The sequence below is a fragment of the Citrus sinensis genome, chromosome 1, assembly GCF_022201045.2.
Source record: "Citrus sinensis cultivar Valencia sweet orange chromosome 1, DVS_A1.0, whole genome shotgun sequence".
In the NCBI taxonomy this organism is placed as follows: domain Eukaryota; kingdom Viridiplantae; phylum Streptophyta; class Magnoliopsida; order Sapindales; family Rutaceae; genus Citrus; species Citrus sinensis.
In genome coordinates, this window is record NC_068556.1 from 12,080,996 (window position 1) to 12,153,084 (window position 72,089).

General features: G+C 34.2%; 1 protein-coding gene, 1 non-coding gene and 1 pseudogene across 2 annotated transcripts; 1 reads left to right on the forward strand and 2 right to left on the reverse strand.

The window, feature by feature from the left end:
* Window positions 1–23,242: 23,242 nt before the first annotated feature.
* LOC102631049 (12-oxophytodienoate reductase 3) lies at window positions 23,243–30,954 on the reverse strand. The gene is made up of 5 exons (XM_006475468.4): window positions 30,624–30,954; window positions 30,377–30,517; window positions 24,387–24,517; window positions 24,128–24,310; window positions 23,243–24,054 (listed from the first exon to the last, which is right to left on the reverse strand). Exons 1-5 carry the CDS (start codon window positions 30,695–30,697, stop codon window positions 23,393–23,395), a joined length of 1,191 nt encoding a protein of 396 aa, XP_006475531.1. The 5' UTR covers window positions 30,698–30,954; the 3' UTR covers window positions 23,243–23,392.
* Window positions 30,955–38,775: 7,821 nt separating this feature from the next.
* On the forward strand, window positions 38,776–54,458 carry LOC127903116 (uncharacterized; annotated as a pseudogene).
* LOC127898899 (small nucleolar RNA R71) lies at window positions 48,482–48,585 on the reverse strand. The gene has a single exon (XR_008050618.1). It is a non-coding gene; the product is annotated as a small nucleolar RNA R71 (small nucleolar RNA).
* Window positions 54,459–72,089: the final 17,631 nt, after the last annotated feature.

Sequence of the window (72,089 nt, forward strand, 5' to 3'; positions counted from 1 at the left end):
GAAATAAAAACAACTAAAATTGGAAATAAAACTAATTTTATTAATGAAAATAATTATACAAAATATTAAAAACACACCTGGAAATCAAGATTACAAGGAGATGGAGAGAATTTGAGAAGAAGAGAGTTGTAGAGAGATGATTAAAACATAAAAATGAGGCTCTATTTATAGAAAAATAAATTCATAATCCAGTGCTTTGTGGTCCATCATAGGCTTCATGCATGTGCTCCTCACAACCCTTAGATCAAGATCCAATGGCTGGTCAAACTTCAAAAGTCAACATCACACATGGCATCATTTGACTCGTCCGATTTGCCCAAAGAACCGTTGAGATTTGGCGGGTTAATGGGTGGATCGGGTCGACCCGAATACAAAGATTCGGATCCTCCAACTTGCTTCACCAATCATTGCCACGTGGCACAATCATGACAATTGAATCATGAACGGTTGAGATTTAGTCAAGATTGCCAGTTATCCCATGCACTCATATCTATTGTAAGCTCATTTCGTCATCCAATCAGTGCTCGGTCAACAGGAAAAGTCAACTTTTTTTTACACAAGCCCAATTTTAAGCCGATCTTGACTGATCTTAAGGTTTTCGGACCTCCGGAATCCAAATTTGACCTCCGTTTATCTGTTTGGAGCCTCGAAGTACGTGAAATTAATAGTTTTCCTAATAAACACATAAAAATACACAAAATTAAATATATTTAAAACATAATTCATAATTCATAATATATTACATAAACACAAATATAAATTATAACATAAGCATAAAATAACATATTATCGCTTGATAATTAAACAATTTTTAATACTAATCACACCCCCCAACCAGCTTATTGCTAGCCCTCTAGCAATTAAAGCGTTATATTAAATTAAGGTTTATAAAATTCACATGCAAGTTAATAGTTGTTCATCTATCCTCTAAATTACCAAATAAATGAACTCTCCCAAATTCCTTTACCACATTGATGTTCACTCATTATCCAGAATATCATCAAACCTTCTTTTGTGCTCAAGTAATTAACACAATACTTATGGGCTTCATTAAAAGAAAAACAACATTTTTGTTCTAAAATTCATTAGAAATTATATCTTTTGGCAATAGATTATTCACACATTTTTTTTTTATATATTACATTTCTAACCCGTGTAGCGAGCTTTAGGTCAGTGACTTCCAGACCAGTTGGCCTTAGGGCACTAGGTGTTGAAACACCCCTACGGACTTAATTACTCGGGTTTCTAATAAACAAACGATATATCTATTACCCATGTAGCGAGCTTTAGGCCAGTGACTCCTAGACCAGTTGACCTTAGGGCACTAGGTGTTGAAACACCCCTACGGACTTAATTACTCGGGTTTCTAGATATAACAAAATTAAAAATATTTTTTTCTTCTTTTTTTTTGATTTTTTTTTTGGAAATATACACTTTCTACTACCTAGATACTATTCCTAATAAATCAAAAGAACTAAATACTGTAAAATTTTAACTTACAACCCACTAGTATGTGTCATAATGTGTGTGTGAAGAATGATTCAATAATACCTGTTAAATGAGTAAACAATTAAATAACTTAATAACCAAGTGGAGAGTTCACAAATTTAAGTAATTCAAAGAAAAGGGAACAAAAACAACTTACTATGAATCTCAAAATCAAAATATAATACAACAAGACAATTAGGATGCGTCTCAAAAGTCGTGACTCTTTACACGGCCATCCTAGACAAAAAACAAATTTTTTTTTTGTTTTTGTTTTTGTTTTTTTTTTTAACTAAGAAAAGAAAAGAGAAAAGAGAAAAACAACACACATATTTAAAACATACGTCAATTATCCCCACCCCACAACCTAATCTAAACATTATCTTAACATTTTATAATTTTACAGATATGCAAAAAAAAAAATAATAATAAATAAAAATAAAAGAGAATAATAAAAGAAGAAGAAGAAGAGATCTCACCTGAACTTGATGCAGAAGCTTAAAAGTAGAAAACAAAGATGAAGAAAAAGTCAATTTTTTTTTTAACAACACCCTTAAGATTAAGAAGATGTGTTTCTAGAGAGACTACATTCTCTATATCCTGCCATCTTCGACTCAAATTTGTCCTAAGTTAGTCTTTACAGAAAAAAAAATTTTGTTATTGTTTTTTTTTTTTTTTGTAAACACATAACCAGGACTAAGACATTCCACAATTATCAACTATTCCCTCCCCCCAACCTGAAAAAAACATTGTCCTCAATGTTTTAAAAGGAAAGAGAAAGAGTGTAGAAGACATCACATGAACACTACAACAGAAAATATTTACAAACGGAGAGTTAAATCTAAATCGCACTTCTTATTACTGCTACTGTTACCGTTACCATCATTAGTCGACCAATTCAGTGCAACAGTCTGTGGATCTGGCTCTGGTGTATAAGCTTGCAAAAGATCAAGTAACTCATTAGCAGTAGAAACAGAGATAAAGAGTTTTTTTACAGAATGTGGAACAAAATGATTCTTTATTGCATGGTTAATAAAAGTTAGCAAGCCGTCATAAAAATTATTAACATTTAACAAACCGATGGGTTTTTTATGAATGTTCAAGTGGGCCCAAGATGCAAATGTAATTAGTGCCTCAAAAGTTGCAAGATCTCCTAGCAAGAAAATAAAAGCATCAGCATGATTCATCATTTCAGATATTCTCTCTTGCATACTTGATACCACTAATTCTTCTCCAATTGGTGGGCCAGACATGCACACTAGCGGTTTCATGGGTTTTGGGATAATGCCAAGTACTTGGCTTCCTCTGGTAAAAACAGCTTCTGAGACAAGTCTTGATAACCCTCGTTCACCTCCTCCATATACAAGATGCAGTTTCCTCTCTGCTATGACACGACCAAGATCTACAGCTGCCTGAACGAACTCTTTGTACTTTCCATAGTGAAACCCAGAAAGCACACAAATATTTTTGAATTGTTTACTCGAAGATGCTGCCATTGGACTCATTTTTCAAAAGCAAGTTGTGAGTGTTTGAAAAACGAGCTCATATTTAAATATCTTGGTGACATAAATAATGAGAAACAGCTATAAATGGGTTGGCATATTTGTCAAATGACGAGGAAAGCTCGTGGCTCAATAATTCAAAAACAAACAGTAAAAAGAAAGTAATGATTAGAAAAAGAAAACAGTAAAAGAAACCACATATTTATTAAATACAAAATCACATCGCTAAATGCAATAATGCAAATGATAAAATAACAGTAAAGTAAAATAACAGTGAAGTGAAAGGATATTTACTGGTAGTTGTGATTGTGGCTCACATCTTCCTCTGGTTTTACATCCAGTAACGGCTTGAACGCCCTCTATAGGTCGAGGATCGGCTTCCCATCCAGTTTTCTTATAAACTGACAAACAGGGTCTTTTTGAGTCAGATTCCCAAGACTAAACTGTGCACTTTTTTTTTGGAATAGTATCCATAAATTGTAAATCTCACGTTGCACAAATCCACTTCGATGCGTTTCAAGAGATCGTAAGATATCATCCAACGATTCTTTACTCATGCCATCTTTAACGAATTTAATTTTATCTTCACGAGTATCAGAAACCATTCCTAAAGATTTACAATCCGGTCGTTTGCAACCAAGTCTTACACAGTTATGACATTTTGAGCCAAGTCGTTTAGCTCTCCTTTTCTTAGGAAACGTAATTTTACCAAAACCAGGCATGTAGGAAACAAATTGACCAGAAAACTCACCTGCTAATCGGACCTTTGCTTCAATTAACCAACGAATGTCAGAAGGAATGCCATTGATCATTAACAAACGCAGTCGTTCACAACGAGCTTTGTAAATTTTCCTGAGGGCATTCTGAGGGAGAGAGGGAAAATGCTTATGGAGTTTATGTTGTATTTCTTCCATGTTTGATTTTGGGGTTTCAGTTATTGTGGGAAACTGAAGATACCGACTTAAGAAGTCACGGAGTACTGTTATCCGCCATTTATATGGGAAAATAAACCAAAACACACCAAAATCAAATCAAGCGTGAAAGCGAACAAAAAGAAGCACACAATATAAAAGGAAAATGAACTTACATTCGTCCTCTCATTGAGTTAACCTCAAGCTCCATTTGAAATTCATATATGCCACTCTCTACTGTTCTGAGTTGTCCCTCAAGATCCTCAACATAGGACACGAATTCTGGTGGTTGCAGATCCCAAAGTGGATGTGATTTACAGCTTTGTATCAAGCCTCTTAAGTGAAATTTTATACGCAGAAATCTTTTAATATGTGCGAACAGGTATTTTCTCATTGAAGTGCTCATGATGTAAAATGAAAATTGATGAGAGAATGTACAACTGTCAAACAAACACGCTTACACAAGAAAAACAATGTTAAAAAAACTATGTACAGTGCATCAATCTAGGAAAAGAAGAAAAAAAATCAAACAATGAAACGGTAAAATAATAGTAAATCAAAAAGAAAAAAAATTATTAAAGACTTAATCAAGAACTAGTGGGTCATCCAAATTAATTTCGGTGTCCTCGTCACGTGGGTGATGTTCCAGATATGGTTTTAATCTTTAACCATTAACTTTAAATGTGACACCATTATTTGGATTCTCAATTTCTATGGCCCTATGTGAATATACATTTTTTACAACAAATGGGCCACTCCATTTTGACTTTAACTTCCCTGGAAATAAATGAAGACGAGAATTATAAAGCAACACTTTTTGACCAATCTCAAATGTTTTTCGAAAAATTCTTTTATCATGAAATGCTTTTGTTCTTGCCTTAATAATTCTTGAATTTTCATATGCATCATTCCTTAATTCCTCAAGTTCATTCAATTGTAATTTTCGCACATTACCAGCATCATCCAAATTTGAATTAAAAGCTTTAATAACCCAAAACGTTTTCGCCTTCATTCTCATCCATGATTGGTGGTGGAGATTGGGATCTACGAATTAACCTGCCACTTGAAGATCGAGACCAACGTCTCATGCAATGGTTATGTTATAATATTTACAAAAATTGATAATAAACTAAAATAAAAAATTAAATATGCAAATAATATAAGTGTACAAAAGAAAATTAAATAACAATTTCGTGGTTGAACCCACCAATTAACAATAAATTAAGTATAAAATAAATGCAAAAGAAAGAAAAAGAAAAAGAAAAATGGTGGTTGAGCCCATCAATTAAGTAAAAAAAATACAAAATTAAATAAATACTGAAAATTAAATAACTGAAAATAAAAGTTAAGAGTTAGTAGTTAGTTTGGTGGTTAAACCCACCAATAAAGCAAAAATAAACAAATACGAAATAAAATAAATGCAGAAAATTAAATAACTGAAATAATAAAAGTTAGGAGTTAGCAGTTAGTAAGTTAAGAGTTAGTAATTAGAGTTAGTAGTTAAAGTTAGTAGTTAAAGTTAGTTTGGTCCAAATTAAGTCCAAAGTATGTCCAAATATGTCCAAATATGTCCAAGTCTTGATTATGTTGAGGAATTTCGTCTAGAGATTTTATTACAAATTATTTTTAATTTTATGGTCAAACTGTAATTTTTAGAAGTTTAGAATTGAGTAATTTAGGATGAAAGTAAAATAGTTGAAAGATGTTGGGGTCCGAACGTAATTACCAGAAGATTGGGCTAGAAACGGGAATTGTTGGGGTGAAACGAGAATTATGAAAGATATGGGGACAAAAGAGAATTTAAGAAAAGGAAAAGGGGGCAAACGAAATTTTACATATAAGAGAAAAATAAAAAACAGAAAAACAAACCAAATAAAAAAAAAACTTTTTCCCGGCAATGGCGCCAAAAACTTGACACAACTTAAAAGTAAATTTTAACTCCCAAGTATAAGAGTGTCTTGTTATATTATAACTCGGTGAGTCCGAGGTCGATCCACAGAGAAAAGATTTAATTAGTTTATTTTATTTTATCTAAAAATTGAAATTGAAACTTGAATATAAACAACTTAATTTAAATGAAACTATGGAATTGAACTAGTTAGGGTTATGGATCCACTCTTAGAAATAAATAAAACTTAATAAATTCTTTTTGCCAATTTTTTAGATTTATTACCCAAAAGATTAATTATACAAATTATTATTATTTTCCCTTTAATTTTATGATGGATTAAGTATTTATTGTGCCAAAATTTAATTTGTCTACAATAAGTCAAAATACCATTTCACCATGCCTTATATTAAGTTCTTAAGAATTTATTGTGCCAAATTCATTTGTTTGTCTACAATAAATCAAAATTTCAAAATATAAAACATGTATAAAATTAAATAGAAAATAATTTCATTCATAAAATTAAAAATAGAATTTGATTAAATCATATTTACTTCCTAAGAGTTTCACCTTCCCCTAACTAATATTATTTAGTTAAACATAATTAAAATAAAAAGAAGTAGTAAAATTGAATTACTTATAATTAAAAGAAATAAAAACAACTAAAATTGGAAATAAAACTAATTTTATTAATGAAAATAATTATACAAAATATTAAAAACACACCTGGAAATCAAGATTACAAGGAGATGGAGAGAATTTGAGAAGAAGAGAGTTGTAGAGAGATGATTAAAACATAAAAATGAGGCTCTATTTATAGAAAAATAAATTCATAATCCAGTGCTTTGTGGTCCATCATAGGCTTCATGCATGTGCTCCTCACAACCCTTAGATCAAGATCCAATGGCTGGTCAAACTTCAAAAGTCAACATCACACATGGCATCATTTGACTCGTCCGATTTGCCCAAAGAACCGTTGAGATTTGGCGGGTTAATGGGTGGATCGGGTCGACCCGAATACAAAGATTCGGATCCTCCAACTTGCTTCACCAACCATTGCCACGTGGCACAATCATGGCCATTGAATCATGAACGGTTGAGATTTAGTCAAGATTGCCAGTTATCCCATGCACTCATATCTATTGTAAGCTCATTTCATCATCCAATCAGTGCTCGATCAATAGAAAAAGTCAACTTTTTTTTACACAAGCCCAATTTTAAGCCGATCTTGACTGATCTTAAGGTTTTTGGACCTCCGAAATCTAAATTTGACCTCCGTTTATCTGTTTGGAGCCTCGAAGTACGTGAAATTAATAGTTTTCCTAATAAACACATAAAAATACAAAAAATTAAATATATTTAAAACATAATTAATAATTCATAATATATTACATAAACACAATATAAATTATAACATAAGCATAAAATAACATATTATTGCTTGATAATTAAACAATTTTTAATACTAATCACTGCGTGTGGTGGCCGGATGAACCTAGCTCCGTGAATTGTGCATGTGTGTTTGCTGCGTGTGGTGAGCGATGGAGGCCGTGAATGGGTGTGGCATGTACATTGCGTGTGTGCTAACTGCTAAGCGTTGAGTGCTGGTTTCGGTTTGTGTGTTCTTTATGAATTGTTGTGACTTGTGAGTCTTGTGATTCACTGATTTGTGAAGACTAACTTTGTGTGTGTGTTGTGTGGTGTTCGTGCTCCATGTACTGTAGTGTGTGACTGTGTGAGTGTGTAAATTGTAATACTGTAATTTTTGCTTTTTGGCTTTGTTGTTCTTTTTTTTTCTCAACCCGATCGGATTATGATCGGATTGGGTTTTGGGTTTTCTTCACCACCCGATCCGATCCGAACCCGAAATTTTTCAGATCAGATCGGGTCGGATATTTTGCCCACCCCTACTAATAAGGATGATGCTTTTGATACTTTTAAAGTGTTTTGTAAGAAAGTTCAAAATGAAAAAGGTTATGGTATTGCATGCATTAAGAGTGATCATGGAGGAGAGTTTGAGAATCGTACATTTGAAACTTTTTACAATAATTTAGGCATTGTGCATCAATTTTCATCACCTAGAATTCCACAACAAAATGGGGTTGTTGAGAGAAAGAATAGATCGATTCAAGAAATGGCTAGGACCATGTTGAATGAAATTTTTTTGCCTAAGTATTTTTGGGCCGAAGCTGTCAACACCGCTTGTTATGTTTTAAATCAGGTGTTGATTAGACCTCATCTCAATAAAACTCCCTATGAGCTTTGGAAAAATAGAACACCCAACATTGATCATTTCAAAGTTTTTGGATGCAAATGTTTTATTTTGAATACAAAAGATAATCTTGGCAAATTTGATTCAAGATCTGATGTTGGCATCTTTCTTGGGTATTCAAACTCAAGCAAAGCTTATAGAGTTTATAACAAAAGAACTCTAGTTGTGGAAGAATCTATGCACGTTACGTTTGATAAATCTAACCCATCCTCTGTGGAGAAAGTTGTTGTTGATAATAATGCAGATGAAGAATTAAAAGAAGATAACCAAAAGGATGCACCACATGAAAATCAAAAGGAACAACATGAAGAAATGAATGCAGGAAAAAATGAAGGTACTTCTCAATCACTCCCCAAGGAGTGGAGATATGTTTCGTCTCATCCTAAGGAATTAATTTTAGGTGATTCTTCAAGAGGTGTTACCACTAGATCATCATTTAGAAATACTTGTGAGCATGCTGCATTTATTTATCAAATTGAACCAAAATTCTTTGGGATGAGGAAAATGATGAATCTTGAATTATGGCAATGCAAGAAGAGTTGAATCAATTTGAGAGAAACAATGTGTGGGAATTAGTTCCTAAATCAGAACATCAATCCATTATAGGTACTAAATGGGTCTTTAGAAATAAGATGGATGAATTCGGTATGGTTGTAAGGAATAAAGCTAGATTAATGGCTCAAGGGTACAACCAAGAAGAATGAATTGATTTTGATGAAACATTTGCACCTGTAGCTAGATTAGAATCTATTAGGATGTTGTTAGCATTTGCATGCCATAAAGATTTCATTTTATTTCAAATAGATGTCAAAAGTACTTTCTTAAATGATTATATTATGGAAGAAGTGTATGTGAAACAACCCCCTAGTTTTGAAAACAAAAAATTTTCAATTCATGTTTATAAATTGTCAAAAGCATTTTATGGATTAAAGCAAGCACCTAGAGCATGGTATGATAGACTTAGAAATTTCTTATCGGACAATGGTTTTTCGATGGGAAAAGCGGATACTACTCTCTTTGTAAAATGTAAGAACCAAGATATACTTTTTGTACAAATTTATGTTGATGATATTATTTTTGGTTCTACTAATGAGTGTTTGTGCAAGGAGTTTTTATCTTGTATGAGTAAGGAATTTGAAATGAGTATGATGGGTGAGTTGAAGTACTTCCTTGGGCTGCAAATAAAACAAAATGAGGAAGGAATTTTCATAAATCAAGCCAAGTATGTGAAAGATTTACTCAAGAGATTTGGCATTGATGACTCAAAGACTAAAAGTACTCTGATGAGCACAACAACCAAGCTTTACAAAGATGAAAAAGGCAAAGAAGTGGATATCAAAATGTATCAAGGTATGATCGGATTTTTACTTTACTTAACTGCAAGTATACCCAATATCATGTTTAGTGTATGTTTGTATACAAGATTTCAATATTGTCCCAAGGAATCTCATTTGCTTATTGTAAAATGAATTTTTCGTTATTTGAGTGGAACCATAGATCTTGGCCTTTGGTATCCTAGAGGAACTCATATAGATTTAACATGTCATTCATATGTAGATTTTGCTGGCTACAAAGTCGATAGAAAAAGCACTAGTGGAACTTGCCATTTACTAGGTCATTCACTTGTTTCATAGTTTAGCAAGAAACAAAATTTTATTGCACTTTCAACCATCGAGGCTGAATATATAGCCATAGGGAGTTGTTTTGCACAAGCCCTATGGATGAAACAAATACTTGGAGACTATGGCATTAATCTTGAACAAATTCCTATTAAGTGTGATAATACCAGTGCGATAAATCTTTCAAAAAATCTCATTCAACACTCTAGAACTAAGCATATAGAGATTAGACACCATTTCTTGAGAGATCATGTTCAAAAGGGTGATATTGCATTAGAATTTATCTCTATAGAAAAACAACTTGCCGATAATTTTACAAAACCTCTTTGCGAAGAACAATTTTCAAAAATTCAGCATGAGATTGGGATGATAAAATTTTCGCATTAACATCTCTAATCATGTTATTGAGTCTATTAAAATTGATTGATTGATGACTGTTGATATCTATGAAGTGTTTAAGCATGATATTTGTAATGTGTTTGATTTTCATTTTTCAATGCTTATATGAATTGATTGTTTAAATATATGTGAGTTCATGAATCATGCATTAAACTGGTCCTTAAAACATTTTGGATCAGTTAAATGATCTTAAAATGTATTATTTGTTGGCCAAATATTAACACAAATGTGCGAAATCATAAATGAAATAAAAAGATAATTGTTTCTCAATAAACGATGTACTGTTTAATTCCAGGAGCTAGGATATGATGTCTGCCACTTACTCTTTTATCGCTTGCTACAAACGGTAAATCATTTCAAAACAGAGAGCCCATTGAAATTCACTCTTTTACCGTTAACGCCTACCCTTTACCCGCTCTCGATTATATGCTCTCTGGAATTTACTGCCTCACCGTTTACAAAAAACAGCTCGCCATTTCGTGCGATATAAAACTGTTCCAAGGGTTTCTTTTTTCTTTTCATTTACCCTATTACCGTTATCTCTATTGACGCGCAACCTAAGCTTTCTCTTCCTTCAATTCTCCATTTTTCTCCATTTTCTTGCCAAATCACGCCTATAGAACCATTTCTAATCATCATCAGAATATTTTTACTGATTCAAAAACTCAAATCGAGGCCCAAATTTAAAAATCCCAAATCCAAACCCTAAGGGCAGCCGAATGGGTTTCACCATTTTTTACTGGATTTTTGCCCTTTCTCGACAAAATTGAGCCTAAAACTCACTTCCTCTACGGGGAATTGGATGTTGGGTTATTAGATAGTCTCATTACGGGGCGACCTATTAACCTTGGCTATGTTATTGTGCGGCACATGCTGAGCACTCCCACGGTTAACCACCACTTACTTCCTTATGGCAGTATTGTGAGGTACAATTTTCTTAAATATAGAAGAATTTATTTTGAAGCTAACAAGCTCCTTGAGCCTATAATATTTAATTTTAAAGAATGATGACATAAGCAATGATATAAGAAATGATGACGTAAGCGATGACATAAGCGATGATGTAAGAAGAAGTGTAGAGAAAATTAAAGAATTCTAGAATTTAGTAAGTTATTTATGAAGGTTAATCTCAACCATTGATCAAGAGTTATGGTGGCAAAATCTGAACCATCCATTAGCCTTAAGAAACCTATAAATACCCCCCACCACCTCTCATTTTCAATGCAACCTAGAAATTTCATTCCCTTATATTCTAAGTCATAATAACAAGAGTAGAGGAATCCTTAACTTAGAAACGTATAGAGAAGTCAAGATCAAGAGGTAAGTAACACTTCAACTGCAATGTAAGGACAGAAGATCTTTTCATACATAAGTACAGTTTGAACAATTCCTTGATATTTGATGGCTATTATAGTGTGATTAGTTATATTCTAAATCTTCATATGATCGGCCCTGCTGCCTAATATATGATGTTATGGTCGGCTCTACCGCCTAATATGTGATGTCATGGTCGGCTCTGCCACCTAATATGTTATACTTATACTTAATTATGCTATGGTCGGCTATGCCGCCTATATTAAAGACTCTTGTTTTTAAATAATATTTTGTGTTGATTTTTTTATGCATCGAGGAATTTCAAATGTTATAAGTTGCATTGGATGCATGCATATCATGGACTACATTATGAAGAAGACGTTTCAGAAAATGAATTTATAAAAAAATAGTTGGTTGTACTACCAAGTGGCAAAGTTCAAAGGAGGGCAAGCCCTCAAAGCTAAGTTGAAAGAAACCTTTTGGGGACGGCGATACGTAACGCCCAAAAGATTAACTAATGAGGCCCAATGGCATATTGCTTAAAGAGTAAAAGTGCCAACCTTGTAGTGCAACATACCTAGGGCCCAAATAAAGTTGTTTTGTATTTTGTAAGTTTATTTTAAGAGCTTAATATGGTCATCCATGTGCATCATAATTTATACATGCATCAAAGTGTTATCTTACTGAGCATTAGCTCACTAAGTCCTTACATTGCAGGTAACAATAAGTAGGGCAAGCTGGCGCCAAGTCCTAACCAAGACGAAGTGCATATGGGCATAACCGACCTTTGGATTTTATGATGGGCTCAGCTTTATGTTAATAAAAATCAGTATCTTGGCTTTATGCAATAATTAAGTTAAGAAATCTCTATATGACTCTTACTTTTCTGTAAGAAAGTTTTGTTGGATTGTGCTAAACTTTTAGAATTCGTATTTATATTACAAGTAACTGTGTTTTTAAGTATTTTTTTAAGTAAATATTGTAGTGGAGTGTTACAAGTATCATTTCTAAGATCCTGCGGCACTTTCAAGTGCCTCTTCGAGATGCCGTGTATAAGGAGACCAAAAGGATTGGTCTGGAGGCCATGACTAATATTGGATTTTCTTGAAAGAATGGCAAATGGATTAAGACCTCAAACTCCAAAAACTGAGATACTTTGGTTGCTCCGGAGGATGATCGGATGCTTAATGACATTTATCCTCCCCCCATCAGCTTTTCGATTTTAGACTAGGAGCTCATCCTCCACCTCTACGTCGATGATCTGTCCCACAGCCTCCAGCTGATTCTAATACTGAGGAGTGTGATATGGATACTGATCTTCCCTCCGCTTCCGAGCCGCCTCCAGCTCCTGAACAACCTCCATCTCCCGAGTAACCTTCAGCTCCCGAGCAGTCTTCAGTTCTCGAGCAGCCTCCTACTTCCGTTCAGCCCCCAACTTTGGCAGCAGCTGATTCTCGATAGGTTGGACACTCTCTCCCGAGACCAGCAGCAGCTACACTCTCAGTTTCAACTTTTCAGCAGCAGAGTATCGATCAGCAGCTTGAGCTCATTGCTGGACAGCGCACCCTCCTTCGTTATTTAAGTTACCACCCGGGCAGTTCATCTTCGCGACCTTAGTTTTGTCCTTTGTCTTTTCGCACATACTCTTCATATTATATCTATGTGTGTGTGTTTTGATATTTATATTTTGTGTTTGGATTACATTATGATTTTTTGATGATTTTGATGATGAATTATTATATGTGATTTTGATGATGGTTGATTATATGTGAGTGGATTGATGATTTGTTGGAGTTGTTGACTTGAGAAACTTGTTTCATCATATTTGGAAGTGTTTTAATATTGAATTGTATTTGAGGATTTGTCCAATTTTAAGGGGAGACTCTGCCAAAATTTCTACTCGCATAATAATGGGTAATCTCTTCATCAATTTTGTGCTTTAAGTATTCTTTTTCTATCTTTTCTTTTTTATGATGAGGGGGAGATAATGAATAATGGGTATAAAATTTGTTTATTGGTCAAAATTTAAATTGGCCATACATTTAGGGGGAGCATAATATTGAAATAAGTTTGTCATCATCAAAAAGGGGGAGAATATTAACATGTATATGTTCTTTATAATGATATTGATGATAACAAACTCCGAATGTTTTTTTATTAAAATGTTGAATTTTTTGTTTAATAAATATTTCATTAAAAAGCTGTATAATATTTTCCTAAAATATGAGAAATCATTAAACTTTAAACTGGAAAACCATCTTCTGCAAAATGATGATTAAAATTGTGATTCTGGAAACAAATGGTGAACTGTTAACATTGAAACGGTTAACTGATAAATTCTAGAGATAAGTATTTTCTTAAACTTGAACCAGTTAGTAAAAACGGGCAACACAAGTGTGCAGGGAAGGTTACTAGAATTAAACGACTAATCGTTTATATAAAACGATGAACTGATAATTTCCATAATGGAAATAGGTGCTAACCTTGAACCGTTGAAGACAAATGGATAAGCCTATTCTATTTTGCTTGCTGCTGGAAATAACCAGCGAACCGTTAACTTCAAACCGCTGACCGATAATTTCCAGAATGTCATTCCATGCTAACCTTTAACCGTTTAGCAAGAACGAATAGCAGAATTTTATTTTGCAGGTCTCTGGAAATTAACAGCAAACCGATAGTGGCAAATGGTCAACTGTTTATTTGAATTTCAACTCAAACGGTCACTTGGACCAATCAAAACGGTTAACCGTTAACGGTTAACGGCGATCCGATTTCGCGCGGAAAGTCAATAACGGCTATATTTCAGCTCCAACTATAAATAAGCTCAATCAAATTCAAACAAGAGTTCATCACAACGTTTTTATTGAGCAAATTATTGAGCATACAACTTTCTTTGAGCTTTAAATTCTTGTATAGATCTCATTTACTCACACTTTAGAATTTCATTTGTAATCAAACATATTGTGTGTGAGAGATTTAGTGTGTAATATTTTTGAAATCAAATTGAAAGGTTGTAAAGTGTTGGGATACACTTAAGTTAAGAGATTGGGGATAATCTCTTATTGTAAAAGTAATTGACACCTTAAAAGTCAATTGTAAAAGTAATTGAAGCCTTGGAGGCTTGCTTAACGGAATCCTCAAGCCTAGTGAGCTTCGAGGCGTGGACGTAGGCAAGGATTGCCGAACCACGTAAAAATCATTGTGTTTGTTTTCTCTTCCTTCACTCTATGACTATTGTGCTTTATTGAATTTATTTGTTTTTTATTCCATTAAGGCATTAGATTAAATTGTTGTGTGATTTGCTTAGCTTAAATTATAAAATCTCAATCCACCCCCCTCTTGGGTTGCCTGGTTAGTATTTCATTTACAACCTCCCAATTTGATTTTTCAAAAGAGTTACAAATAAATCTATCTCACACAATGTGTTTAATTACAAGTGATAGCTTAATGTGAGAAATAAAATGAAATACAATCAAGTTTGAAGCTCAATAATAGTTGTGTACTCAATAGCTAGCTCAATGATAATAATTGAATCACTTTTTGTTTGAATTTGATTGAGCCATTTTATAGATGGAGCTGAAAACTAGTCGTTATTGACTTTCTGCACGTAGTCAGATCGCCGTTTTGCAATTATCAGATCACCGTTTTGACTTAAACAAGTGACTGTTGCGCTGAAATTCAAATTATCGGATCGAAGTTATCAAGAAGTTGGATTACCATTTTTGCCATATCAAGATGTCGATTATCCGTTTACCATAAATGGTTTACCGTTTGCAAGATGATTGCTTTATGGACTGTTATCGGTTTACCATTATCCATAAACGGTTTATCGTTATCTGAGATTTACTCTCTAGAATGGAATTGGGTTACCGTTATCCATAAATGGTTTACCGTTATCTGAGATTTGTTCTTTGGAATACAATCGGTTTACCGTTATCCATAAACAGTTTATCGTTGCCCGAGATTTGCTCTCTAGAATGCAATCGATTTACCGTTATCCTTTAACAGTTTGCCGTTATCCGAGATGTGCTCTCTGGAATGCATTTAGTGTACCGTTAGCCATAAACGGTTAATGCAATCGGTTTGCCGTTTTCTATAAACGGTTTGCCATTTATTTTCCAAAAGGTTTTTCTTTGCTTTGAATATTATACAGCTTAAAAAATTGATCCAATTAACAATAATTTTTCAAACTTATCAAATTAAAATATGTTTGTTATCATCAAAATTTTAATTATGGAAACAAAAGAGTTAACATTATAAATCATCGTGTTTGATCTTATTTGACTCTAGTTCTTTTAATTTTCTTAGTGTTTAGTATTATTAAACTCTGGTTCTAAACTTCACTAATCATTTTTTTTTTTAACTAGGATTACGTCTTGGGGTTAGTAGTTTTGTATTTATACACCAAATTATTCTCAACACCTAGCTTTCCAAACATGATATATGACCAACAAACATAAGACATGCCACAACAAAGAATCATGGCCATTCAATTGTGTAGTGAAAAATATATCACAGCTCCATACCTCCAAACTCCTCATCCACAAGAAAATGAACTTAAACCAAACCCTCCATTTAGCACTAAATTTTATAAGCTTAAGGACATTCAAAGAAAAGATGTTGTATAATTTCACAATAAGTAAAACATAAAGAACAAACAGAATATGTAGAAATACCCCTTAATCCCAAAACGTCATATGTGGCGAGCTGATAATGAAAAAAAACACCAAGGCTAGATTAAGAACTTTGGAGGAATTAAGGGACTCCATCACTTCTTAAACAAGTCCAGTGGCGATAATAAAGGAGCAAGAAAAGATTTAGAGTTAGCCAAGCATAAAGAACCATCCATAGAATGAAGCAATGTAAGTTTGCCCAGAAAAGGTTCTAAAAGAAGGCAAGTAGTTACTATCATGCATAGGTAGGGATGGCAATGGATACCGCTCGCAGGAGGTTTGTAATTACAAAACCCGCACCCATAAAAAATTTAAATTACTAAACCCACCCACAACCCATTGCAATTTTTTTTTCAAGAAAAAGAAAAAACCCTCTTGACACTGGTTTGAAAATTTATCAAACCCACCTGCAACTCTTGGTGAGTTCTGCCAGTAACCCTCAGTAGTAGTAGTACCATCAAATTTATTTCAAATCAACTGGTTTTACTTGTAACCCATAATGGTTGCAGCAGCAGAAGACTTATTTCAAATCACAACACCACATCCAAAATCTTAATACCACATCTAAATAATTAGATTTATGTAAACATTTCTATAAAAATATACTTCTATTATTGCATACAAATATACAATAAAATCCACAATAAAAGTTATGCTTATGCTTGAGTTTTTTATTAGATTAGTAGCCAAAATTTAGGTGCATTTTTAGCCAAAACCGACAATCTAAGATAGAAAAATATCAATTAATATGGTTATCTTTTCATTAATAGGTACACAAGTGTCTTAAAATATATATGTATATACATACACACACATAATGTCAAGAGAACGACGTGAATCAAGCTAGTGACAGTAGTTACATATTTTTATAATTAAGACGACTAGGTTAGGTCTTGAGCAACAAATGACTACCAATAACTTAGGTGGTGTTTGTTTTTTCACTTAATGACTTAAAGTGACTTAACTTAATTAATTAAGTTAATTAGAATTGTTTGTTTTTATAACTTAATGGGACTTTTTAGATAATTTTGACTTAATAAAATAAGCTAATTTTTTTAGCTTTTTACTGAATGGAGAAATCTGAATTAAGTCAGATACTTTCTAATGTCAAAAATATCTCTACTTTATAATTTATTTTTCACGTCTATCCCAAAATTCACCCATAGACATTTACCCCCACATAATAATCTTATCATTATTTTTTTAGCCGTTACGCAATCCCTCCTCACTTTGCTTCTCTCATCTAGTTCTTGAATCTCCCATTAATTTCTCACCAGGCAAGCACTTGACTTGGGCCTTTTGTTTTTACTTTTCAATTACGTTTTCTAGCATTCACTTTTATTATATTTGACTTTTCAATTACGTTTTCTAGCATTCACTTTTATAATAATCAATAGCTTTGCTACTCTTTTTGGATCTGACACACTTCGTTATGCGTTTTGGGTATTGTTTTATTTATATGAATATATTTTGTTAATCTGATAGTGATTATTTTGGGACAATTTTTTGCTCATCTGTTTGATTTCAATTTTCTTTTTTATAATTGAGATGATGTTGTGTATGATCAATTGACTGAATGTAGGTATGGCATTGCATTTTTTTTTTTTTTTTGTAATTGGTTGAAGTAGTTTTAATAGAGCTATCTTGGGTGGTTACGAATTTTCCAGTCTCTTTGAATGAAATTAATAATGGCAATCGCTGCAATTAATAATCCACAATTGGTTCCATTTGATTGTTTTTTGCGGAACTTTCTTATAGATGTCGTCACAAGGGGAGAGAGCAAATTGGACTGATCCTACTTATAGGAAATATTTTATTAATCTCTACATGTGTTAAGCAAACAATGGAAACAGATCTGGGGCAACCTTGAAGCCTACTGCTTGGAACACGATTTCTCAGGAACTGAAAACATTGACAGGAAAATCTATTACCCCGAAACAACTTAAAAATGGATGGGATTATATGAAAAGGCAGTACCTCACATGGCTGAAATTAACAATGGCAACAGGACATGGTTACAATTCTACAACTTGTACTTTTGATTGGCCACCTGAAAGATGAGAAGAATACTTGAAGGTAACATTTTTTTTCTTTTATTTAAATGAATTATTTAAAATTTTTACAATATAAGTACAATCAATTATTATGTTTTGATTGAACATAAATATCCAGAAGCTAAACAATTTCGTAATAAACCTTTAGCAAATGCTGAAGAGTTGGAGGCATTGTTCTCAAGTGCAGTAGCAACAGGAGCTTATAACTGGAGTTCTAGAATGGAAGGGATACCAGAAATGGGAAATCTATCATCGATGCTATCTGAAACTCCAATTAACTGAGAAGATAATGATTGTGAGGTAAAAACACCAGATTCATACACCAATGTGGATGAACCACTTCCTGATGACATGCAAAGGTGTAAAAAGAAACAAAAGAAAAGCAAATCGGATGAAACTTGTGAAGATATCAACAAATTAGTGGTTGTATTAGAGAAGAATGAGGACAAAAGACCTTCAATTACTTAGTGCATGCCAATTTTGAGAAAGCTACTAACTTATGACAATCTCATGTATTATGTAGCTACTAATGCACTCTGCAATAAGAGAGAGTATCGAGAACTATGGATGGGCATGGAGTGTGATGAAGAACGAATTGGATGGATTTATAGTTTACCAAAAGGGCCTTAATATCTTATTCCTAGTTCATTTGTCAATGTTTTATTTGGTGTCATTATGGAATTTTTGGATTATATAGCTTTTTGTTTATGCAATGAATCAACGTTTTGATTACGTTCATTGTTGAACTTTTGGTTTGTGTAGTGAATTGTGTGTTTTGGTTATTTGAATATTTAATGAATATCTTGCTGCTCAAAGTGTGGCTTACGTTGCTTATATATGTTTTTTTTTTACTTTATTTTTGTCCTTGCAATTTCTTATAAATTTGTTTATATGGTCAGGTTGTTATATCCTATCACAGATAAATTGCAGCCTAAGCAATACTTTGGACTTTAATAGTAGGCATGTAAACATTCAATTAATATTAAATGTTCTTTTTTAAATGCTACATATATAATATATTTTTGTGTATTTATTTTTGCATAATAGATATGGCTATGGCTGATGAAGAAGTTGACATAAAGATTGGGGTTAAACGAATATTACGGAAACGATTGATTATGTTGGTAAAAAAATTATTGAAAGGGTCGACCAAAAGGCAACGAATATCTACATCATCTCTGGCATGTTCTCTTTACATTCAAGAACTTTTAAATGGATCACCAATAGTCTGCTAAGATCTTATGCGGATGGAAAAGAATGGGTTCATATCTCTATGTCAATTGTTCAAAGAAAAGGGATGGCTTTCTGATAGTAAGCATTTAACTGTTGAAGAGAAAATGGCTATGTTCTTATTTACAATTAGCCTTAATCTTCGAAATCGGTTCATTAAAATTAGATTACAGCACTCAAGTCATACAGTGCATAGATATTTTCATGAAGTACTGACGGCAATGATGAAGTTTTCGAAAGAAATGATCACTCCTCCGTCATTTACAGATAATTCAAGAGGCATATGTAATACTCGATTAAGGCAAATTTTTAAGGTATAAAACTTTCTGTGTACTAATATGTTCAAGAATAAAGCTTTTTATTTTTATTATTGAAATAATTTAATTACTAATATATAGGATTCAGTTGGTGCAATTGATGGAATTGTTATTCATGCATGTACTCCAACTGATAAACAAGTGCCATATAGAGGTCGCGGCAAGGGAGAATGCTTTCAAAATGTAATGGCCCTTTGTGATTTTGACATGATATTTAGATATGTTGTTGTTGGATGGGAAGGAACTGCACATGATTCAAGGGTCTTAACTGAAACCATTCATAATTCAAGAAATAAATTTCCTATTCCACCGCCTGGTATGTCATTATTCATTATTTTACCAATTTATTCATTATAATTTATAATATTATATTTTATTTGTCACTCATGTTGAATGTTTTTTTTCTAGATAAATACTATTTAGTTGATGCAGCATATTCACATACAAGAGGTTTCATGGCACCATACCGTCATGTGCGTTATTGGTTAGGTGACTTTTGTAGTGGCGGTCGAGCTAGAGGAAGGGAGGAAATATTCAATCATGCCCGTGCTAAATTGAGAAATGTTATTGAGCATGCTTTTGGTGTGCTAAAGGCCCGTTTTCCAATACTAAAAAGGATGGTACCATACTCATTTGATACACAGAGAAAAATAGTGGTGGCATGCATGGCGATTCATAATTTTCTTCGAAAAATATCAGTGGATGATGCATTATTTGCTCAATATGAAAATGATGAAGTTGAGCTAGAAAGTGGTCATAGCAATCAAAACCACACAGCTAATGCTATCAATTCCTCAAGTATTGAAGATCAAATTTATGGTATTTTATATATTAAATGGTAAATCAACTGTTTCAAGCATCTTATTAGTTTTTTCTTTCTTATATTATATACGATAAAATTTGAAATTTATGGTATTTTATATATTAAATTTTCAAAATCATTATGTATTCACTTAAATATAGTTTTACTTATAAATGTTAAAATATTGTGGTATTTAATATATTATTTATTTGACATTCAAATTTAATAAGGATACAAATGTAAAAGTACATATTTTCAGTTTTTTAAGTTGAAAAAAAAAATAACTTAATACTTATTTTCTGAGATTCAGACAAAAAAACAAACATATTATTCATATTCAGACATTCAGATCTATTCAGAATTTAAACTAATTCAGGTCTATTCATATTTCAGACAAAAAAACAAACGCCACCTTAGTTTACGTACTTTATAATTATATATTTTTAATGTAATTTTAATAAGTAAAATTTATGAGAAATAATTAAAATAAAATTACAGGTTGGTATACTCACCCACAATCCATTTAAATTTGTAATACCAAATCTAACCGTAATCTACAAAATTACCTACAATGACCAGTTTTGCAATATTATCCATAATAAGAAAAAAAATTGTTTAAAGATTTTTTTTTTTTAAAGAAAATTATCAATTCTCCTCTCGAGTTTTAGTGAAATTCTAAAAAGTAGTGGTGTCGTTTGTGTTTTTTACGTATATTTTTACAAGTTAAATAATTTGATAATTTATCTTACAATTTTTTAAAATTGATAATACTATTTATTTTACGGTCGTAATTCACTGGGATTAGTTTACCTAGCCATGACTGTGAGCATGTTTTTACTTGCGGCTACCCAAATTCAAGTAATATTAGAGGGGACGAGTGGTGTTCAATGGGTGAGGTTTATCATTCTCATGCCAAAACAATTAGTTATTTATAGCAAAAAATGAAATAAAAATATAATCACAATATAGAAAAATCAATTTCCTCTTAAGATTTTATGAATGTTTGAAATTACTCAAATTTTTTGAAATTTTAGCAGTTTGCCAAGGGTCTACAATGTGCTTCAACAAGCTACTTCTTTATTAACAACATAAAATAACTATCCTAGCATGACGAAGTGTATTTAAACTTAAAAAGACACAAATATATTATCAATAGTCCACTCAGGAGCAAAAGTCAATAGAAAACAAATTTCTTTTATTGTTTTCGCATGAGCTACCCATTTCTCTGTTAACAATGTTAGAATCTTTTAGGGAATCTTATTATCATGAACATTTTATCTTTGAAGTGTATTTAAACATGAAAAGACATTTCAAAATAATTGAAATATGAAATGACCATATAACCTTTGAAATGTATTAAAAACTATATTTCTATTAGATTGCCTTTGAAGGAAGCATCATTCAATATTATTGTCCTTAAAGTATTTATAACATTATCATTAATCAACATTATTGTCGCTGTAACCCTATCTATAACCCTAGTATGAAAATATATGAGTTGCTTGGGTTCGAGTCCCACGATGGGTTCAATATTATTTTCTATGCTGTGCATGCCATTTGAATGAGGAGATAAAATTTCTTATTTTAAAAACAAGAGGTTGAAATTCGACTCCCCTCATGTATGTAGGGAGGAGAGTAAGTTGTTAAAAAAATAATTATTATATGAATTTTAAATTTCTGAGGCCCCATTCAAGATATTTCCAATATCTGTATTTATTGAATTTATTCTCTTAAATATAAATATAAATATCTTCTCACCTTACCCAGGCTATAAAATCTATCAAGCAGAGCCCTAGTTTATGAATCACCAACATTGTTTACTCTTCCTGCTATTTTATAAGCATTATTTGCTTAATTTGATACTTTTTTCAGCACTTGAAAAGTGATGGCATTTGTTTGGCATGCTATAATTGTTTTTGTCGTTGCGGCAGTTGACGGCAATGCAGAAGCATCCAATTCCAATGACATTGGATTTTGCTATGGAAAGCTTGAAAATGACCTACCATCTGCAACTGATGTGATCAATCCGTATAAAAAATATAGCATTGGCAAGATTAGGCTCTTTGATCCCAACGATGCAGCACTCAATGCTCTAAGAGGCAGCCAAATTGACGTTACTTTAGGTGTAAGAAATGAAGATTTGCCTAATCTGGCAGCAAGCCAAGATGCCGCAAACTCATGGTTTGCTACGAATATGGAGCCTTACCTCAAAGATGTTGTCTTCTCACTTATTGCAGTTGGTAACCAAGTCATCCCAAGAGAATTTTGCCAATACGTTTTACCTGTAATGCAGATTCTGAACAACATCCTCAAGTTACCGATGCTTAGATTATGCTCAATTCACTGCACCCGAAGCTCTAGTTACCGATGCGAACTTGAATTATTATAACCTGTTTGATGCCACGGTTGATGCATACTTTTCAGCCATGTTAAAAAAACAAAAGAGTGCGTGATGTAGATGCAGTAGTTTCTGTCTTTCTGAGACTGGTTGGTCTTCATGGGAATGTCAATGTTACACGTCATGAGTAACAAGGGGACACCGAAAGGGCCAAATGCTTGCATAGAAGCGTTCATATTTTCCACGTTCAATGAGAATCTCACCGCTGTGGAACAAGCAGTCGGGACTTTTCGATCCCAACATGCAGCCGGTTCATCCCTTATTTACGAACTCCCAATAGGACTGAAAAACACCAAAATATGAAAGAACAAATATAATTAAATTGCACACAGACCATTTTGGGGATGGCTAAATAATATTTTCAAATTTGTGCATCACTAATTATAAAGGTCCCAATATAATATTTCTCCAATCTGTCAAAACATTTGTTCTCTTGATTAGGATCCATTTTTCCTTTATGGATAATGTAAATAATCAAGTTCCTGGCCAAATATTAGATATTTTACACTCTTGATTAATATAACCCACTCAAAGGCGTGATAGTGTTGCCTGGCCTTTATTTGCTTTGCTCAGGAAAGGATAGTCCGTGTAACCAACAATAGGATCATGAGTGTAGAATGTCTTCCTGACATACTTGTTTAAAGGTGCATTAAGCTTGAATCTCAAGACTAAGTCTGGGTTTGAGATAAAAAGACGACCATAGGCTACCAAATCAGCACCATCTTCTGCCAAAGCTTGGATCCCTAGCTCCCGAGTGAAGCCACCACTACAAATAAAAGTTCCCTGATAAGACCTTCTCCAAGTCCTCAATAGCTGAGCTTCTTCATCTTCAGTGCCAGGTCTGCCTGATTCTGTCTGGCCATAAGCAGTGTATCGAGGCTGTGTCACATGCAAATAAGTGAGTTTTGCACCCTGATCTATCTGGAGCTTGTTAAGTCCTTGAATAACCGCCAAGCCTAGACCGAGTGGATCAGAGTCTGTAGCATCAAGGTGGTCAATTGCAGGTGACATTCTCACGCCAACTCGATCTGCACCAATAGCTACAATAACTTCTCGAACCAACTGCATTAAGAATCTGCAACGATTTTCAATTGATCCACCATACTCATCTGTTCGGTCATTGATTCCATCCTTCAAAAATTGGTCAATTAGATAGCCATGTGCTCCATGGATTTCAATTCCATCAAAACCTGTAAATCATTAATTATGAAATACGAATGATACAAGATCATAATATGAAGAGTAAACAAATGAATTAATAACCTGCTTGAATAGCATTGAGTGCTGCCTGGCGGTATTGGTCTATCACCTCAGGTATTTCAGAGGTTTGCAAGGCTTGCGGGTTGGGGTATGTGGCATAAGACCCATCTGGCATAAGAATTCTCCACCTCCTTGAAATGGGCTCGTTCGTTGATGATATTGGAGCAGCTCCACCAGGTTGATAAACTATTCCAAGAAATGCTCATATTAATTAATGATTAACAATAACCAATGTCATCAATTCAAGTCAAATCTTGAATACCTTGATGGGAAGCACGGCCAACATGCCAGAGTTGACAGAAAATGATGGCCCCCTTAGCATGAACCGCATCTACCACCTTCTTCCACGCCTCTACTTGTTCCTCTGTGTAAATTCCTGGGACATGTGGAAAACTGCGTGTTCCACAAATGTCATTTATTTGTAATATCAGAAAATTAAAATGTTATTTTAATTTACAGAAATAGATAGAGTGAAAAAAATATATATAAAAAAGACAATTGTTGAACAGCGAAGAGTATCAAAGGATAGTGATTAGTGCTTTTTCTTTTTCTTAATGAAAATAATCAAAGATATTCTATTATTACAGTATTTCTTTTTAATGAGATTGAAGGTCAATGTTATTCAACTTGTTCGCCACTATTTGTGCTTCAAGGTCCAAAAAGAAAGTAATCAAAAGAAGATCCCAAAACATCAAAAAGAAATAAGATGTGTTTGAGTTGTAAGGGTACTAGTGAAATGACCAGCTTCAAATTCTCGAGGGTATGTCTTTTACTTTCATCTAATATTATTGAATAAAGTCAGTCCTAAATATCTTATTGAAATTCCAATAAGTTCTCCCCTACAGTTCCGATATTTCCAATCAATAAATATGTAGATTAAACACTCACAGAATTTTTTGTTTAATTTTTTTTCTTATATCTAAGAAGATCATTGGATTTATTTAATCCTAGCCCCTTTTAATAAGGCCGGAACACTCACAGAATATTCTAACATTTAACCTACAGCATTGATTTATTTCCTAAAAACATATAATTATAGATCATTGAAATTAAAATGCAATCAATAAAGGGACAAATAATTTTAAAACATAACATTATATCATTGAAATTGAAATGCATCAATAATCTCATCCAATTACGAAGCATGATATCAGATAGTATCAAATAAGTTTAATGTAAACACTAAAATCCATAGTTGGAAATCTATAATAATCATATAGCAATTAAACAATCCAAAATAAGATACCATGGTACTTCAACAATATAGTTAATCTACCTCGTAACACTAAAAAGTAAAACTAAAAAGTAAAACACTAAATCCATTGGGTTGAATGGTGTACTTGATAAAATCTGATGTGAGGAAAAAAATATGTAATAAAGCGGGTGAATATAGAATTAAATGAGTAGATAACATATAGGTTTTGTAAATAAATTTACTTTCAAATAAGGAAAACATAGAGATTCTCCCTCAAATATAAGTAAGAAATACTTACATCCAAATTTAAATAGGCTGTGATACTTATCCCCATCAAATTTAAAAATGTCACACTTGGTCCCCTTATACTAATAGAAGTTGATATTATTCTTATACTAATAGAAGTTGATATTATGTTAAATTATAATAAAAAGTCTATATCAATTCCAATCAATTTAAGTTAGTTTACAAATAATAAACATCCATTAAATTGAAATATTCTTTGTGATATGACAAAATCGTAATTGATAAGTTAAGTTAATTACCTAATTTATTTTTTCAATTTCGAATTCTAGCATTAACATAAGCTATTTATATATTGTATTTTCTTATAAAATCTTCATTTTATTCCATTTTCATCACATCATAGTTTATATATTAATTTTCTTTCTTACATAAGAAAATGCATTCTCTCACTAATAATACATAAAATAAGCTTACCCAAACCTTCAAATACTATATCGCCCAATTTATTTACATTTTTCAATTTTCAAGCCAAGAAAATATGAAAATAAACAAAATTAAAAGTTACATAAATTAGATAATTAACTCAATTTATGTTTATAATATATAAACTAAATTTATTTAATTATTGGGGCAATGTGGACTTTTTATTATAATCTAACATAATATATCAACTTCTGTTAATGAAACAAAAAGCTCATGGAATAAAAAAGTTTTACAAATAAAAATCCAACTTAACTGACTGGCGATCCTAAGATATAGATTCAAAGGGACAACCTAATTGTAAGACCTAGGAGGATCACTGTGCGGATTACCCTTCTATCCATTCCTATGATGAAAAAGTGATGCACGTAGAAGGAAGAGTTGTGCACTTAATGATTCTTATTCTTTGAAAATCCAAGCAGAATAATGCAGATTATTCTTAATTAAGGAATCATCTATGTGAGAGATAAGTGGGGTCATTTCAAAGGGAATTGTTTAGAGCTCAATCCCTGGAAACTCTTGCAGAACCAAGCAAAAGTTCAAGACTGAAACAAACATAACAATGAGAACTCAAATGTGTTAGAAAAGACTCTTGTGTAAAATATATCATCCGTTTACATAGACGACAGTGGTTCAAAAAAATCACATCTACTAGTTAGCCAGTAAAGCTAAGTATCTTTTCACAAAAGAAGATTCAAATGTTAAGACTTACCTATCCCATACACGATCGATTTGTTGAACTTTATCACAAAGATAAAAAATGATTGTGATATTAAAAATGTCCATTTTTCTATTTCTGCTAATTTTCATTTACGTGGGGACTGTTAGAAAAATAACACAAAAATAGTTATATAAGACCAATTTTGAGCTAAATGTATAATGAGGAAATATGCTTGCATGGATGATTCAAAATCTCCTTCGTGAGCTCTTCATAACGAATCATATAACGATCAAATCGGTGCTTCGATGAATGAGAAATTGGATCTCAAAGAGCATCCACTGGTTTAAAAAATAAAGAGATTGAATGTTGTTTTTGCCATTTTCTATTTATTGAATTAAACTGGAATCAAATATGTAATATAACAACAATATCAATATCAATATTAATCATAACAATAAGAGATTAAAAAGCTATTAATGGATGAATGTGGCTATATTTCAAGGGAAAGTAAAGCCTAAAAGGCTGTTACAAATAAGTAAAAGTTATAGATTTTGTTTCAAACAATAAATTCAAGAGTTAGTCTTAAATTTTGTTTTACCAAAATGCCCTCCACAAATTCTATAAATTTACTACCAATTTTATTTGCAAAACACACTAAAAATTCAAGTGCTTTCTACTCGTCTCTCTAGCTTTAGGCTTCAGTATGGTAGAGTTCAAACACTAGTTTGAAGCTTGTTAGAATAGTAAGATCATGCTACCGAGACTATTCGAATCCATTATCTTTGGGAAATAGACACCAATATAGCCTTAGCATCGTAGAAAAGGTGGCAAATCTGTTTTTAAGCACATTGTAACTTTAAGACCTCGAGTTTATGGCTTATTTGTTATTATATATTATTTGCAATTTTTAATAATATATTATTTCTTTTCAATTTTATTATTATAGCTTATTAGTAAGCTTAAGTGCATTAGAAAGATTGTGTCACAAAAACTACACATTGCCTAAAGATTTTGAGTTTGAAGTAGAACTATTTATGACCCCTCAAGTCTTCTCTAGAAAGCTAGTTAGTGTATTTTTGCAAATAACATTCGCTGTCTAATTTCACCTACAATTATATCAGTAGCTAATAGTGAGTTTGTAACATATGTATTATGCCCTATCGACCTAGGCAAAATGGTAGCGTCCCTTCCTAATACAACAAAACAGTTGGCGTCTCTTCCTAATACAACAAAACAGTAACATGCCATGTTACTTTTGGCATACAAATGAAAATATGAAAGAAAAAAATAATAATAATTTAGGCTCCATCCGCCACTGCTGTCAGGCAGCTTGGCTGCAGATTGCAGCTGCCACAACAAGAGAAGTGGCATAAATTCTTGTTTTGCAGCTGCCCTGTGGTAGCCAAAGCACAGTAATCCCACACTGCCCCTTAGTTTTCAGTTTTGAAAGTTAAAAAAAGGTAATTTCAAATTTTTATTAAAAAAAAAAAACATTCAAATTCTTAACTCTAGAATTTGATATACAGTAAAACCTCACTATAATCATATTATTGAGACCAAACAAATTTATTACTATAAGAACATTATAACTTAATAGATGTGTAACTAAAAAAATTAATGTTTTGACTTAGTTATTCCTAGAGCAACTAACAGAAAGGTAAAATATCCACTACATTAATAAATAATTAAAGGAACATGTCACATCTAATCTATAGTTATTGATAAAAGAGATAGACATAGTTTTAAAAAAAATAATAATTTATGTATCTATGTTGTGTTATGCACGTCATCCCAAAAGTCTAAACATTTGCATTCTCTTTAATGATTTTCTCTCAATATAAATTCTATAAATACTATATATTGTATAAATCATTACCCCAAACAACTTAAAAAAAATATTTTTTTTCCATCTTAATCCTTTAGGGCCTGTTTGGTACTTGGAATAAAATAAGATAGAATAGAATGGGATAGAATGAGATAGCATTATATTTATGGTGTATTTACTCGTAGGAATGAGAATGATTGATGGAGTTTACTAATAAGTAGAAGAGGCAACGTGAATGAAACACATGGGATCTACATCTTTTGGGCATTCCCCAATAAGAACTTGGCGAATCAAGTTTCCATTCTTTGAACTCCTCATTTTACCCTCATTGAATTTTCATACTCATCAAATTACCCTCAATTAAGTTTTGTCACATTTGCATTTTGGCCTTTGTAGAAGTTTTGTAATATTTACAAATAGGTCTCTCATTATTTATTAGTAATAATAATAATATTATTATTATTATTATTGTCTTCGTTTATAACTATTTATTATTATTATTATTATTATTATTATATTTAAATTTATTAGTTTTATTATTTAATTATTACTTATTATTATTATTGTCTTTAATGTCATTATAGTTATTATTAAATCTTATTCTTATTAAAATTTATTAATTTTATAATTATTAGAAAACTTATTTTGAATAATAAAATTCATAATCACAATTATTATAATAAATAATGGCAATAATAAACTAATGTCATTTTAGTAACTTGTAATAATTCGTTCTAATTCCAAGACAAAGTAAACACATCAATGATAATACTGCTCATTTTGATTCCGATTCCAATTTTTAAGGTAAAGTAAACAATTTATTCTGATTCTCATTCTCTATTATGATTTTATTCCATTCTGATTGCCGATTACTAAATGCACGATTAGTGTTGTCTCATGTTCGCTGCAATTCACGGGATTGGGCTAAATTGTATACATGGTTTTCACATTAAATTAATTAAAAAATTAAAATTAACTAAATGTTTGGATTTTTTTATTACTAGTTATTTACTTCACATTCAATTATGATATTTATAATTTAAATTAAGTGAAATTTATTGAGTTATTTCTTTCAATAATCTATTAATAATTTTATTTTCTGTATTATTGTTATTTATATTTTTAATTACAGCATTTTATATTTTTATAAACATGCATATTAATATTGATAAATTAGTAAATATATTTGAGTTATAGAAATGTTGCAACAAATTTATATCATGAGGGTTATGGGATAAATTTTCTTAAGCTTTTGGGATTATTCTGTGGGCTCATAATATCATTATTCTAATTTTATGTTGCACACACAGGAATCGATAAAATTTTAATGAATTAATTCAAATCTCAACCTTATTATCCTACCACAAAATGCACCCTTAATATAACATAATATAACATGGTATGTTTTTCTTTTCAGAATATACAAATAACTAGTATTATGTGAAAACAAGTTCTTTGAGACGAAATTTGAAAAAATTATAATTTATTACAATATAAAATTTCCTTTTATTTATAAGTAGCTTAAGTAGGATCATATGTTTTTTATAATTATTGAAATTTATTCTTGTATGGAAGAGTATCAAATACGATATTGCTGGTTTTTTCCGCATCTAACGGATGTTGCTAAAGAGCACGTACAGTAGATCACACACATCACATTGACACGTGGGAGAAGTTTTGCTCTCTGACGGTGACGGAGGACTTTGGTGGGCTTGGGTCCCAGTAACCATTAACTCATTAAAGAAGTGGGACGCAATAACCACTAGTTGATAACTTAACCAATCAAATTAGACACGGTCGCCTTTAGCTTTAGGCACATGCGTTTAAATAGAATTACGAAAATACCCGGGAGCCGTAGGAGAGACCGCAGTGCCTTCAGAGATGAGAAAGCCGCCAGGCGTTGACCTCTGCTGATAGTAAGTAGCCAAAGCTGGCCCTGGAATCCCATTCAAAGCTCTGCATCTTGTCATCGGCGCAAGCACCACCCTGCCCACCACCACCATCAAACACACCCAGGACAAAGCCTGAATCCTTAATAAAATCAAGGATAAATTCGTCATATCAGGATAAATCCCAGTGTTAATTTGCTGACCTGTGAGAGAGATTGAACTTGCCCATATTGTATGGAGTAAAGAGCCTGCTGTCATTCGCTGTAGTTTCTGCCATTTCTATTCCTGAAGAAAAATAGAAATTAAAAGATGATCTGATGCTTCGGAGTTTTCTGAGGACGATGATCTATTGATGAAACGAGGACATATAGTCACAAACTATCAAATTAGAAGAGAGAGGCCATCCGTATTTTAATTGTGGGTTTTTAGAAGGAAAAAAAAAATCAAGGAATATGATTAGACGGTGCTGGGTATCTTTGAATTTTTGTCGTTTGATGAGTAGTGGACTAGCGGGTCAAAGATGTAAAAGATGGACGTTGATTAACAATAGAATGCGTCGGTGGGCTTGGTGATTCCGCACGCAATGTTTAACAGGGGACATGGCGTTCACGTGTTTGGACGGTCCACGTCTGCCGGCATGCACGTGTTGTTTTTCTGAAAGATGGGTCTGACTGTTCTTGGACCGCTTGTTGTTTAGAGACTTTCGGGCCTCAAGCCCGAATGTCAAGGCAACAACTATGATCCGACCGACCCAGCGATACATGCACCCATGTATTAAAAAGTAGGGATGGACATTCTACTGTTCGGTTCAGTTTTGAACCAGAATCGATTCAAACCTAAATCGAACAGATCTCAAGAAATAAAACCGAACTCAAATCGGAATTTCAAAATCGAAATGAACCAAACCAAAATACTTTGGTTCGGTTCTGAAATTACAATTACTGAATTTAACAGTTTTTACTTGTTTGACAGAGGACGGATGTCTTGAAGGTCAAAATAACATGCTTGAAATATGTTTGTTGGTAATATGTGGGATAATATGATTGAAAGAGAAGGGAGCAAATCAACTCCATATTCTAGATTAAATAGCACAATTTGCTTACCAAACTAGCACAGCATTTAATCACAGGACATACACAACTTCAATTTTGTAAAATAGAAACAAATTTGGCACCACTAGATCATGTTTTTAATGAAAAATAAAATGCTCAATACAAAAATAGAACAGTGGATGTGAATAAGAATCTCTCGTATGAATTTTTTAGTGCAAATTTGATTTCACTCAATACCTAAAGAAAACCAAGTATGTAGTTCATTGTTCCTAAATAAGTTCCTAATCAGACAAAAACAAGTCACCGCCAAATTTTGAAAAATTTTTAATGTAAAAGAGAAGATAGACGTCAAAGAATGGACTTTAAAACAAATCTTAAATTTGATCATTTAAAAAACAAAGAAGGGAGGCTTTTATGGTCCTTCAAGATCCTAATTTACTATTTCTAACGGGTACATGTTCACGTTTTTAGATCTGGCCTGTGGAAGAAAGAACACAACACCAAAAAAAAAAACCAAAAAGCCAAAAAATCCCATATAAATTCTTGGCGCCGCCCAAATTAATAAAATTTAAAAACACTTACAAATCCAGGACATATTTCTTCATGACCATGCAAGACGCATGCTATATTTTTAACCTTAAGCACCGCCTAACATAGTAGACTCATCTATTAAAAATAAGAAAAATATCACTCGTATGCCCTTAAATGACACATGTATTAAATGTATTATAATATTTTTAACATGTATCACTCGTATACCCTAAGTTGACAACATGCGTCTGTCGTCCACCAAACTGTTAGCTGCTGTTAGAAAGTTAACAGAATTGTGGCAAATTGACTATTTCACCTTTAAAACTCAAAATAAGGTAAAAAGATAAATTTATCCCAAAAATTAACTTAAATTTTCAATACACATTTTTTTTAATTTTGTTATTAACAATAAATTTTTTTGATTAAAAAAATATGAATTATTAATGGTACATATTATTAACAATTATCCATAAAAAATCATCCATATTATACCATAAAAAATTATTAACAACATATTATTTACAATTATACATATTAAATCATAAAAAATTCCAGTTGGAGCTTAAAGGAGTAGATCTTCAAAAATTCAGGTTAAATTTTGGAGGAGTAGATTCGGTTGTGGAGTAGCAATTTTTTTTAAATCCCGTTGAAACAACGTTGTTTCACATAGATGATGTCATCTTCCAATAAATGGGATGACATGTCATTTTTTATCAATATATATCATATGACATGTCATTTTTTACTAAGTAAATAGGGTGATATGTCGTTTTTGTAATCAAAGTTTCTTCCATCTTAAAAGACTAGATTACCCTATGATGTCAGCACTTGCAACGGTAGCTAACGGTTTGGTGAACGGCATACACATTTTGTCAACTTAGGGTATACGAGTGATACATGTTAAAAGTATTGTAGTACGTTTGATACAAGTGCCATTTAAGGGTATACGAGTGATATTTTCCCTTAAAAATATAACAAAATACTAGTTGAGCACTACAATGAGTCACAAAATTGTTACCTTCACTAGGGGTGGGCAAAATACCCAACCCGACCTGATCCGACCCGAAAAATGTCGGGTTCGGGTTGGATTGGGTTGTTATGGCAACCCGATCGGATGAGGAAGTGCCAACCCAATCGGGTTGTGATCGGGTCGGTTTAAACCCGACCCGATCCGAATACCCTATCGGGTCTTCCCAAAAAAAAAATCACTCACCCATTACACTTTACGCTTTACAACACACACGCACACTGCACACCAGAAGCAGACGAACCTCACAGCTCACAACAATTCACACACAGTCACACACTGTGAAACACACAAACAACACACAGAACAAAACCAATCTACTATGAGTGCTGCCGAAACCAAAGGCCTGAAGTTTGACTCTGCCGAAACCAAATTTGTTGCCGAAATCGACACCCAACAGGCGATCTGCTACCGCGATCTGTGCCGTGATCTGCTGCCATCTGCTGCTGCGATCTGTGCTGTGAGCTGCTGCCATCTGCTGCCGCGATCTGTGCCGCAAGCTGCTGCCATCTGCTGCCATCTGCTGCTGCCATCTATGCCGTGAACTGTTGCCATATGCTGCTGCGATCTACTGCCGTGAGCTGCTGCCATCTGTTGCCGTGGCTGAAGCCCCCAACCCGACCCGACCCGAGCTTTCTCCTTTGTGACTTTGTGTTGTGGCTTTGTGACCCGAACTCGTTTTTGAGATTTGAAGTTTCATAATTTTAAATTCAATATTTCATGGTATATATATATAGTTTAATAGTTATTTATGCTAAATTATTAGTTATTTAAATCCAACCCGAACTTAACCCGAATTAGTGACCCGACCCGAATATAATTCGGGTCGGATCGGGTCGGGTCACTAATTCGGTTAAGTTCAGATTAATTTTTGTCTAACCCGAACAACCCGAAACCCGATCGGATTGACCTGAACTCGACCCGAACCCGATTTTGCCCACCCCTAACCTTCACTGGCGTGACAACAATAACAGAGAGAGGCAGCAATTACTGGAGAGATGAATGAGATGACTAGCAGCGGTTGATTCGTGAGTGATGGGTGCTAGCGGCGGTTGACGGTGAGAGTGAGACTGTAAGGGACTAACCGTGCATTGGATGCTCCATGACGGCGACGGGCCGTCAGCGTGACCGTGAGAGGCTGCAAGAGAGATAGACTCCCATGCGTGAAGCCTTGAATGATTTGTGCGTGGGGGAGATTGCTGCTGCCGTGCCGATCTAGGGTTATAGATTTAGAAAGTTAGGAATTGAAATTGATTTTTTTTTAGTTTATATTTTAAATTAATTTTTTAATTGAATTGAGGCGAATCGATCAATTTTTGGATCGGTTTGGTTTTGAACCGAACCAAACTCAAACCAATCAGCTTGCTTATTTTTTAACCATTCAATGAATCAATTTTGTCTATTAAAGCAACTGAATCGAATCAAAAAATTTCCATTCGGTTCAGTTCCATTGGAAAAAAACCCAACAGTTTGCCTAGTGGAGCTTTAATGCCTATCTCAAATCTTTACAATATCCATTTTGAATTTTATTTTCTAAAGTATATTTACTTGATAAAATATAAATTTAAAAATAAAAATTAATGTCTTGCTACAAAATTCTACCGCGAAAAAATATTTCTTTTAAGTTTTTATTTATTAAATCAATATAAATCATAAAATCTTAAATTATTTTATTTTTATTATATAATTTTTTTCATAACCATAATTTTAAACTCTTATAAGTTTTTTTAAATAATTAATTAATTTAAAATATGTTATAAATTATGAAATGGAATGGGCGTAAAATATTTGTAAAAAAATAGTTTATTTAAGTGTTAAAATGAACTTCCTATCAAAATTAAAAATAAATAAATTTATCTAAGATTACTTAGATAATTTTAATTAAAAAAGAGTTTTTGAGGAATTTAAATAGGTGTCAAAAGGCTTACTCATTAAAATTGTTATAATCAACTTGAAATGAGTTAATAATAATCAAATTGTTATAATCAATAATGAATTAAAATAAATAAATATTTAAAAAATAAAATAATAACTAAAGAAAATGAAGCAAATAAAAGTTTATAAATTTAGTTCTTTTATACGAGATTCTCTAATTCACGAACTCTTTTAATTAATCAATACTTAAAAGAGAGTTTAATATTATAATTTTAAGTATTTTGATTCATTATTGATATATAAATTAAGGATTCAAGCTTTCTTTTTTTATTTTTTATTATTTTTCAAATTTAAATTTATTATTCTAATTTATAAATTTATTTTTTAAAAAATATAGGGCTTGGGGTTGGCCCAACCTTTTTTCCTAAGCCCTTATCCAGGCCCTCATGTAAGAGGTTTAGGCCAAAGCCCGTAGGAATGAACAGGGCCGGGCCGGGCCGGGCTTTTTTGTCATCCCTATTTTTATCAAGTTAATATTGTTGAAAAAATAGCATATTAATATGCTATTTTGAGGGCACATTTTGAGTGTGACCCATTCAGCAAAAGTGAAAAATATTGAGAAGTTTGGATTCTACTCCGTGAACACTTCGAAATGATATATTTATATACTCAAAATGATATTTGGTTGAATGAGAAATTAACTTTCAAAGTACACCCTTAAAGTTGGAAATTTAAAAGGAAATTGAACTTTTCCTACAAGGGAAAAATAAGGTAAGAGATTTGTCTTTATATATAGAAACTCATCAATACATGAGCAAGAATTTTAAGGATAAAGGCTCTCTCCACGCGAGCGTGTGTAGGAGGTGCAAATCTCAGCCCGATTTGGTTGAACTCGTGTGTGTCCTGCGTTCGCGAATGTTGGCCCAAAATCACCTAGGCCTGTATGGCCATGTTTTTATTTAAATATTCAATTTTTATTCAACAATTACATACCCTCATGTATATAAAAGATACTCTTCCTCTTCTATTTTAGATACAACAAATACATAGAGCACTTAAAAAATTTTCCTCCTTTGACATTTTGTTTTGATCGAGATTCTGCACTGTTGCTGTTTGCCGGAATTATTTGTCTGTGCTTGACGAATAATTCGTTCTCGTTGTATCTTGGGAAACAAATACCAACGAACCTAAAGCACCATAGTGGGTGGTAAATTTGTTTTAAGGAGACTGTTACTTAACAGGCCTTGGGTTTTTTTTTTCTTTCTGTTTTTCATTTTCTTTTATGTTGCTTATTTTGTTACTGCTCCAATTGATTGACACTAAAAAGTGTGATTTAATAAGGAGAAAATTATCAGTCTTTCACTCATTATATTGATTAATGCGCTCATTATTCTTAAATTATCTTAACACTCCCCAAATATAATTTTATGTTAAATTAATTTGTAATATATTAATTTTATGTTGTAGATATATTTCAATAACAAAAAGAAGTTGGAACTAGAAGTGGGAACAAAGAAAAATTGCTGAAGCCATTTGGAAGCATTATCGAGGAGATGTAATTAAAAAAATTTAAAATTTTAAAAATAAAATAATAAAATAATTTAAAAAGAAAAAGTGAGCAATCATGTTGATAATGGTCAGGAGGCCATTATGCTGCCTGACCATCACTCATGTTTTGCTTGTTTGTTTGTGTGACAATAATAAGAAACAATAATAGAATAAAAGAAGTTGAAGCTGAAGATCGCCTATAAATAGGAGAGCTGAGGCCGAGAGAGAGCGGAAGGCAAGAAAGGGGAGAAAGCTGAATAATTCCTTCTTGCTTTCTTTTTTCTTGTTTTCTTGTTTAATCAATCTTCGTGTAATAGATTTCAGAAATTTGTTAAATAAAATGAGTGTTTTGTTTTCCAATATGAGTATTTTGTTTTCTAATATGAGTGGCTAAATTTTCTAAGTTGAGATGAAAGGTAAAGGTTAAATATTCAAATTATTGAGTTAATTACTCTCTCAAGTGAGTCTTAAAATTTATTTTATTTATTAAATTTTTCTTCCTTACTAGTTTCTTTTATGTCATTTTAATTATGAATACAATCTCTTCAGATTTATATGGTATTTTGACATAATGTCAACACTTTAATATAATTGTGGCACATTAGGTGCTTAATCCCATATTTATCACACTAATGTTTAGTTAAAAAATTAAATGGCATAATAATTAACTGCTAAAAGAAATGCAAAAGATAAATTTTGAAAGAATATTATAATTATAATTTGAAATCTGAGAGTGGATCCCGTAACCTTATCATATTTTTAGATTGATTCAGATTAATTTCTTTTCCCGCATTAAATTTTCTTAGTTTAAAAAATTGACTACTAGATTTTAAATTTCCTGTGGTTCGACTTCGGACTCATTAAGTTATATTATAACTAAACACTCTTATACTTGAGAGTAATAACACTTTTGAGTATGTCAAATTTTTGACTCCGTTGCCGGAAAGTTTTCTAAATTTAGTGTCAGTTATCTTTATTTTATTTTATTTTATTATTATTTTTTTGTCGTTAGTTTCTTTTTTGGTCATTTTATTACATTCTCTTTTTGTAAAACTTCAGTTAGACCCCTCTTCTCTTGAAATTTTAACATTATCTATAAAATTTATAAAAAACTTCATTTTAGCCCAAAAACTTTTGCAAATCAATCCCTAAAACCAAATCGGAACTTATATCTTTGGACTTTGCCTTATTCGTTGAACTTTTGGACATAACGAACATGGACTTGAACTTTTAAAATAGCCATTAAGGCCTAATAATTGAAATTTAATTTGCTGGTAAATTTAAAAAAAAAAACACACATTTTTTAAAATTTTTGTTATTTATTTTTTCATATTTATTTTTAATGGTCGGTTCTACTGCATGAATTGTTATTTAAATTTTATTAATTTTTTATACGGTCAGCTCTACCGCCTATCATTTTAATTTCATTTTGTTTATTCTTGTACATTAATTTGTGTAATTTTTATTATATGTTTTATGGCTGGTTCTAAAATACCGCCTAATATTTTAATTGTTTCCTTTAATTACTTTATTTTTATGGCTGGTTTAATCGCCTAATATTTAAATTTCAGTTTTTTTATTTTTATTTTGCTTTATTTTACTTTTGTTTTTGCTTATTTAATTTTCAATTTGTTTTTATTTCTTTAATTTTCATTTAATGTTTTATGAATCATTAATTTGTTTAGTACACATCATTAGCATTGCATGCGACGTTGGTCTCATACAGATAGTGGCAAATTAATTAGGAAATCATCTTCACCACCTTTAAATATAATTGACATTGGAGCTGATAATTTTTCAGAGCATGAAGATAATCAAGCCTTACAAAATCTTCATGAATAACTTAGGACACTTAGAGAATTCATGCATGCAAAATCTTCATGAATAGAACACTTAGAGATTTCATACATCCTACTAGAACAGGGTCACCATAGAGATTTCATGCATCCTACTAGAACAGGGTCACCATCATGCGTAATTTTTCCTCCTGATGCATCACGTTTTAATTTCAAACCTGGTATCATTCAACGCCTACCTACTTTTTATGGTTTTGAGTCTGAAAATCTATATTTTCATTTAAGGGAATTTGAGGAAGTTTGTAACACATGTATTGATCAAAATTGTAGCATGAACATATATAATCAGGCTTAAGTTTTTTCCTTTCTCACTAAAGGATAAAGTTAAAACTTGGCTACAAAATCTTAGATCAGGATCTATCAGAACTTGGGATGAAATCCAAGCACAATTTTTGATGTTTTTCAGTCCACCCCACAGAATAAATTCTTTCAAAAACCAGGAGAAACCCTTTACCAATATTGGGATATGTATAAAGAGCTACTTAACATTTTCCCACATCATGGCTTTGAAACATGGATGTTAGTGTCTTATTTCTACGAGGGACTAATATCCCAAAGTAGACAAGTTGTTGAAATGATGTGTAATGATGAATTTAGAGACAAAAGTCCTGAAGGTGCATTAGATTATCTTGACTATATAGCAGAGAATGCACAACACTGGGACACAATTGGTTCTTATAGGTCATCGAGTAAACCTCAGTCATCTCCATCTAGTAGAGGCATGTACAAACTTAGGGAAGACCATGACCTTCAAGCCAAATTTGCATCCTTAACTAGAAAAGTCGAAGTATTAGAGTCCAAAAAGAATGATCATGTAAAGTCTGTTTAAGATATTTCATGTTATGTTTGCGATTCTACTGACCATTATACGCAGGATTGTCCAACCTTGCTAGCTCTGAGAGAAAGTTTACACGAACAAGTAAATATCATTGACAATTTCAAAAGGTCAAATCATAATCCATACTCTCAAACTTATAACTTTAGTTGGAGAAACCACCCAAATTTGAGTTGTAGAAATGACAATCATGCACAACCTTCACAACCAACTCCTCCACGCCAAAATTTCCAAAACCCCAAGAGTTACCCACCATATGTCCCACTACCAAGAAAAAATCTGGAAGACACATTGCGTTTGTTCATTGAAAAACAAGAGTCAATCAATAACCAAACGATGCAAACCTTAACCAATTTGGCAGAAACTGTCTCCAAAGTTATATATGCTCTTACCATGCATGAAAAAGGAAAGTTTCCTGTCCAACCTAAACCAAACCCCAAGAGTCAATGACATTCTCAAATGGATAATATAGGAAACCAAAATATGAGTCAATTCAAATCGGTTATAACCCTTCGTGGTGTTAAAGTTATCGAAAAATACATTTCGGACCCTCATGAAACTAGTAAAGATTCAATTTAAAAAAATAAGGAAAAGTCTGTTGAACTTTTAACCCATGAAGAAATAACCAACTCTCCTCTTGTACCTTTATTTCCTCAAGCACTAATCAAGCCAAAAAAAATAAAACCACAGTCTAGAAATTTATGAAGTTTTTAAACAAGTGAAGGTCAACATTTCTCTACTGGACGTCATTAAACAAGTACTTTCTTATGCTACATTTCTGAAAAATCTGTGCACTGTGAAAAGAAAACATAAGGTGCAAAAGAAAACTTTTCTTGCAGAACAAGTAAGTTTCATTCTCTCAACCAATAGTGCTTTAAAATATAAAGCTACTGGTTGTCCAACTATTTCTTGCATTATTGGGGATCATAAAATTAAAAATGCTCTACTTGATCTTGGTGCTAGTGTTAATTTACTTCCTTACTCAGTGTACCGATAACTCAATATCGGTGAGTTAAAACCAACCTCTACCACTCTTTTACTTGCTGATAGATCGATTAAGGTTCCAAAAGGAATAATTAAAGATGTATTAGTCTGAGTTGATAAATTCAAATACCCTGTAGATTTTAATGTTTTGGAAACGGAACCAATTGCTAATGAATGCAAATAAATTCTTGTTATATTGGGTCGACCATTTTTAGCTACTGCTAATGCCTTGATTAATTGCATGAATGGAGTAATGAATTTATTTTTCAGCAACATGACATTCGAACTCAATGTGTTCAACACGTGTAAACGACCTCACCACCAAGAAGATGATGATAATGAGAATGAGGAGATTGATCTCATTGAGGAACACGTTTAGGATGGGAATTTTACAAATTCTGTGAAAATTTATTTTGCTGGTTCTTTTGAATCAAGTAAGGAATTAGATTGTGATATTGCTAACATATGCCCTACACTTGATTTTATGTAGGTACCTATAGGTGATTATGACCAATCGAACTTTGAAGATACGACACAATCTGAAGAGCCATATGAAAAAGAAGCACCAGAGGTCGAATTATGCCTATCTTGGAGAACAACAGACTTATCCAGTGGTAATTTCTTCCCAACTCACGCATGATCAAGAAGGTAAGTTGTTGTCTGTACTAAAAGGGCATAAAATTGTATTTGGTTGGACCTTAAAAAAATATAAAAGGCATTAATCATTTAATCTGCACGTTAAGTGTTAGAAAATGTATATTTATAAAGGAGAAAATCATCATTTTACACTTCAAGTTCCACTAACATTCCTACTTTTATGTATTTAAGTCTCTTGTCATTTAATTATGGGTGTTGTATTATAATTAAGTATTTTATGTATTTTAGGGGCATCATAGTTATTTCACAATGAATGAGAGATCATACGACAAAACAGACATCACTTTTGAACTCAGGACAGTCGAAAACCTTAGGAGTAGCATAAAAGGAAAAATGTCACTGTTCACTTGTACGGTACTATTCACATGTACGGTACATGCATATACACAACATTATTTTTAACCAAACCGCGTCACTGTTCAAGCCGGTTAACTGTTCAAACCATGTATTGTTGACTGATGACGTGGCGCAATCCTGAGCGTCCAAACTGTTTTTAATCCGATGGCCATGATTTACTCAATGTAAAAAAGGGGCCTCTCCCCCCTAATTTGGCATCCCTGAATCCATTTTTGGGCTTTATTTTCTGTAATTCCTTCTCCATCTTGTATTTTCTACATATTTTAATAAATTTATATTTTACCCATAGTTCAATTATGAATAGCTAATTCTCTTTCAAGCTTGGGTTGAAGGTGAAGTCTCAACATGTGTCATGGGCTTTATTTGGTAAATTTATTTTCTCTTCCCCTCTAATTTTTGTGGCTGTTTTGACTTTTCGTCGACAAATAATAATAACATTGTCTAGATACCGCCCTGGTTTCACCGGCTCCCTAGTACAAGATTATTATTATTTGACACGATAAGCCCTTAGCACCATATTGATTAGAGTGTGGTTCATGAGGTGTGGATAACCCCCTCATGATTTAATTAGCACTAATAAGGAATATTTAGCTTATGGTGCATGTTGATACGGATCCAGATACCCAAGTGCTGCATTTTAATAGAATTCGCTTCAATTTATTCTCATAATTTTAATTCAAATTTTAGGATAATCTAAGTTACTTTCACCATAAATCTAACTACCCACTTAGAAAATTAATTCTACACACAATTAAAATCTACCTCCTCGTGGGATCGACACTATTGTGCAAATTTTAATGTACTCGCAAGCGCACGAATCTATTGTAGTATAGATCAATGGTGTTGAGTGTCGATCCCACGAGGAGGTGGATTTTAATTGTGTATCGAATTAATTTTGTAAATGAGTGGTTGGATTTATGGTGGAAATGATTTGGAATATGTTAAGACTTAAATTAAAATAGCGAGAATAAATTCTAAAATTGAAATTGCAATGGAGAGAATAAATTGAAGAGAAAATCTATTAAATTGACGTACTTGGGTATTCGGATCCGTATCAACATGCATCATGGGCTAAATAATCCGTATTAATGCCAATTAAATCATGAGGGGGGAATCCACACCTCATGAACCACGCTCTAATCTATATGGTGCTAAGGGCTTATCGTGCCAAATAATAATAACCTTATACTAGAGGACCGGTGAAACCAAGGCGATACTAGACAAGATTAGTATTATTTATCGACGAGAAGTCAAAACATCCACAAAAACTAGAGGGGAAGAGAAAATAAATTTACCAAATTAAGCCCATAACACATGTTGAGACTTCACCTTCAACCCAAGCTTGAAAGAAAATTAGTTACTCATAATTGAACTAGGGGTAAAATGGAAATTTATTAAAATACGAAGAAAATACAAGATAGAGAGGGAATTACAGAAAATGGAGTCCAAAAATGGATTCACTGATATCAAATTAGGGGGGGAGGCCCCCTTTTTATAGATACATGGAGTAAATCATGGCCATCAGATTAAAAACAGTTTGGACGCTCAGGATTGCGCCACGTCATCAATCAACAGTCCACGGTTTGACCACGCGGATGAACAGTAACACGGTTTGGTTGAAAATAATCCTGTGTGATTCATGCACCGTATGTGAGATTTTTTGTCCACTGATATGCTGCCACGTCACCATCAACAGTACATAAGAATTTTAGCCCAACAGGATCGTGGCACCTCATCAGTCAATGCCACATCATCGATCAATGCCACGTCATCATCCGTCTATGTGAACAGTGTCGTGAACAGTAACGTATACAGTACCGTACACATGAATAATATCGTACATGTGAATAGTGCCATTTTTCCTTTTATGCTCCTCCTAAGATTTTTGACCGTCCTGAGTTCAAAAGTGATGTCCGTTTTGCCGTCTGATTTCTCCTTTATTGTGAAATGACTATAATGCCCTTAAAATACATAAAATACTTAATTAAAATAAAACACATGTAATTAAATCACAAGAAGGTTAAATACATAAAAGTAAGGGTTGTTAGTAAGACTTGAAATGTAAAATGACGGGTTTCTCCTTTATAAATATGCATTTTCTAACACTCAACACACCTCCCAACCAGCTTATTGCTAGTCCCTAGCAAATAAAGCGAAAACAAAATTCAAATTCAAAATGATTTTTTTTTTTTTTAGAAACACTCGTGTTTATTCAATCAGATTAATGATAGCAATCAAATAAAAGTATAAGCATTATCTCCAGTCTAAAGCAACATCACACCCACATCAACCATCCACATGAATTAGCCCAGTAGACTTTGTTATAGCTACTTTCAAGAATGACATGTCAAACCCCAAAATCTCACTGGAAGTAGTGACACTCTCACAAATAAATTAAACCCAATAAAAATAGTCACTCCAATGAATGGTAATTGAGAGAGAAAATAATAAAGAAGTGATATCACATGCTCTCACCAAGATGAAATAAATATGCCCTCAGCTTAGAAATAATACGATCTCAAGTCAAATAAAATGTTAGTCAACCCACTTTATTTATTTATTTTTAATTATGCATCACTACATCTTTTTAGCCCATATAACTAGCTTCTACTTCGGACTATAGTTCCCTAAAATCAAGAAGGACTTTTATTAGGACGTAACGTAGGCTAGGGACATGGTTAACAAAGAAGGGAAATAAGGAAAACAAAGTGTATGTTTGAGAAAAATGCAGAGAACTTTTTTTTTTTTTTGGAAGTTGAAAGGTGGATTTCACCTATTATTGTTATTTTTATTCTTTTGAAACAACAACTTTTGTTTTGTTTTTTTTTTCTCTCTTTTTTTTTTGCTTTTATTTGGCACAACTTCACTTAACAAAATAATTATTTACATTTTTCTCAAACATAAATAGGTGATGGACCTTATAAGACATCGGATAATACTCCAAATCGGAGTGGGTCAAGATGATAAGTTGACAAAGAAAATGTTTTTTTTTTTTAAAGGCTCAAAAGGGTTAACTATGGATATATCACAAAAGCGATGGCTAAAAAGGCTCAAACGGGACAAAGATGGCCTTTCCATCGTCTTTTAGGGCTCTAAATAATCATCCATATCTACTAGTTAGATGGGCCTCCCAATGTAGCAACACACATTTTTTTTTTTAAGGGTCAACTCAAAAGAAATCTAAAGATCGTATATAAAATAATAAACTGTTAAGCTATATAAAGAATGGGCAAAATGGTTACTCTCCAAGAAAAATGATAGGCTCAAAAACTCACTTGGTACTTATTATGACATGTTCATTCCTTCAAGCAACTCATATTTGTCTCTAACATCAACATGTAGAGTAGCAAAAATAATGTAACATCACTTAAGACCAAAGATAATACAAATACTAAAATTTGAAATTAATCATGTCATCCAATGTTAAAACAAATCACACAATTTTTTTTTTAAACAACATTCTACCCCTCAACCTATTCTAAACATGAAAGGAAAATATGCATGCAGAAATGTGAAAATGATGCAAAAAAAACAAATTAGAAAAAGTACACTTAAAATGATAGAAAAAGAAAATGGTTTTTTTTTTTTTTACTAAGAAGATGCGTTTCTAGAGGCACTACACTCCATATTCAGCCATCTTCGACTCAAAAGTTGGAAAATGTATATTCATAGAGGAGAAATTAAAAAGAAGAAAAATAAACATCAAAACTTAATAAAGAAAAAGAAAATGTCTAATTTTTTTTTTGAATTTTTTTTTGTTTTTTTTTTAACAATGAAGATGCGTTTTTAGAGTCAATACACTCCATATTCAGCCATCTTCAACACACAACATTAGCAACAGTTAGTTTCTACAACAAAAAATTAGTAAAAACTTAACCAAGATTCCACAATTGTCGACTATTCCCTCCCCCCAACCAGAACAAAACATTGTCCTCAATGTTTTAAAGGAAAGAAGTAGAGTTCAGAAGACATCACCTGGGTGGTGCAACACAGAAGAAAATATTTACAGGCGGAGAGTTAAATCTAATTTGTACTTCTTACTGCTGCTACTGTTACCATCATTATTTGGACGCTCCAACACAAAGGTCCAGGGGTCTGGCTCCGGTCTATAAGCTTGTAACAGATCAAGTAGCTCATTAGCAGTGTGAGCACAAATAAATAGTTTTTTCACATTAGCGGGAATGAAATAGTTTTTTATTGCATGGTTAAGAAATGCGATAAAGCCATCATAAAAGTTATTGACATTTAACAAACCGATGGGTTTCTGGTGGATGTGCAGATGGGCCCAAGATGCTAGTGTGATAAGTGCCTCTAGTGTTGCAAGATCTCCTGGAAGGAAAATAAAAGCATCAGCATGATTAAGCATTTCAGTTATTCTTTCTTGCATACCTAAGACGACTAACTCTTCTCCAGTTGATGAGTCAGACGAACTGCCCAATGGTTTTAAGACTCTTGGGATGATGCCTAACACTTGACTTCCTCTGATAAAAGCTGCTTCTGAGACCATTTTTGATAACCCTCGGTTACCTCCTCTATACACCAAGTGTAATTTTCTCGCTGCTATACTTTGACCAAGATCGATGGCTGCCTCAACGAACTCTTTATGTTTGCCATAGGTAAATCCAAAAAGCACACAAATGTTCTTGAATTGTCTATTGGGAGTAGCTGCCATTGTGATACTTCGCAAAAACAATTTGTGAGTGCTTGAAAAAGAAAATCACATTTAAGAGTCTTGGTGACAGTGGGTCATAGTTGTGTATGAGGTAACATGTCAGTGTCAAATAACGCGTAAAGCACGTGGCTCGCGAGTCAAAAAGGAAACAATAAAAAGGAAAAAGCAAACAGTAATAAGGAAAAAGCAAACAGTAATAAAATTATTAAAGACAATAGTAAAATAAAATAACAATAAAGTAAAAGGATATTTACAGGTAGTTGCGACTGTGGCTCACATCTTCCTCTGGTTTTACGTCCAGAAACGGCTTGAACGCCTTTTATGGGTCGAGGATAGGCTTCCCATCCAGTTTTCTTATAAACTGGCAAACAGGGTCGTTTATAGTCAAATTCCCGAGACTGTTGTTGAGTGTTAGAAAATGCATATTTATAAAGGAGAAAACCGTCATTTTATATTTTAAGTCTTACTAACAACCCTTACTTTTATATATTTAACCTTCTTGTGATTTAATTACATGTGTTTTATTTTAATTAAGTATTTTATGTATTTTAGGGGCATTATAGTCATTTCACAATAAAGGAGAGATCAGACGGCAAAACGGACATCACTTTTGAACTCAGGACGGTCGAAAACCTTAGGAGGAGCATAAAAGGAAAAATGGCACTATTCACATGTACGGTACTATTCACGTGTACGGTACTGTATACGTTACTGTTCACGACACTGTTCACATAGACGGATGATGACGTGGCATTGACCGATGATGTGGCATTGACTGATGAGGTGTCACGATCCTGTTGGACCAAAATTCTTATGTACTGTTGATGGTGACGTGGCAGCATATCAGTAGACGAAAAATCTCGCGTACGGTGCATGCATCACACAGGATTATTTTCAACCAAACCGCGTTACTGTTCATCCGGGTCAAACCGCGTTACTGTTCAAAGTCGGGTCAAACCGTGTTACTGTTCATCCGCGTGGTCAAACCGTGGACTGTTGACTGATGACGTGGCGCAATCCTGAGCGTCCAAACTGTTTTTAATCCGATGGCCATGATTTACTCCATGTATCTATAAAAAGGGGGCCTCCCCCCCCTAATTTGATATCTCTGAATCCATTTTTGGACTCTGTTTTCTGTAATTCCCTCTCCATCTTGTATTTTCTTCGTATTTTAATAAATTCCTATTTTGCCCCTAGTTCAATTATGAGTGGCTAATTTTCTTTCAAGCTTGGGTTGAAGGTGAAGTCTCAACATGTGTCATGGGCTTAATTTGGTAAATTTATTTTCTCTTCCCCTCTAGTTTTTGTGGATGTTTTGACTTCTCGTCGACAAATAATACTAATCTTGTCTAGTACCGCCTTGGTTTCACCGGCCCTCTAGTACAAGGTTATTATTATTTGGCACGATAAGCCCTTAGCACCATATTGATTAGAGCGTGGTTCATGAGGTGTGGATTCCCCCCTCATGATTTAATTGGCATTAATACGGATTATTTAGCCCATGATGCATGTTGATACGGATCCAGATACCCAAGTACGTCAATTTAATAGATTTTCTCTTCAATTTATTCTCTCCATTGCAATTCCAATTTTAGAATTTATTCTCGCCATTTTAATTTAAGTATTAGCATATTCCAAATCATTTCCACCATAAATCCAACTACCCATTTACAAAATTAATTCTATATATAATTAAAATCCACCTCCTCGTGGGATCGACACTCGTCACCATTAGTCTATACTACAATAGATTCGTGCGCTTGCGAGTACATTAAAATTTGCACAACAAGTTTTTGGCGCCGTTGCCGGGGAGGTAAGTAATTTTAATTCATAGAACTAATTTTTGTGAATAATTTCTTTTATTTGTTTTCTTGTATTTTTTTATTATTATTATTAAAAAAAAAAGAAAAAAAAGTGAATCTAAAGGTTAGTATTTCTTTTCTTTTTCTCTTCTTTAAAATTCTGTAATTTAATTTTCAATTTTTTTTTTTCTTTGTAATTTTCCTTTATTTTATTAATTTAATTTTTAGTTAATTCATTTCACGTATTTATTTTTGTGTGTTTTTATAGAAAGGTTGTAATAGCGCAATCAGGTTAGTATCGTAATTTCTCCCTCTTCTTTATTTTTATTTGTTTTGTTCCCATCTTTATTTTTTGTTTTGTTTGCATCTTTATTTTTATTTATTTTGCATGCATGGTCGTAGGTCATTATTACCTAATCTTGAACCTATAGACCTTGAATTAGAAAAAACACTTCGCACACACAAACACGTTAAAAATAAAATGGATTTACAAGCACCACAGGAGAGGCCATTTAAGGACTATTTTAGTCCCTTAGCTAATTTGAGCACGTCATGCATAAGATACCCAAATGTAGCTGCTAGGAGTTTTGAATTAAAACCTAGTGTGTTAAATTGTCTCCCTACATTTTATGGCCTAGAAAATGAGGATCCATATAATCATTTGAATGATTTTCATGCCATTTGTCAAACATTCAAATATGAGAATTTTTCAGATGATGATGTTAAACTTAGACTATTCCCATTTTCTTTAAAAGATAGAGCTCGTTCATGGTTAAATACTTTACCTGCTAATAGCATTTCATCATGGGAACAAATGGTTACAAAATTTTTAAATAAATATTTCCCAGTGCATAAAACCAATGCTATTCGCAGGGAAATCTCGGAGTTTACCCAGAAAGATGACGAGCAATTTTTCGAAACATGGGAGCGATTCAATGGGCTACTCTTGAAGTGTCCACATCATGGGTACGAGAAATGGCACCAATGCCAATACTTTTTGGAGGGATTATTGCCGAATGTGCAAGAATGGCTAATGGCGACAAGTGGAGGAGAGCTAATGTCAAAAAGTGCATCAGAGATTTGGGAATTCTTCCAGCGACAAGCGGATAATTCCCAACAACGGAGTCGATCACTCAGGAATACTAGACGAATTAAGGGAGTAAATGAGGTTCAAATTGGCGAGTCAACTTCGGGAATCAAAGAAGTCAAGGAGATGGTTGAAGGTCTTGCTCGACAAATAGCATCGTTATCGACTACTAAATCAACAGAACCACATGACCAGGACTCATACTCAGATCAAGCCAATGCCATAGGTGTAATGAGAAAGCCATCAAATTACAACCCATACTCCAACACATATAACCCTGGATGGAGAGACCACCCCAATTTTTCATGGTCTCAAGGATTCCAACAGAATGGACCAGCAGCTCCAGCTCCACCAATGCAACAAATTCCTCAAGTTCCTCAAGCCTCTCAGCCCCCATTCAGACCATACAATCAGAACCAGAACTACTCTCAACCCAGACCATGGGAGGATGCATTCCAAAATTTCAAGAATGTTACTCACTCCACGATTGAGCAACAGAATCGCACCATTGATGGACTACGAAATGAGTTGAGAGCAGGCTTCAATTCACAAGCCCAATCAGTTTCAAGCCTCGAGAAGATGGTGGGACAACTTGCTTCTTCAGTTCAGACCTTGGCAATGACCGTTGAGAAAGGTAAGTTTCCAAGTCAACCAGTGCCTAACCCTAAAGGAGTACATGAAGCAAGTACCAGTTCACCACAGCAGCATGGAGAGGTCAAAGCAGTAATGACCTTGCGAAAAGGAAAGGAAGTCGACAACAAAGTGGAGATGCCGGTGACAAAAGAAAATCAAATTGTACCTGTGAATGTTGAGGACTCATCACCGGAGGAGAAAGAAGAAACTAACCCACGAGAATATGTTCCGAAAGCTCCATTTCCTCAGAGGTTAGCTAAAGGAAAAAAGGGAAAATCCACAGGTGAGATTCTTGAAATCTTCAAACAGGTAAGTGTTAACATCCCTTTGCTTGATGCTATTAAACAAGTTCCATCTTATGCCAAGTTTCTTAAAGACCTTTGTACTAAAAAGAGAAATATGCATGTTCAAAAGAAGGCATTTTTAACAGAAAACGTTAGTTCTATACTCCAACATAAAATTCCTTTAAAATGCAAAGACCCAGGCTCCCCCACTATCTCATGTAGTATAGGGAACCACACAATTGAGAATGCTTTGTTGGATTTAGGAGCTAGTGTAAATCTGTTACCTTATTCAGTGTTTGTGAAACTTGGACTGGGAGAATTACACCCAACTCCAGTGGTGTTACAACTTGCAGATCGGTCCACAAAAATACCTCGTGGTATTGTGGAGGACGTGCTTATCCAGGTAGACAAATTTTATTTTCCTGTTGACTTCATTGTAATTGACACTCAACCAATACAGGATTCAAGGAAGCACATCCCCATTATTCTAGGCCGACCTTTCTTGGCAACTGCGGATGCTCACATTCAATGTAGAACTGGAAATATGCAGTTGTCCTTCGGCAACATGACTATGGAGCTGAACATCTTCAACATTGCCAAACAACCTCACAGTGCAGATGATGGAATTGTTGATGTGGATTTAATTGAAGCATTAGTTGATGACACTTTTCTTTCAAACCTTAGTGATGATCCCTTACAAACATGTTTAACTCACTTTGGTTTTGATTTTGATATTGACAGATCAGTTGATGAGGTCAACGCCCTGCTTGACTCAGCACCATCTATGGACACTAATAAATGGAAGTCAAGAGTTGAGCAACTAGCACCATCAGAGAAGCAACTCATTCCATCATCAGAATCACCACCGAAACTCGAGCTCAAACCATTGCCCAACACTTTGGAATATGCGTTTTTGGGAGAAGAAAGTACTCTGCCGGTAATCATCTCATCATCCCTAAATGACGAACAAAAAGGTAAGTTGTTGGATGTTTTAAAAGAGCACAAAGAAGCATTAGGATGGACCATAGCAGATATTAAAGGTATAAACCCAGTAGATTGCATGCATTACATTCACCTTGATGAAAATGCTAAAACTACTAGGGAGATGCAACGTCGGTTAAATCCTAACATGAAAGAAGTTGTTAGAACTGAGGTCCTTAAGCTATTAGATGCAGGTATCATTTACCCCATTTCTGATAGTTCATGGGTCAGTCCTGTGCAAGTTGTCCCCAAAAAGTCAGGAATCACAGTAGTTACGAATGCTGATAATGAATTGATACCCACTAGAGTAACTACAGGATGGCGTGTATGCATTGATTATAGAAAGTTGAATTCTGTCACACGTAAAGACCATTTTCCTTTACCATTTATTGATCAAATGCTTGATAGATTAGCAGGCCATGAATTTTATTGCTTTCTAGATGGCTACTCAGGATATAATCAGATTCCCATAGCACCAAAAGATCAAGAGAAAACTACTTTCACTTGCCCTTTTGGCACATTTGCATATAGGAGAATGCCATTTGGATTATGTAATGCACCTGCTACATTTCAACGATGCATGCTAAGCATTTTTTCTAATATGGTTGAACGATTTCTTGAAGTCTTTATGGATGACTTTTCTGTCTTTGGTGATTCATTTGATCAATGTTTACATCATCTAACACTAGTTCTGCAGAGATGTATCGAGAAGAACTTGGTCTTAAATTGGGAGAAATGCCATTTTATGGTAAAACAAGGTATTGTTCTCGGTCACATCATTTCGAGTAAAGGTATTGAGGTTGACAAAGCCAAGGTGGATCTCATTTCTAATCTTCCTCCACCCAAAACAGTCAGAGAAGTAAGATCTTTCCTTGGGCATGCTGGTTTCTATAGACGTTTCATTAAAGATTTTAGCAAAGTTTCTAGACCCTTATGCAATTTACTTGCTAAGGATGTACCTTTTATCTTTAATGATTCATGTCTTATGGCGTTTGAAAAATTAAAACAGTTGTTGACATCATCACCCATCATTCAGGCCCCGAACTGGAAATTACCATTTGAGCTCATGTGTGATGCATCTGATTATGCAGTAGGAGCAGTATTAGGACAAAGAGTTGATCGAATTCCCCATGTTATTTACTATGCTAGTATGACATTAAATGATGCACAGTTGAACTATTCAACTACTGAAAAAGAAATGCTAGCAGTAGTGTTTGCATTAGAAAAATTTCGATCTTATCTCATTGGTTGTAAAATAATTGTGTTCACAGATCATGCTGCTCTTAAATATCTTCTCACAAAGAAAGATGCAAAATCTAGACTAATTCGTTGGGTGTTACTTTTGCAGGAATTTGACTTGGAATTCAAAGATAAGAAAGGGTCAGAAAATGTTGTGGCGGACCATCTCTCTCGTCTCCATTTTGACACAATAATAGAACAATTACCATTAAATGAGTCATTTCCAGATGAACAATTAATGAGTGTGGAAGTATTACCTTGGTATGCTGATATAGTTAATTATCTTGTTACAGGTAAACTTCCAGAGCATTGGACCAAGCAAGACAAGATCAAATTCTTTGCGGAAATAAAGAATTTCTTTTGGGATGACCCGTATTTGTTCAAGTATTGTGCAGACCAAATTGTTAGACGATGTGTCCCAGAAAATGAAATTCAGAATATCCTTTCATTCTGCCATGAACAAGCTTGTGGAGGCCATTTCAGTGCTAAGAAAACAGCGACTAAAGTTTTACAATGTGGTTTCTATTGGCCAACACTATTTCGAGACGCTTACACTTTTTGTTCTTCATGTGATAGGTGTCAACGAATGGGGAGCATTATGCGAAGGAACATGATGCCACTAAATCCAATTTTAGTGGTTGAGATTTTTGACGTATGGGGTATCGACTTCATGGGACCTTTTCCCCCGTCTTTTGGTCATCAATACATATTGGTTGCTGTTGACTATGTATCAAAATGGGTAGAAGCTATTCCATGTAGGACCAATGATCACAAGGTGGTGATAGCATTTTTGAAAAGCAACATTGTTTCACGCTTTGGATTCCCTCGAGCAATAATCAGTGATGGTGGTGCCCACTTTTGTAACAAAGCATTCAAAGCACTTTTGACAAAGTATTCAATCACACACAAAGTGGCGACCCCGTATCATCCGCAAACCAGTGGCCAAGTTGAGATCTCCAATCGAGAAATAAAGCACATATTAGAAAAGACGGTGAGGCCAGACAGGAAAGATTGGTCATTAAGACTTGATGATGCATTATGGGCATATAGAACGGCTTTCAAGACCCCGATTGGGATGTCACCCTACAGGCTAGTGTATGGAAAAGCGTGCCACCTACCTGTGGAACTCGAGCATCGTGCATATTGGGCCATCAAGAAATTCAATTTTGACATGCAGCAAGCCAACTCAGAAAGAAGATTACAGCTGGCAGAACTTGAAGAAATTCGCAATGACGCGTACGAAAATGCCAAGATTTACAAGCAACGAATGAAAGTCTTCCATGATAAGCAAATTATGAGAAAATCGTTCACTCCAGGTCAGAAAGTGCTTTTATTCAATTCTCGCTTGCACCTATTCCCAGGTAAGTTACGCTCTCGTTGGTCTGGCCCATTTATTGTTCATACTGTTTTTCCACATGGGGCAATTGAAATTAAAGACCCAAAGAATGGTGTCACGTTTAAAGTTAATGGTCAAAGATTAAAGCCATATCTAGAGTACCAACCACATGAAGAAGACACCGAAATAAATTTGAGTGACCCACCAAATTTGAATTGATTTTTTTTTTCTCTTTTCGTTGATTTGATTTTTCTTTCTTTCTTTTTATTATTATTCTTTTGCTAATTGAAATTGTTTTTGCATAAGTGTGTTTATTTTACCATTAAGTTTTCTCTTATCATTGTTAATCATGAGTCTCATACTTAGACCGTTCCTCCTGAACATTCTTAAACCACTTCAACGTGTCAAAACTCATCTCAAAAGACAGATTCAATTTTGTAAAACACATCGCATTTGGACTCTACAACCACCAGAGTTAGTAGCCTATGTTGAGGGTTTAGAACACCAACTCAGAGACATTGAGAGAAGTGTTTACGACATCCAGTTGGAGCTTGAGGTAAATTCAATAAGAGGACGATTTTAATTTTCTTTGTGTGTTTTAATTTGTTTTTCTATTTGTGTGCTTTAGTTTGTTACCCCGGTGAAGTGGCGGATAACGGTACTCCGTGACAATCAAGTCGGTTACTTCAGTTTCCCATAATAACTGATATTCTGAGGCGAAGGTATGGACAGAAACGAGATTCTAGCGAAGCTTCACAAGCGATTCCCTTCACTTCCTCAGAATGCCCTCCTTACGATCTATAAAGCTCGGTCCGAACGCATGCGATTACTCATGAGGAATAACATACCTGCTGACATCCGTTGGTTAATCGAGGCTAAAGTACGATCGGCAGGTGAGTTACCTCCAAAATTTATTGCATACATGCCTGGTTGTGGTAAAGGAAATTATGCAAGAAAACGACGAGCTCGAAGAATTTCTGTTGCTTGTCATAAGTGTGCCAGAATGAGTTGCAATAAAAACCCATGTTCTTTAGGAATGGTGTCTGATAACAGGGAAGATAAGATTCAATTCATTAGGGATGGCTTGAATAAGGAGTCATTGGATGATATCCTTTTGTCTCTTGAAACGCATCCCAGTGGATATGTGCAAGGAGCGATTCTCCAGTTATGGCCATTATTCCAGAAAGAGCATGCACGATATAGTCTCGGGAATCTGACTATAAACGACCCTGTTTGCCAGTTTATAAGAAAACTGGATAGGAAGCCTATCCTCGACCCATAGAGGGCGTTCAAGCCGTTTCTGGACGTAAAACCAGAGGAAGATGTGAGCCACAGTCGCAACTACCTGTAAATATCCTTTTACTTTATTGTTATTTTATTTCACTATTGTCTTATTGTTTGCATTATTGTCTTTAATAATTTTATTACTGTTTGCTTTTTCCTTTTTACTGTTTTCTTTTTGACTTGCGAGCACGTGCTTTACGCGTTATTTGACACTGACATATTACCTCATATACAACCATGACCCACTATCACCAAGACTCTTAAATGTGATATCTTTTGTCAAGCACTCACAAATTGTTTTTTAGAAGTATCGCAATGGCAGCTACTCCCAATAGACAATTCAAGAACATTTGTGTGCTTTCCGGTTTTACCTATGGCAAACATAAAGAGTTCGTTGAGGCAGCCATAGATCTTGGTCGAAGCATAGCAGCGAGAAAATTACACTTGGTGTATGGAGGAGGTAATCGAGGGTTATCAAAAATGGTCTCAGAAGCAGCTTTTATCAGAGGAAGTCAAGTGTTAGGCATCATCCCAAGAGTCCTAAAACCATTGGGCAGTTCGTCTGACTCATCAACTGGAGAAGAGTTAGTCGTCTCAGGTATGCAAGAAAGAATAACTGAAATGCTTAATTATGCTGATGCTTTTATTTTCCTTCTAGGAGATCTTGCAACACTAGAGGCACTTATCACACTAGCATCTTGGGCCCATCTGCACATCCACCAGAAACCTATCGGTTTGTTAAATGTCAATAACTTTTATGATGGCTTTATCGCATTCCTTAACCATGCAATAAAAAACTATTTCATTCCCGCTAATGTGAAAAAACTCTTTATTTGTGCTCACACTGCTAATGAGCTACTTGATATGTTACAAGCTTATCGACCGGAGCCAGACCCCTGGACCTTTGTGTTGGAGCGTCCAAATAATGATGGTAACAGTAGCCGCAGTAAGAAGTACAAATTAGATTTAACTCTCCGCCTGTAAATATTTTCTTCTGTGTTGCACCACCCAGGTGATGTCTTCTAAACTCTACTTCTTTCATTTCAAACATTGAGGACAATGTTTCGTTCTGGTTGGGGGGAGGGAATAGTCGACAATTGTGAAATTTTGGTTAAGTTTTTACTAATTTTTTGTTGTAGAAACTAACTGTTGCTAACTTTTTGTGTTGAAGATGGCTGAATATGGAGTGTAGTTACTCTAGAAACGCATCTTCATTGTTTGAAAAAAAAATTCAAAAAAAAAAAAATTCAGACATTTTCTTTTTCTTTATTATGTGTTTATGTTTATTTTTCTTCTTTAATTTCTCCTCTATAAATATACATTTTCCAACTTTTGAGTCGAAGATGGCTGAATATGGAGTGTAGTTCCTCTAGAAACGCATCTTCTTTTTAAAAAATAAAAAAATAATAATAAAAAAAAATCATTTTCGTTTTCTATCATTTTACGTGTAACTTTTCTAATTAGTTTTTATACATCATTTTCACATTTCTGCATGCATATTTTCCTTTCATGTTTAGAATAGGTTGGGGGGTAGAATGATGTTTAAAAAAAAAAAATGTGTGATTTGTTTTAACATTGGATGACATGATTAATTTCAAATTTTAGTATTTGTATTATCTTTGGTCTTAAGTGATGTTACGCTATGTTTGCTACTTTACATGTTGATGTCGGAGACAAATGTGAGTTGCTTGAAGGAATGAACATGTCATAATAAGTACCAAGTGAGTTTTTGAGCCTATTATTTTTCTTGGAGAATAACCCTTTTGCCCACTCTTTATACAGCTTAGCAGTTTATTATTTTATACACGATCTCTAAATTACTTTTGAGTTAACCCTTAAAAAAAAAATTGTAAAATAAAAAAAAAGAGAAAAAAGAAAAAGAAAAAAGAGTGTGTTGCTACATTTGGAGGCCCATCTAACTAGTAGATATGGAAGATTATTTAGAGCCCTAAAAGACGATGGAGAGGCCATCTTTGATCCGTTTGAGCCTTTCAAGCCATCCCTTTTATTTAATATCCATAGTTAACCCTTTTGAGCCTAAAAAAAAAAAAAAAAAAAAAACCTTTTCTTTGTCAACTTATCATCTTGACCCACTCCGATTTGGAGTATTACCCGATATCTTATAAGTTCCATCACCTATTTATGTTTGAGAAAATGTAAATAATTATTTTGTTCAGTGAAGTTATGCCAAATAAAAGCAAAAAAAAAATAAAAAATAAAAACAAAAACAAAAGTTGTTGTTTCAAAAGAATAAAAATAGGTGAAATCCACCTTGCAACTTCCAAAAAAAAAAAAAAAAAAATTCTCTGCATTTTTCTCAAACATACACTTTGTTTTCTTTATTTTCCTTCTTTGTTAGCCATGTCCCTAGCCTACGTTTCGTCCTAATAAAAGTCCTTCTTGATTTTAGGGAACTATAGTTTGAAGTAGAAGCTAGTTATATGGGCTAAAAAGATGTAGTGATGCATAATTAAAAAAAAAAAGATAAATAAAGTGGGTTGACTAACATTTTATTTGACTTGAGATCGTATTATTTCTAAGCTGAGGGCATATTTATTTCATCTTGGTGAGAGCATGTGATATCACTTCTTTATTATTTTCTCTCTCAATTACCATTCATTGGAGTGACTATTTTTATTGGGATTAATTTATTTGTGAGAGTGTCACTACTTCCAGTGAGATTTTGGGGTTTGACATGTCATTCTTGAGAGTAGCTAAAACAAAGTCTACTGGGCTAATTCATGTGGATGGTTGATGTGGGTGTGATGTTGCTTTAGACTGGAGATAATGCTTATACTTTTATTTGATTGCTATCATTAATCTGATGGAATAAATACGAGTGTTTCTATTAAAACAAAAAAAAAATATTTTGAATTTGAATTTTGTTTTCGCTTTATTTGCTAGGGACTAGCAATAAGCTGGTTGGGGGGTGTGTTGAGTGTTAGAAAATGCATATTTATAAAGGAGAAAACCGTCATTTTATATTTTAAGTCTTACTAACAACCCTTACTTTTATATATTTAACCTTCTTGTGATTTAATTACATGTGTTTTATTTTAATTAAGTATTTTATGTATTTTAGGGGCATTATAGTCATTTCACAATAAAGGAGAGATCAGACGGCAAAACGGACATCACTTTTGAACTCAGGACGGTCGAAAACCTTAGGAGGAGCATAAAAGGAAAAATGGCACTATTCACATGTACGGTACTATTCACGTGTACGGTACTGTATACGTTACTGTTCACGACACTGTTCACATAGACGGATGATGACGTGGCATTGACCGATGATGTGGCATTGACTGATGAGGTGTCACGATCCTGTTGGACCAAAATTCTTATGTACTGTTGATGGTGACGTGGCAGCATATCAGTGGACGAAAAATCTCGCGTACGGTGCATGCATCACACAGGATTATTTTCAACCAAACCGCGTTACTGTTCATCCGGGTCAAACCGCGTTACTGTTCAAAGTCGGGTCAAACCGTGTTACTGTTCATCCGCGTGGTCAAACCGTGGACTGTTGACGGATGACGTGGCGCAATCCTGAGCGTCCAAACTGTTTTTAATCCGATGGCCATGATTTACTCCATGTATCTATAAAAAGGGGGCCTCCCCCCCCTAATTTGATATCTCTGAATCCATTTTTGGACTCTGTTTTCTGTAATTCCTCTCCATCTTGTATTTTCTTCGTATTTTAATAAATTCCTATTTTGCCCCTAGTTCAATTATGAGTGGCTAATTTTCTTTCAAGCTTGGGTTGAAGGTGAAGTCTCAACATGTGTCATGGGCTTAATTTGGTAAATTTATTTTCTCTTCCCCTCTAGTTTTTGTGGATGTTTTGACTTCTCGTCGACAAATAATACTAATCTTGTCTAGTACCGCCTTGGTTTCACCGGCCCTCTAGTACAAGGTTATTATTATTTGGCACGATAAGCCCTTAGCACCATATTGATTAGAGCGTGGTTCATGAGGTGTGGATTCCCCCCTCATGATTTAATTGGCATTAATACGGATTATTTAGCCCATGATGCATGTTGATACGGATCCAGATACCCAAGTACGTCAATTTAATAGATTTTCTCTTCAATTTATTCTCTCCATTGCAATTCCAATTTTAGAATTTATTCTCGCCATTTTAATTTAAGTATTAGCATATTCCAAATCATTTCCACCATAAATCCAACTACCCATTTACAAAATTAATTCTATATATAATTAAAATCCACCTCCTCGTGGGATCGACACTCGTCACCATTAGTCTATACTACAATAGATTCGTGCGCTTGCGAGTACATTAAAATTTGCACAACAACTGTATCGTGCATGCTCTTTCTGGAATAGTGGCCATAACTGGAGAATCGCTCCTTGCACATATCCACTGGGATACGTTTCAAGAGACAAAAGGATATCATCCAATGACTCCTTATTCAAGCCATCCCTAATGAATTGAATCTTATCTTCCATGTTATCAGACACCATTCCTAAAGAACATGGGTTTTTATTGCAACTCATTCTGGCACACTTATGACAAGCAACAGAAATTCGTCGAGCTCGTCATTTTCTTGCATAATTTCCTTTACCACAACCAGGCATGTATGCAATAAATTTTGGAGGTAACTCACCTGCCAATCGTACTTTCGCCTCGATTAACCAACGGATGTCAGCAGGTATGTTATTCCTCATGAGCAATCGCATGCGTTCGGACCGAGCTTTATAGATCGTAAGGAGGGCATTCTGAGGAAGTGAAGGGAATCGCTTGTGAAGCTTCGCTAAAATCTCATTTCTGTCCATACCTTTGCCTCAGAATATCAGTTATTATGGGAAACTGAAGTAACCGACTTGATTGTCACGGAGTACCGTTATCCGCCACTTCACCGGGGTAACAAACTAAAGCACACAAACAGAAAAACAAATTAAAACACACAAAGAAAATTAAAATCGTCCTCTTATTGAATTTACCTCAAGCTCCAACTGGATGTCGTAAACACTTCTCTCAATGTCTCTGAGTTGGCTTTCTAAACCCTCAACATAGGCTACTAACTCTGGTGGTTGTAGAGCCCAAATGCGATGTGTTTTACAAAATTGAATCTGCCTTTTGAGATGAGTTTTGACACGTTGAAGTGGTTTAAGAATGTTAAGGAGGAACGGTCTAAGTAATGTACTCATGATTAAAAATGATAAAAGAAAACTTACTAGTTAAACAAACACATTTATGCAAAAATAATTTCAATTAGCAAAAGAATAATATAAAGAAAGAAAGAAAAATCAAATCAATGAAAAGAAAAATCAATTCAAATCTGGTGGGTCACTCAAATTTATTTCGGTGTCTTCTCCATGTGATTGGTATTCTAGATATGGCTTTAATCTTTGACCATTAACTTTAAACGTGACACCGTTCTTTGGGTCCTTAATTTCAATTGCCCCATGTGGAAAAACAGTATGAACAATAAATGGGCCAGACCAACGAGAGCGTAACTTACCTGGGAATAGGTGCAAGCGAGAATTGAATAAAAGCACTTTCTGACCTGGAGTGAAAGATTTTCTCATAATTTGCTTGTCATGGAAGACTTTCATTCGTTGCTTGTAAATCTTGGCATTTTCGTACGCGTCATTGCGAATTTCTTCAAGTTCTGCCAGCTGTAATCTTCTTTCTGAGCTGGCTTGCTGAATGTCAAAATTGAATTTCTTGATGGCCCAATATGCACGATGCTCGAGTTCCACAGGTAGGTGGCAAGCTTTTCCATACACTAGCCTGTAGGGTGACATCCCAATCGGGGTCTTGAAAGCCGTTCTATATGCCCATAAGGCATCATCAAGTCTTAATGACCAATCTTTTCTGTCTGGCCTCACCGTCTTTTCTAATATGTGCTTTATTTCTCGATTGGAGATCTCAACTTGGCCACTGGTTTGCGGATGATACGGAGTCGTCACTTTGTGTGTGATTGAATACTTTGTCAAAAGAGCTTTGAATGCTTTGTTACAAAAGTGGGCACCACCATCACTGATTATTGCTCGAGGGAATCCAAAGCGTGAAACAATGTTGCTTTTCAAAAATGCTATCACCACCTTGTGATCATTGGTCCTACATGGAATTGCTTTTACCCATTTCGATACATAGTCAACAGCAACCAATATGTATTGATGGCCAAAAGACGGGGGAAAGGGTCCCATGAAGTCGATACCCCATACGTAAAAAATCTCAACCACTAAAATTGGATTTAGTGGCATCATATTCCTTCGCGTAATGCTCCCCATTCGTTGACACCTATCACATGAAGAACAGAAAGTGTAAGCGTCTCGAAATATAGTTGGCCAATAGAAACCACATTGTAAAACTTTAGTCACTGTTTTCTTAGAACTGAAATGACCTCCACAAGCTTGTTCATGGCAGAATGAAAGGATATCCTGAATTTCACTTTCTGGGACACATCGTCTAACAATTTGGTCTGCACAATACTTGAACAAATATGGGTCATCCCAAAAGAAATTCTTTATCTCTACAAAGAATTTAGCCTTGTCTTGCTTGGTCCAATGCTCTGGAAGTTTACCTGTAACAAGATAATTAACAATGTCAGCATACCATGGTAATACTTCCACACTCATTAATTGTTCATCTGGAAATGACTCATTCAATATTAATGGCTCTGTAATTGTGTCAAAATGGAGACGAGAGAGGTGGTCTGCCACAACATTTTCTGTCCCTTTCTTATCTTTGAATACCAAGTCAAATTCCTACAAGAGTAACACCCAACGAATTAGTATAGCTTTTGCATCTTTCTTTGTGAGAAAATATTTAAGAGCAGCATTATCTGTGAATATAATTATTTTACAACCAATGAGATAAGATCGAATTTTTCCAATGCAAACACTACTGCTAGCATTTCTTTTTCAGTAGTTGAATAGTTCAACTGTGCATCATTCAATGTCATACTAGCATAGTAAATAACATGAGGAATTCGATCAACCCTTTGTCCTAATACTGCTCCTACTGCATAATCAGATGCATCACACATGAGCTCAAATGGTAAGCTCCAGTTTGGGGGCTGAATGATGGGTGATGATGTCAACAAATGCTTTAATTTTTCAAATGCCACAAGACATGAATCATCAAAGATAAAAGGTACATCCTTAGCAAGTAGATTGCATAAGGGTCTAGAAACTTTACTAAAATCTTTAATGAAACGTCTATAAAAACCAGCATGCCCAAGGAAATATCTTACTTTTCTGACTGTTTTAGGTGGAGGAAGATTAGAAATGAGGTTCACCTTGGCTTTGTCAACCTCAATACCTTTGCTCGAAATGATGTGACCGAGAACAATACCTTGTTTTACCATAAAATGGCACTTCTCCCAATTCAAGACCAAGTTCTTCTTGATACATCTCTGTAGAACTAGTATTAGATGATGTAAACATTGATCAAATGAATCTCCAAAGACAGAAAAATCATCCATAAAGACTTCAAGGAATCGTTCAACCATATCAGAAAAAATGCTTAACATGCATCGTTGAAATGTAGCAGGTGCATTACATAATCTAAATGGCATTCTCCTATATGCAAATGTGCCAAAAGGGCAAGTGAAAGTAGTTTTCTCTTGATCTTTTGGTGCTATGGGAATCTGATTATATCTTGAGTAGCCATCTAGAAAGCAATAAAATTCATGGCCTGCTAATCTATCAAGCATTTGATCGATAAATGGTAAAGGAAAATGGTCTTTACGTGTGACAGAATTCAACTTTCTATAATCAATGCATACACGTCATCTTGTAGTTACTCTAGTGGGTACCAATTCATTATCGGCATTCGTAACTACTGTAACTCCTGACTTTTTGGGGACAACTTGTACAGGACTGGCCCATGAACTATCAGAAATTGGGTAAATGATACCTGCATCTAATAGCTTAAGGACTTCTGTTCTAACAACTTCTTTCATATTAGGATTTAACTGACGTTGCATTTCCCTAGTAGATTTAGCATTTTCATCAAGGTGAATGTAATTCATGCAGTCTACTGGGTTTATACCTTTTATGTCTGCTATGGTCCATCCTAATGCTCCTTTGTGCTCTTTTAAAACATCCAACAACTTACCTTTTTGTTCGTCATTTAGGGATGATGAAATGATTACCGGCAGAGAACTTTTTTCCCCTAAAAATGCATATTCCAAAGTGTTGGGTAATGGTTTGAGCTTGAGTTTCGGTGGTGATTCTGATGATGGGATGAGTTTCTTTTCTGATGGTGCTAGTTGTTCAACTCTTGACTTCCATTGATTAGTGTTCATAGATGATGCTGAGTCAAGTAGGGCGTTGACCTCATCGACCGATCTGTCAATATCAAAATCAAAACCAAAGTGAGTTAAGCATGTCTGTAAAGGATCATCACTAAGGTTTGAAATAAAAGAGTCATCAACTAATGCTTCTATTAAATCCACATCAACAATTCCATCATCTGCATTGTGAGGTTGTTTGGCAATGTTGAAGATGTTCAGCTCTATAGTCATGTTGCCGAAGGACAACTGCATATTTCCAGTCCTGCATTGAATGTAAGCATCCGCAGTTGCCAAGAAAGGTCGGCCTAGAATAATGGGGATGTGCTTCCTAGAATCCTGTATTGGTTAAGTGTCAATTACAATGAAATCAACAGGAAAATAAAACTTGTCTACCTGGATAAGCACGTTCTCCACAATACCACGAGGTATTTTCGTGGACTGATCTGCAAGTTGTAACACCACTGGAGTTGGGTGTAATTCTCCAAGTCCAAGATTCACAAACACAGAGTAAGGCAATAAATTTACACTAGCTCCTAAATCCAACAAAGCATTCTCAACAGCGCCAAAAACTTGTTGTGCAAATTTTAATGTACTCGCAAACGCACGAATCTATTGTAGTATAGATCAATGGTGTTGAGTGTCGATCCCACGAGGAGGTGGATTTTAATTGTGTATCGAATTAATTTTGTAAATGAGTGGTTGGATTTATGGTGGAAATGATTTGGAATATATTAAGACTTAAATTAAAATGGCGAGAATAAATTCTAAAATTGGAATTGCAATGGAGAGAATAAATTGAAGAGAAAATCTATTAAATTGACGTACTTGGGTATTCGGATCCGTATCAACATGCATCATGGGCTAAATAATCCGTATTAATGCCAATTAAATCATGAGGGGGGAATCCACACCTCATGAACCACGCTCTAATCTATATGGTGCTAAGGGCTTATCGTGCCAAATAATAATAACCTTATACTTGAGGGCCGGTGAAACCAAGGCGGTACTAGACAAGATTAGTATTATTTGTCGACGAGAAGTCAAAACATCCACAAAAACTAGATGGGAAGAGAAAATAAATTTATCAAATTAAGCCCATGACACATGTTGAGACTTCACCTTCAACCCAAGCTTGAAAGAAAATTAGCTACTCATAATTGAACTAGGGGTAAAATGGGAATTTATTAAAATACGAAGAAAATACAAGATAGAGAGGGAATTACAGAAAATGGAGTCCAAAAATGGATTTAGGGATATCAAATTAGGGGGGGAGGCCCCCTTTTTATAGATACATGGAGTAAATCATGGCCATCGGATTAAAAACAGTTTGGACGCTCAAGATTGCGCCACGTCATCAGTCAATAGTCCACGGTTTGACCACGCGAATGAACAGTAACACGGTTTGGTTGAAAATAATCCTGTGTGATGCATGCACTGTATGTGAGATTTTTCGTCCACTGATATGCTGCCACGTCACCATCAACAGTACATAAGAATTTTAGCCCAACAGGATCGTGGCACCTCATCAGTCAATGCCACATCATCGGTCAATGCCACGTCATCATCCGTCTATGTGAACAGTGTCGTGAATAGTAACGTATACAGTACCGTACACGTGAATAGTACCGTACATGTGAATAGTGCCATTTTTCCTTTTATGCTCCTCCTAAGGTTTTTGACCGTCCTGAGTTCAAAAGTGATGTCCGTTTTGCCGTCTGATTTCTCCTTTATTGTGAAATGACTATAATGCCCTTAAAATACATAAAATACTTAATTAAAATAAAACACATGTAATTAAATCACAAGAAGGTTAAATACATAAAAGTAAGGGTTGTTAGTAAGACTTGAAATGTAAAATGACGGTTTTCTTCTTTATAAATATGCATTTTCTAACACTCAACAGACACTCATCACCATTGATCTATTCTACAATAGATTTGTGCACTTGCGAGTTCAATAAAATTTTCACAACAAGTTTTTGGCGCCGTTGCCGGGGAGGTAAGTTAATTTAATTCGTAAAATTAATTTTTGTGAATAATTTCTTTTATTTATTTTCTTGTAATTTTTTTTCTTATTTAAAAAAAAAGAGTGAATTTGCATTCTGAGGTTAGTATTTCTTTTCTTTTTCTCTTCTTTAAAATTCTGTAATTTCATTTTCAAGTTATTTTTTTCTTTGTAATTTTTGGTTTATCTTATTAATTTATTTTAATTTTAGCTAATTTATTTCACGAATTGTTTTTAGTGTGTTTTCATAGTAAACTTGTAATAGCGTGAAAAAGTTAGTACCGTAATTTCTCCTTCTTCTTTATTTTTATTTATTTTGTTCCCATTTTTTTGTGTTCTTTGCATCCATGATCGAATGTCATTATTACCTAATCTTGAACATATAGACCTTGAACTTGAAAAAACACTTCGCACAAACAAACACGTTGTAATTAAAGATAAAAGTGAAATGGATTTGCAACAACAACAACCACCACAGGAGAGGCCATTTAAGGACTATTTCAATCCTTTAACTAATTTGAGCAAATCATGCATATGATACCCAAATGTAGCTGCTAGGAATTTTGAACTAAAACCTAGTGTGCTAAATTGTCTCCCAACATTCTATGACCTAGAAAATGAGGACCCATATAATCATTTGAATGATTTTCATGCTGTTTGTCAAACATTTAAATATGAAAATTTTCAGATGATGATGTAAAACTTAGACTATTCCCATTTTCTTTAAAGGATAGAGCTCGTTCATGGCTCAATACATTGCCCGCTAATAGCATTACATCATGGGAACAAATGGTAACAAAATTTTTGAATAAATATTTCCTAGTGCATAAAACCAATGCTATTCACAGGGAAATTTCAGAGTTTACCCCGAGAGATGACGAGCAGTTTTCGAAACATGGGAGCGATTCAATGGGCTACTCTTGAAGTGTCCACATCATGGGTACGAGAAATGACACCAATGCCAATACTTTTTGGAGGGATTATTGCATTATGTGCAAGAATGACTAATGGCAATAAATGGAGGAGAGCTAATGTCAAAAAGTGCATAAGAGATTTGGGAATTCTTCCAGCGACAAGCGGATAATTCCCAACAACAGAGTCGATCACTCAGGAATACTAAAATAATTAAAGGAGTGAATGAGGTTCACATTGGCGAGTCGAGTTCAGAAATTAAAGAAGTCAAAGCGATAATTGAAGGTCTCTCTTGACAAATAGCATTGTTATCGACTGCTAAATCAACAGAGCCACATGACCATGACTCATACTCAGATCAAGCCAATGCCATAGGTGTAATGAGAAAACCATCAAATTACAACCCATACTCCAACACATATAACCCTAGATGGAGAGACCACCCCAATTTTTCATGGTCTCAAGGATTCTAACAGAATGGACCAACAACTCCAGCTCCACCAATGTAACAAGTTCCCCAGTTCCTCAAGTCTTTTAGCCACCATTTATACCATACAATCAGAACCATAATTACTCTCAACCCAGACCATGGGAGGATGCATTCCAGAATTTTAGGAATGTTACTCACTCCACGATCGAGCAGTAGAACCGCACCATTGATGAAATACGAAATGAGATGAGAGCAGGGTTCAACTTACAAGCCCAATCAGTTTCAAGCCTCGAGAAGATGGTGGGACATCTTGCTTCTTCAGTTCAGACCTTGGCAATGACTGTTGAAAAAGGTAAGTTTCCAAGTCAACCAGTGCCTAATCCTAAAGGAGTGTATGAAGTAAGTACCAGTTCACCACAGCAGCATTGAGAGGTCAAAGCCGTCATGACCTTGCGAAAAGGAAAAGAAGTCGACAACAAAGTGGAGATGCCGGTGACAAAAGTGAATCAAATTGTACCTGTAAACGTTGAGGACTCGTCATCAGAGGAGAAAGAGGAAACCAACCCATGGGAATACGTTCCTAAAGCTCTATTTCCTCAGAGGCTAGCTAAAGGAAATAAGGGAAAATCCACAGGTGAGATTCTTGAAATCTTCAAACAGGTAAGTGTTAATATCCCTTTGCTTGATGCTATAAAATAAGTGCCATCTTATGCCAAGTTTTTTAAAGACCTTTGTACTAAAAAGAGAGACATTCATGTTCAAAAGAATACATTTTTAACAGAAAACGTTAGTTCTATACTCCAACACAAAATTCCTCGTAAATGTAAAGACCCAGGCTCCCCCACTATCTCATGTAGCATAGGGAACCACACAATTGAGATGCTTTGTTTGATTTAGGAGCTAGTGTAAATCTGTTGCCTTATTCAGTATTTGTGAAACTTGGACTTGGAGAATTACACCCAACTCCAGTGGTGTTACAACTTGTAGATTGGTCCACGAAAATACCTCGTGGTATTGTGGAGGACGTGCTTATCCAGGTAGACAAGTTTTATTTTCCCGTTGATTGCATTGTAATTGACACTCAACTAATCCTGGAATTAAGAAAGCACATCCCCATTATCCTAAGCCGACCTTTCTTGGCAACCGTCGATGCTCACATTCAATACAGAACTGGAAATATGCAGTTGTCCTTTGGCAACATGACTATGGAGCTAAACATCTTCAACATTGCCAAACAACCTTATAATGCAAATGATGGAATTGTTGATGTGGATTTAATAGAAGCATTAGTTGTTAATACTTTTTTTTCAAACCTTAGTGATGATCCTTTACAAACATATTTAACTCACTTTGGTTTGGATTTTGATATTGATAGATCAGTCGATGATGTTAATGCTCTACTTGATTCAGCACTATCCATGGATACCAATAAATGGAAGTCAAGAGTTAAACAACTAGCACCATCTGAGAAGAAACGCATCCCATCATCAGAATCACCACCGAAACTCGAGCTTAAACCATTACCTAACACTTTGGAATATGCATTTTTTGGAGAAGAAAACACTCTACCAGTAATCATCTTATCATTCCTAAATGACGAACAAAAAAGTAAGTTGTTGGATGTTCTAAAAGAGCACAAAGGAGCATTAGGATGGACCATAGCAGACATCAAATGTATAAACTTAGTAGACTGCATGCATTACATTCACCTTGATGAAAATGCTAAACCTACTAGGGAAATGCAACGTCGGTTAAATCATAACATGAAAGAAGTTGTTAGAACTGAAGTCCTTAAATTATTAGACGCAGGTATCATTTACCCTATTTCTGATAGTTCATGGGTTATTCCTGTGCAGGTTGTCCCCAAAAAGTCAGGAGTCACAGTAGTTACCAATGCTGATAATAAATTGATACCCACTAGAGTGGCTACAAGATGGCGTGTATGCATTGATTATAGAAAGTTGAATTCTGTCACATGTAAAGACCATTTTCTTTTACCATTTATCGATCAAATGCTTGATAGACTAGCAGGCCATGAATTTTATTGCTTTCTAGATGGTTACTCAGGATATAATCAGATTTCCATAGCACCAAAAGATCAAGAGAAAATTACTTTCACTTGTCCTTTTGGCACTTTTGCATATAGGAAGATGCCATTTGGATTATGTAATGCACCTGCTACATTTCAACAATGCACGTTGGGCATTTTTTCTGATATGGTTGAACGATTTCTTAAAGTTTTTATGGATGACTTTTCTGTCTTTGGTGATTCATTTGATCAATGTTTACATCATCTAACACTAGTTATGCAAAGATGTATCGAGAAGAACTTAGTCTTAAATTGGGAGAAGTGCCATTTTATAGTGAAACACGGTATTGTTCTCGGTCACATCATTTCGAGCAAATGTATTGACAAAGCCAAGGTGGATCTCATTTCCAATCTTCCTCCACCTAAAACAGTCAGAGAAGTAAGATCTTTCCTTGGGCATGCTAGTTTTTATCGACGTTTCATTAAAGATTTTAGCAAAGTTTCTAGACCCTTATGCAATCTACTTGCTAAGGATGTACCTTTTATCTTTGATGATTCATGTCTTGTGACATTTGAAAAATTAAAGCAGTTGTTGACATCATAACCTATCATTCAGTAGGAGCAGTATTAGGGCAAAGAGTTGATCGAATTCCCCATGTTATTTACTATGCTATTATGACATTGAATGATGCACAGTTGAACTATTCAACTACTGAAAAAGAAATGCTAGCACTAACTCGTTGGCTGTTACTTTTGTAAGAGTTCGTCTTGGAATTTAAAAATAAGAAAGGCACATAGAATGTTGTGGCTGACCATCTCTCTCGTCTTCATTTTGACAGAATTATGGAATCATTACCATTGAATGAGTCATATCCAGATGAACAATTAATGAGTGTGGAAGTATTACCGTGGTATGCTGATATCGTTAATTATCTTGTTACAGGTCAACTTCTAGAGCATTGGACCAAGCAAGACAAAGCCAAATTTTTTTGTAGAAATAAAGAATTTCTTTTGGGATGACCTGTTCAAGTATTGTGCTGATCAAATTGTTAGACGATGTGACCCAGAAAATAAAATTCAGAATATTCTTTCATTCTGCCATAAACAAGCTTGTGGAGGCCATTTCAGTGCTAAGAAAAGAACAACTAAAGTTTTATAATGTGGTTTCTATTGGTCAACTATATTTCGAGACGCTTACATTTTCTGTTCTTCATGTAATAGGTGTCAACGAATGGGGAGCATTACACGAAGGAACATGATGCCACTAAATCCAATTTTAGTGGTTGAGATTTTTTACGTATGGGGTATCGACTTCATGGGACCCTTTCCCCCTTCTTTTGGCCATCAATATATATTGGTTGCTGTTGACTACGTATCAAAATGGGTAGAAGCAATTCCATGCAGAACCAATGATCACAAGGTGATGATAGGATTTTTGAAAAGCAATATTGTTTCACGCTTTGGATTCCTTAGAGCAATAATCAGTGATGGTGGTGCCCACTTTTGTAACAAAATATTCCATCACTCACAAAGTGGTGACCCCATATCATATTAGAAAAGACGGTGAGGCCAGACATAAAAGATTGGTCATTAAGACTTGATGATGTATTATGGGCATATAGAACGGCTTTCAAGACCCTAATTGGGATGTCACCCTACAGGCTAGTGTATGGAAAAGCTTGCCACCTACCTGTGGAACTCGAGCATCGTGCATTTTGGGCCATCAAGAAATTCAACTTTGACATGCAGTAAGCTAGCTCAGAAAGAAGATTACAACTAGCAGAACTTGAAGAAATTCGCAATGATGCATACGAAAATGCCAAAATTTACAAGCAGCGAATGAAAGTCTTTCATGACAAGCAAATTATGAGAAAATCTTTCACTCCAGGTCAGAAAGTGCTTTTATTCAATTCTCGATTGCACCTATTCCTAGGTAAGTTACGCTCTCGATGGTCTGGCCCCTTTATTGTTCACACTGTTTTTCCACATAGGGCAGTTGAAATTAAGGACCCAAAGAACGGTGTCACGTTTAAAGTTAATGGTCAAAGATTAAAGCCATATCTAGAGTACCAACCACATAGAAAGGATACCGAAATAAATTTGAGTGACCCACTAAATTTGAATTGAGTTTTTTCTTTCTTTTCAGTGATTTGATTTTTTTTTCTTTCTTTTTATTATTCTTTTGCTAATTGAAATTATTTTTGCATAAGTGTGTTTGTTTAACCATTAAGTTTTCTCTTATCATTGTTAATCATGAGTGCCATAGCTAAACAGTTCCTCTCGGACATTCTTAGGCTAATTCAACGTGTAAAATCTCATCTCAAAAGGCAGATTCGATTTTGTAAAACACATCGTATTTGGGCTCTGCAACCACTAGAGTTAGTATCATATGTTGAGGATTTAGAAAGCCAACTCAGAGACATTGAGAGAAGTGTCTACAACATTTAGTTGGAGCTTGAGGTAAATTCAATAAGAGGACGATTGTAATTTTCTTTATGTGTTTTAGTTTGTTTTTCTTTGTTTGCGTGCTTTAGTTTGTTACCCCGGTGAAGTGGCAGATAACGGTACTCCGTGATAATCAAGTCGGTTACTTCAGTTTCCCATAGTAACTGATATTCTGAGGTGGAGGTATGGACAGAAACGAGATTCTAGCAAAATTTCACAATCGATTCCCTTTACTTCCTCAGAATGCCCTCCTTACAGTCTATAAAGCTCGGTCCAAACGCATGCGATTGCTCATGAGGAATAACATACCTGCTGACATCCGTTGGTTAATCGAGGCTAAAGTACGATTGGCAGGTGAGTTACCTCCAAAATTTATTGCATACATGCCTAGTTGTGGTAAAGGAAATTATGTAAGAAAATGAAGAGCTCAAAGAATTTCTGTTGTTTGTCATAAGTGTGCAAGAATGAGTTGTGATAAAAAACCATGTTCTTTAGGAATGGAGTCTGATAACAGGGAAGATAAGATTCAATTCATTAGGGATGGCTTGAATAAGGAGTCATTGGATGATATCCTTTTGTCTCTTGAAACACATCCCAGTGGATATGTGCAAGGAGTGATTCTCCAATTATGGCCATTATTCCAGAAAGAGCATGCACGATATAGTCTCAGGAATCTGACTATAAACGACCCTGTTTGCCAATTTATAAGAAAACTGGATGGGAAACCCATCCTCAACCCATAGAGGGCGTTCAAGCCGTTTCTAAATGTAAAACTAAAGGAATATGTGAACCACAGTCGCAACTACCTATAAAAATCCTTTTACTTCACTGTTATTTTATTTCTTTGTTGTTTTATCATTTGCATTATTGTCTTTAATAATTTTATTTTATCATTGTTTCTTTTTCTTTTTACTATTTCTTTTTTAACTCGCGAGCCATGTGCTTTACGCGTTAATTAACATTGACATGCTACCTCATACACAGCTATGACCCACTATCACCAAGATTCTTAAATATTACTTTTTGTTAAGCACTCACAAATTGTTTTTGAGAAGTATCACAATGGCAACTACTCCCAATAAACAATTCAAGAATATTTGTGTGCTTTCTGTATTTAACTATGGTAAACATAAAGAGTTCATTGAGGCAGCCATAAATCTTGGTTGAAGTATAGCAGAGAGAAAATTACACTTGGTGTATGGAGGAGGTAACCGAGGGTTATCAAAATTGGTCTCAGAAGCTGCTTTTGTTAGAGGAAGTCAAGTGTTAGGCATCATCCTAAGAGCCCTAAAATTTTTGGGCAGTTTGTCTGACTCACCGACTGGAGAAGAGTTAGTCGTCTCAGGTATGCAAGAAAAAATAACTGAAATGTTTAATCATGCTGATGCTTTTATTTTCCTACCAAGAGATCTTGCAACTCTAGAGGTACTTATCACATTAGCATCTTGGGTCTATCTGCACATTCACCAGAAACCCATCGGTTTGTTAAATGTCAATAACTTTTATGATGGCTTTATCGCATTTCTTAACCATGCAATA

What these genes read in the sequence shown, in the direction of transcription:
- LOC102631049 (XM_006475468.4), bottom strand. Translation starts at nt 30,697, where the DNA reads ATGGCAGAAACTACAGCGAATGACAGCAGGCTCTTTACTCCATACAAT. An exon ending in GTCTCTCCTACGGCTCCCGG is followed by an intron (nt 24,518 to 30,376) that starts GTATTTTCGTAA and finishes TGGAACACGCAG; the next exon opens with TTTTCCACATGTCCCAGGAA. An exon ending in ACTCAATGCTATTCAAGCAG is followed by an intron (nt 24,055 to 24,127) that starts GTTATTAATTCA and finishes AATGATTTACAG; the next exon opens with GTTTTGATGGAATTGAAATC.